This window comes from Salvia splendens, chromosome 12 (assembly GCF_004379255.2).
Source record: "Salvia splendens isolate huo1 chromosome 12, SspV2, whole genome shotgun sequence".
NCBI classification, from domain to species: Eukaryota; Viridiplantae; Streptophyta; class Magnoliopsida; order Lamiales; family Lamiaceae; genus Salvia; species Salvia splendens.
This window is the reverse complement of record NC_056043.1, coordinates 14,818,444-14,890,532: the sequence shown is the minus strand read 5'-3', so window position 1 is coordinate 14,890,532 and position 72,089 is coordinate 14,818,444. Positions and strand designations below refer to the sequence as shown.

The 72,089-nt window shown below is 37.1% G+C and overlaps 3 protein-coding genes across 4 annotated transcripts; 2 read left to right on the top strand and 1 right to left on the bottom strand.

Annotated features, from left to right (window-relative positions):
* Window positions 1–22,765: 22,765 nt before the first annotated feature.
* Window positions 22,766–36,968, top strand: LOC121758739 (transportin-1-like). Of its 2 annotated transcripts, none has more exons than XM_042154129.1 (29): window positions 22,766–23,107; window positions 23,733–24,020; window positions 24,482–24,571; window positions 24,677–24,754; window positions 24,854–24,934; window positions 25,373–25,423; window positions 25,610–25,695; window positions 26,461–26,527; window positions 26,611–26,667; window positions 26,780–26,809; window positions 26,889–26,948; window positions 27,987–28,100; window positions 29,125–29,238; window positions 30,585–30,683; window positions 31,058–31,180; window positions 31,304–31,378; window positions 31,538–31,609; window positions 31,991–32,101; window positions 32,247–32,330; window positions 32,741–32,848; window positions 33,329–33,430; window positions 33,525–33,587; window positions 33,675–33,749; window positions 34,284–34,355; window positions 35,045–35,169; window positions 35,522–35,573; window positions 35,666–35,734; window positions 35,816–35,875; window positions 36,328–36,968. In XM_042154129.1, exons 1-29 carry the CDS (start codon window positions 22,910–22,912, stop codon window positions 36,412–36,414), a joined length of 2,691 nt encoding a protein of 896 aa, XP_042010063.1. In that variant the 5' UTR covers window positions 22,766–22,909; the 3' UTR covers window positions 36,415–36,968. The 2 variants fall into 2 exon arrangements, with proteins under 2 accessions (XP_042010063.1, XP_042010062.1); XM_042154128.1 differs by having other exon boundaries at window positions 33,672–33,749.
* A 25,709-nt stretch (window positions 36,969–62,677) lies between these two features.
* On the top strand, window positions 62,678–67,483 carry LOC121756975 (potassium channel AKT1-like). Its single transcript, XM_042152418.1, has 11 exons — window positions 62,678–62,993; window positions 64,003–64,368; window positions 64,446–64,503; window positions 64,605–64,931; window positions 65,023–65,268; window positions 65,349–65,447; window positions 65,556–65,588; window positions 65,683–65,868; window positions 66,043–66,237; window positions 66,313–66,388; window positions 66,451–67,483. Exons 1-11 carry the CDS (start codon window positions 62,815–62,817, stop codon window positions 67,245–67,247), a joined length of 2,562 nt encoding a protein of 853 aa, XP_042008352.1. The 5' UTR covers window positions 62,678–62,814; the 3' UTR covers window positions 67,248–67,483.
* Window positions 67,484–67,772: 289 nt separating this feature from the next.
* On the bottom strand, window positions 67,773–70,409 carry LOC121757305. The gene is made up of 2 exons (XM_042152843.1): window positions 70,176–70,409; window positions 67,773–68,254 (listed from the first exon to the last, which is right to left on the bottom strand). Exons 1-2 carry the CDS (start codon window positions 70,276–70,278, stop codon window positions 67,944–67,946), a joined length of 414 nt encoding a protein of 137 aa, XP_042008777.1. The 5' UTR covers window positions 70,279–70,409; the 3' UTR covers window positions 67,773–67,943.
* Between the last annotated feature and the right edge of the window lie 1,680 nt (window positions 70,410–72,089).

Below are 72,089 nucleotides of genomic sequence, written 5' to 3'. Positions count from 1 at the left end.
GATTTCGAAATCTCCTAGCTTGTGGGAGAAGAAATTATTCATTCTTTATTTTGATCCCTCAATTATTCTTTTCCATGTTTTAATTGGAATATCCTAGCAAATCTTGCCTTATCTTATTTTATTAAAAATTTGGAAATTATTCCTTGTGGGGGAATATATTTCACACGCCTACTACCTTATTTTGTGTGGGAGGATTTTATTTATTTTCCTGCTCCGTAATTATTTTATTCTGCTCCGTGAAAATACTAAATTAAATCAATGGCTAATTAAATGGCCATGATTTTTGAAATATCCTCCTTATTTCTCCCTCAAATTAACGCAAATCACCTCCATCAAATCTCCCATCTTTAATTTGATTTATTCTCCAAATATTCTCTAATTAATTGGGAGATATTCTATTCCTAAATTCTATAAATAAAAGACTCCTAAACCTAACACCTCAAATCACACGCCTCTCTCTCTCAATCTCACGCCATTCTCTCTTCTCCACTCTCCCACACTTGTTCTTCCACTCTACTCAAGATCCTTTCGATTCGCCAAGAGTTGTTGAAGAACCAAGAGTTTTAAACGTTTCTACCGATTGTTTTGTTCAAGAAAGGTACATTCCAGCCTCTATTCTCCATTCCTCTCCATCCCAACTCTTCTTTTGTTCCCTCATGCATCTAGTGGGTGTAGGATTTCAAATCTAAGGGTTTTAATCGGTGGGAATTTGTGATTGTGTATATGATTGCGTTTGAATGAATTGTTTGATGATTTAATGAATCTATGGTGAATGATATATGATGTTATGAAAGCATGAGTATAAGGACTCTTTTGAGCATGTTTGTATGTTAAAACCATGAAAAAGGTTGATTTTGAATAAGTGGGGGAAAACCCTAATTCGAATTCCTAAAAGCATGAGAAACTGTGATTCCGAACAGTAAGTTCCGACTCATTTTTGACCGACCAAATGAACTCCGATTTGACCGATTCTTTTTCCTGAGTAAACTTCATGATGTGTTCTATGTTTTGTGTGAATTTCAACTCATTTTGACGAAAGATGAATATTTGGTGAATTTCTAAAGTTTACTGCGCATTTCTGGCAGAAAGTGTTTTCTCGACCAGTAGGTTACGTTTTCGATTTGACCGACCTAAAATGGTTATTTTGATATGAATTTTTAACTGGAAATTATTTGATGAGTATACTGCCTTGTGGTAAAATTTTAGCCCCAACGGAAGTCGGGTGAAATTTTAGTAAATTTTATAAAATGGTTGCGCAGTGCTACCAGACTTCTATCTTTACAAAAACACTATGTTACTATAAGTGAATTACATGATTGATATATGTGATGACGTGATGTGATGTTCAATGATGGGAAAAGGGAAAACGATAGGGACATGCATAATATTAAGTCAATGGTTGTGACTGATAAGGTATATATATTATCTAAAGGTGATAACTCGTGCGCAAAGCGTGATAACAAAGGAAAGGCAGTAGTTGAAACCAAAACGGTCGAGGTGGGCTACTTTTCTACCCTACACTATGTGTGGGTTTCTCTTTTACTAAAAACTCTTTTACGTATGACTGTGGAGCTATAAGGGTGGTTTTAAGCGATTATCATGCCGTGATTTGTTTTAACGTGCCTATCTGATGTGGCTGTTGCCACTGTTATATAAATCGAATTCGGGTCCTCGTAGGGCCGCAAACCCTACTTGGATTAGTGTACACCTATGGTAGACTGTGTGCTAGTGTACGGGCTGGCCGGTCTAGTGACCTGGTTTGCGGCCGCATTCCTTGTCATGTATTGGCAGATATGGACGACGATGGGGAAAAATGACTGCGCAGTCGCTATTTTAAACAATGGAAAATATTTTGGTGCCTCGGGCCTTTCCAAAGTTAAACCCCGATGGTTACTTACGTATGACATGATAATATATACTTTCATTTAAAATGTTTTCGGGCATGAGCCACTGAGTATTTTCAAAAGTCTCAGCCCTGCATATGTTTTCTCTATGTGCAGGTTGAGCAGCGACGAGCGGTTGGTGGTGTTGAGCAGAAATAATAATATGGTTGTTTTGAAACTTCGAGTGTCGTTGTGTCTTCACACATGACTTCACTTTTCTCTTGGATGCTTCCGCTGTGATATTTTCTTTACGTACATTTTTACTTAACTATGAATCTTTTTGATTAAATGTTGAGAACTCATTACACTTTTTATTAATGTCAAACCTTTGGTCTTTTCATTTATTTTAATATAGATATCTTCGGTCGTTTAATTATTAGACTTAAATTTTGGTCAGACTTTTATCGAAACCCTAGCCTTCTAAGCCCGTTCTTTTAAACCCCTTTAAGTCGCGATCGCCCGCATTTATTATACCCTAGGGAGGGCGGTCGTGACAGGCTGTGTGTAGATTCTGTACAAATACTTCCTGCAAAGGAGGTTGCAGCATTTTTAATTGCAATCGATCTCTTTGTGGGGAAAGCAAACAATCTTTGTAGAAAAATGAAGTGTAAAGGACTTCATAATTCAGAGATTAGGATTTTGTAGGCTTTATGCTTCGAGGAATCTAGTTTGGGATCTCTCTTTGATGGTAAAATATTCCCTTCATCCCATGGAAGGCTCCTTCCTTCGCAGTGAGATTTTATGCAATTTAATTTTGTGTTTTGAGTATAAAGTAAAAGATATAGAAATAAAGTTGAGATAAATAGTGTTTCTATTTTTAGTAATGACTCATCTTGGTTGTGACAAATTGAAAAAGAAAATGGATTATTTTTTATGAGAGGAAGAGAGTAATATGCAATATTATTGTAGTGACAATCTCATCAAGATATCATTCATGTCGATACTCAAATAACTTAAAATATAGGAACTTGTGGAAACACACGAGACTAAATATTCTTTCACAATATACTTTCAAACAAAGTCATTAGATACAGTCATTAATAAAAAGACCATAAAACATCTCAATTCCATTGAAATGCTTGATTGATATCCAATAAAAGCAAATAACATGCCAACACACACATGCATCAAACACTTTGTTTCCATTTGGTTGAATCATCCCAAGACTATCTATGTCCAAATTCTTTATCATCTTCATCAAATATTTGACACTCTCATTAAGGCTAGGCATATACAACAAAACGATCATCATCGTGTGTATAGTCAAAAGTAACCAAGAAAGGGTTAATCACAAGATCCCTATTATCAAGATTAGACAACGAGAGATGATCATCAATCACTAACACATCATTCTTGCTCTAAAAGGGACCAATCTTCCACTAAGTTTCCGAGGTCATGTTTAACAACTAGAGTAGGCTCGTCGTCACAATTCGCATCAAGTTTGCAAGAAGATATGTCACTCATCAAGCCAAGTTTATCAAAAGAGATTTCACTCAATTGCCCCAAAAATTTCAAGAAATGATAAAAAAAAAATATACGAGCAATATATCCACAAACCTTCATGCACAATTTGTTGAACAAGCACAACACAATGCATACGAAACTTGTAAAAAGCAACAAGTATCATAAGATTCTTATAAAAATAAGCCTCACACAATTGCTCCAATAATTTTATAAATGTTTTTGTAGTCATAATTATTTGAATTTAAAGAATCTTTAGTAATAAATAAAATATAAGTAGAGTGTCTACTAGTTCATGTGCTTATATATTAGTACCTTATGATCCTCTTATATTACTTATAACATCATAATCCAAAATTAAGATCAAATCTACACCCTTAGATTTTAAAATGAATGGATAAAATTAAATCTCATGAATTTCAATAAATAGTAGATAAAATATCAACAAAGGGGTAAGATCGTCATTTAGTTAACATATTATAATTTTCATGATTTTTTTTTATCAACATAGTGCATTACAAATATCAACACAGTTTTATTAATATTGTACATGCATTATATTGAGATTGTTTGATGCATTGATAAAAATTTGCTTATCAACATATACGAAAACTGATAGAGCTTGTTTCAAGCATGGTTTATTGGTGGTTATTACACTAATCGGGGTACTAAGGTAGAAAAAAAGCAGTCGTTCAGGAACTGAAAAGTGTTGGAGCGGCTGAGTGTAGAAGCAACTTGATCAATTCGGAAAGGAAGTGGAAAACTGGCCAGAACTGAAGGCAAACTGATCAGTTGGAGACAAGCGGAGCAACGGAGCGTGGCTAGATAAGCGAGTTGATCAAGAGGAGCTCACCACATGAAGACATAAGATGATGAGTCAGATGAGAGAGAAAGAAGAGATGCTCTTTTTGGCAAGGGGCATTAACGCCAAATCAGGAGGACTTTGCCCTAGGGATCGGTGCCCAAGCCGTCCTATAAATAGGGGAGGAAATGAAGCAGTGATCATCACTCAACACTCTACATTCTCTTATACACTTAGTTCATAGATAGTATGGAGCAAGGAAGTTAGCAGCCACTGGAGTTGACGTTCTACCACCACATCCCTCTCTTCTTCCTCATCTAGGAAGGAGGGAGCTGAATCTTCAATGAATCCTTCATCGTTTGTGTTTTTTTAAAACCCCGAGGGGTCGAAACTTTGTTACTCTGTACTCAGTTTCTCTCTTCCGGATAATTTCTGAATCTTAGTTGTTTTGATGTTTTTCTCTTAGTTAACTCTTGTTGCGTTCTGTTTGTTGCTCAATCTTTGAATCTGAGTTTGGAATTTTGGGTTTAAGTTGAGATTAATGAAGATCATTTATGAAATGGAGTTTTTAATGCACGTTGTTTGGATCTGACGTTTTCTGATTTCTAGCTTCCCTGCTTAGATTTAGTTATGTTTTCGCCAATCGATAGTGTTCTGTTCTGTGTTAGATGTTAGATCTGCATGATTTAGCGGGTATATGTTTAGATCCGAGTTTGTGATGTCCGTTTGTATGATGCAACAACAGTTTACTTTTGATCTATTTTGTTTTCATTTGAATTGCATGGATCTAGTCTCGATTAGTCGTATTTCTTGTTTTATGCTAGGTACCCTGTTAGATCTGTAGTCGTTGTTCAGCTAATTTACTTTTGGTCGATTGTAGAAGAAGAATGTCGTAGTTCGTTAGCATAATCATCTCTGTCACCTTTTATATCATGTCAGTTTTATTGCAGTGCGCATGTCTTCAGTCAGTGGTCCCATTTTACTTTTGCAGAAATACATTTAGTGAGTCAGTCTAATTGATAAGTTAAGATGTTTTTGCTTTATCTTAGTTTAGTTTAGTCGATCCTTTAGTTTTCGAAACTTGATCAGTTCAGTTCTTTAGTTTTATACTTAACCCACTGTGAAGCGTGGCAGCAACCAAACCTTCCTAATGTCCCAAACACAACTTGACCCGCCTCCGTCTCTGAGGGATTCGACCCTTACTTCCCTTTACTAGTCTATAGTATTGTTGGTTAAGGTCTTGAAAGCCCTAAGTCTCTCAGTTTGCACACCCAACGACTAGTTAGTAGCCTACTTGATCCGTTGATTGTTCCATCTTGATCAAGTGTGTGAACCCTCATCTGTTTAATCTGCACTTGAGCTAGAGATACATACTTAGAGTCTCAAAGAGAGAGCTTTCAAATGGCACCGTTGTCGGGGATAGATGACGTTTTATGTGCACGTGTTTGAGATATATGGTGTACATATTTTCATTTCTTTTATTATCCGTTTCAGTTTATGTACCGGGGCCTGAATTTTGGACGCTGGAACAACGCAGCCAACTGGAGGGATACTGAGTCTAATTGGAGAGTCAGAGAAGTAGCAAACCCTGTTACCACCAGATCTGGGTTAAACACAGGCGGACCATCAAATACAAGTTCTGAAGGGGAAGAGGATCGACCCCCGTTTACTGAACCAAAGGAAGAGGTTGTAGTAGAAGAAAGACCTGTCAGAATGGCTGCAATAGTGGATGACGATCCGGAGATCGGTTCTCTCAATGCTCACTTGCATAGTGAGCCAGCCCAGGCCATCGTGGTGACTCAAGGGCAAGCGAATATAGAGGTGAAAAATAATATGCTAGCCGTTATACCTCATTACTATGGAAGGAAAATCGAGAACCCATATGACTTCTTGCATGAGTTCTGCAAACTCTGCGGAATTCAGAAAAGTCCAGCTGGATCAACTGAGGACGACTACCGACTAAGGGCCATACCTTTCGCATTAAAAGGAGAAGCGGATACTTGGTTCATGAGGCTGCCTCCAAATTCTATCAGGACGTGGGTCGATTTCAGATCTTAGTTTTTGGATTATTTTTCCCTTCCACGAAGACTAATGCTTTGAAGAATGAGATATAAGGAGCCCATCAGGATGGTGACGAAACTTTGAGTCAGTAATGGAGTAGATTTAAGGGGATGCTGGATGCCTGCCCAAACAACCACATGGTGGAGGCAGAAATCTACAACATGATCCGTTGATTGTTCCATCTTGATCAAGTGCATGAACCCTCATTTGTTTAATCTGCACGTGAGCTAGAGATACATACTTAGAGTCTTAAGGAGCGAGCTTTCAAAAACTGAAATAAAAATTATCAAATTTCACCATTCGAACGTCGTCGGAACATATGCAATTGAGATCTCGTTAGAATCCTTATAAAATAATCTTTAATTTGATATATTTTTTGCGAACAAATAATTTAAATTGAGAGTTACGTAAATTCAAAGTTTTGAGATGATTTTGAAGAGAGACAAAGTTGTTAGTTTTAACTACTATATTTATGAATTGACATTAATACCCTTTGAATTTATTTAAATATTGTTTAAATTTATATTATACTTGGCATTATTTCAACCCCTAGATCTCCTCATCTAACGGTTAGACATTGGGCTCAATTTTGGATTGTTATTTAGTTATCAATTGATCCCCACCCCAGTATTTTTTTTAGTATAATTGTATGAAAGGGTCAAACTCATTTATGGTAGTTTTTACTTAAAAGATGAAATTGAGATACAAATTAATTAAATTATAATGAATTATTACTAAACAAAAGAAAATAAATATGATAATTATTAAGACAAGAAAGGATAAGAAGAAAAAAAGAAAACTAGGAAAAATGTGACACTAATATCAATTGAGATAAGAGTGATTGTGGTTTTAAAAAGATGGCATATCAAATTCATAAAACATTAAAAATAATCTAATTTGGTTTAGGGACATAATTATAAAAATTGTTGAAAGATTGATACAATTTTTTTGCAATTTATAAAATATTAGAATATAAATATTAGAAAAAGACTCGAACATAGCAAGATGAAATAGGTTAATATTAGAACATTAGTTTAAATCTAATTCGAAAAGTTTTTATATGTAAAATGTGGCTTAATTTTATTTCTCTGTCAAAAAGATATTGATGGGACACACCACCTCATATGGTATGCTTAAACTAGGAAATTTTTTCTCTTTAAAATGATATCATATGCTAATTAAAAAAATAATAGTATTTTAATATAAAAAAAGAATATTAATGTCATTCCTTATGTATATTACTTTTTGTGATGTCAACATACTACTATATAAAAATACAATTATATTAATATTTTATATGTATGAGAATGACATTTTATGATAGCATGTTGACATTCACTTCATTATCAAATATATTGAAGATTCATATAAAATTATCATATTTTATCAGTAGAATATATGCAATTAGTATCGCGTTTAGTTCTTTATAAAATTAACTTTAATTAGATACTCCCCCTGTCCCAACAAAATTGAGGCAAAATTTTTTGGACAAGAAGATTAAGAAATTGTATTGAATGAATTAAATGAAAATAAAATAAAATATAAGAAATGAAAAAAATAGTAGAGACAAGAGAGAGTAAATTAGGTGATTGAACAAAGTAATAGTGATTGGATGTTTTTGTTTTTATCAGAAAAGGAATACGAAACTTAGTTGGGACGGAGGGGGTATATGTTATGTGAAAAAATCATTTAAATTGATATAGTTATATGAGTTCAAAGTTTTGAGATATTTTTAAGATAAAGAAAATGGTTAGTTATACCAAACAAAATTTGTAAGGATAGCAGATCGAGCTTCGCAGCTTCAAGAACAAGATGCAACGTAGACTTGGAAATGTAAATAGAGAAAATAGAAAATCCTCTTCTTGGAAGAAAAACTTGTAAAGGCTTTTATTGAATCTTGTTGTGAATGATTGAGTTACACACCTAACTATCTACACAAGTATTTAAACTAGCTAACAACTAAAGAATGAACGAGACCTTCATTCTTGATCCAGCTCAATAACCGCTGCCAACCGAGTGATTCCAACGGCTAGTAGCCGTTAGGCTTAACTGCTTTTTGAACCTGGTTCTTGATCTTGTGTTACATGCTCCACCTTGCTTTATTGTGTATCCTCATTGCTCTTGCAAGTCTCAATCTCTAACAATCTCCACCTAGACTTCAATGCAATGATCAAATCTTCATGGAACATAAACCGATCAGCCTGCAACAATACTCAAATTTGTCCTTATTCAATGCCTTAGTAAGCATATCCGCTGGATTGTGAGCCGTGTCAATCTTCAGCACCCTCACCCTTCCATACTCCACCTCATCTCTGATAAAATAAAGTCTCACGTCTATATGCTTACTCCGCTCATGGAATTGAGGATGTCTCGCCAAGCATAACGCTCCATTATTGTCACAGAAAACTGGAACACTGCTTTGTTGAATTCCAAACTCAGATATAAGCCCCAACAGCCATTTGCTCTCTTTAACAGCAGATGTAAGAGACATGTATTCAGCCTCTGTAGTGCTCAATGCCACCACGCTTTGCAAACAAGATTTCCAGCACACAGCAGTTCCATATAAAGTGAACACATACCCGGTTTGGGACTTACTTGTATCCAAATTTGCTGCATAGTCAGAGTCGCAATAGCCTATCAAAGGCTCCATCTCAGACTCACTTTCACCATTGAATAGCAATCCCAATCTATCTGCACCACAAAGATATCTCAGAGACCACTTCAAACCATTCCAGTGATGTCTGCCAAAATCACCCATGTATCTGCTTGTCACACTAATCGCATGAGCAATATCTGGTCTGGTGCAAATCATGAGATACATGAGACTCCCAACAATATTTGAATAGGGAATGAGCTCCATTTCACTCCTCTCATCCTCTGTTTTGGATCTCTGATCAGTACACAGCTTCAAATGCACAGGCATAGGTGTTGTTGTGCTTTTCATATTTTCAAGCCTGAATTTCCTCAAGGTTTTCTGTATATAATCAGTTTGATATAACCAAAGTCTCTTGCTGGATTTATCTCTCACAATATCCATCCCTAGAATCCTTCTTGCCTTGCCAAGATCTTTCATTTCAAAATCTGCCTTAAGCTGGTTTTTGACTTTGTTGATTTCCCTCATATCTTCTCCAGCCAAAAGCATATCATCCACGTACAAAAGTAAGTAAATGGGATCCTTATTCTTCTGTTTCTTCACAAATACACAGCTGTCATATTGTGATCTGATGAATCCTAGCCTTGAAAGACTTTCTCCAAACTTGATATACCATTGCCTACTTGACTGCTTCAGCCCGTATATGCTCTTTTTCAGCATACAAACTTGGTGTCCTGAGCCAGGAACTTCAAATCCTTGAGGCTGATCCATATATATCGTTTCCTCAAGATCCCCATTCAAGAAAGCTGTCTTGACGTCCATTTGTTCCAGCTCCCATCCTCTCTTAGCAGCCACAGCCAACAAAACTCTTATTGAATTGTGCTTGACCACTGGAGAGTAAATCTCATTGAAATCAATTCCTTCAACTTGGTTGAACCCCTTAGCCACCAATCGAGCTTTGAATCTGATCTTTGTAGCATCAGCTGATTCAATCTTTTTCTTAAAAACCCATTTACACCCAATGACTTTTCTGGATCTTGCTTTCTCAACTAATATCCATGTTTTATTGCTGATCAAGGAATCGATTTCCTCCTTCATAGCCTGGATCCATTGATCCTTCTCAGGTCCATTTACTGCTTCTGTGTAGGACTTAGGTTCAGAAGCCTCTAATTCTTCAGCCACATGCAAAGCATAATACAACATCTCATAGTCATTGAACCTGGAAGGTAGCCTGATATTTCTTTTTGGCCTTTCCCTTGCTGGCTCCCTTGCTGGCTCATGTTGAGTTGGCTCTGGATCAGAATCATCACTGTGACTCCCTTGAGGTCCTCCACCTACTTCCTCATTTACTGCATCTGCTCCCTGAGTCAGAACTCCTTGCATCTGAGTTGAATAATATTCAAAAGCATTTGAGTTAGCAGACTCTTCACTAGCCTTTTCTGAGTCAAGAAATGGCATCTTGTCCTCCAAGAACTTAACATCTCGGCTAACAATGACTTTCTGCTTCCCAGATTCAGTGCACCACAAGCGATACCCTTTGACTCCTTTCTCATATCCCAGCATAATGCATTGCAAGGCTCTTGCATTCAGCTTTCCCTGCTTTGTGTGTGCAAAAGCTCTACAACCAAAAGGTTTTAACATTGAGTAATCAGGTGGATCTTTCATCTGGGATAGAGCCTCCTATAGCTGAGGAAGGACATTTGTTGATCAAGAAAGCAGCAGTGGTTACTGCCTCTGCCCAGAACTTCTTGTCAACACCTGAGGAAGACAGCAAACATCTGACTCTCTCCAGTAATGTGCGATTCAATCTCTCTGCAACACCGTTTTGTTGAAGATTTGTTGGAACGATTTTGTGCCTTCTCACTCCATTTTCATTGCAGAAAGTGTCAAACTCCCTGGATAGATACTCTAATCCATTATCAGTCCTCAGCACCTTAGGATAGGATCCCTTCTCATTTTTCATCAGTGAACACCAATTCTTGAAAGTGATGAAGGCTTGAGATTTTTCTTTCAAGATAAACACCCAAACTTTTCTTGAAAAATCATCTATGATGGACATGTAGTACTTACCTCCACCTAAACTCTTAGTAGGAGATGGGCCCCAGAGGTCTGAGTGTATATAGTCCAGTGGGGCAGTGGAGGAATGGCTGCCTGCTGGAAAAGGTTTCTTCTTGGATTTTCCCAGAATGCAGTCTTGACACTGCTCCATCTTCTCCGTGCTAGAGATTCCAATAATCCCTCTGTGGATCATTGCTTTTATAGTTCCTTCAGCCGGATGTCCCAGCTTGAGGTGCTAAGACTTAACATCTGAGCTCACAGTTGCATTAATCTTACCAACCATAACAGTGGCTTGAAGATAGTACAAACTCCCACCTCTCTGAGCCACCATCTTTACTTCTTGGCCTCTTAGCACCTTCATAACTCCATTTTCAGAAATGAATGAATATCCATTTCTTTCAAGGGTTCCCAGAGAGATCAGATTTCGTTTCACCTCTGGTATATATCTTACTTGTGACAGAATCTTGACTGATCCATCACTCAACTTGAGTTTGATGCTGCCAATACCCTTGATGGTGCAGGCATTATCATTGCCCAGCAACACTGATCCACTGCATTCCACCATGTCTTGGAACCATTCGAGATGGGGACAGATGTGGAAAGAGCATCCGGAGTCCATGATCCATGACCCCTTCTCAATCCTGTCAACTACATTCAGAACTTCTGCAGGCTCCTCACCATCACTGACTACATTGTTGTGGGCCTTATTTTCTGAAGCCATTTTCTTCTTCCACCCATAACAGTCCCTCTTGAGATGCCCTGGCTTCTTACACCAGTGGCAGGATCTCTTCTCAATTACTCCAGAACTCCCGGGTTTGGTTTCATCAGCCTTTTTCTTGAATGGTTTCTTGTTCCATTTCTTGATGTTCAATGACTCAGCTAGCTGCACTGGGATTTTCAGAGATCCTTTCTGCAGATCTTTGGCCAAAAGAGCCGCATGAACCTCATTATAGGTTATCACCTTGTCTCTCCCATATAGTATTGCATCTCTTAGCTGATCATACGAACTTGGTAAAGCATTCAAGACAAGAATGGCTTTGTCTTCATCTGAGATCTTTACATCCACAGCTTCCAAATCATCCACAGATTTGGCAAAATCTTCCAATTGTTCCACTATTGGCTTGTCCTCCGTGAAGCTATAAGAATAGAGCCTCCTCTTCATGTATAAACGGTTAGCTAATGATTTAGCCAAGTAAACATCATCAAGCTTAGCCAAGATACCTGCAGCAGACTTCTCACTCTGCACTTCCCGCAAAACCTTGTCACCTAAACATAGGATAACCGTGCTATGCGCCTTGAGTTGCATTTCATCTTGCTTTGCCTGAGCTCTCTCATCCAGTGCAGCGGCCTTCCCCTCCTTATCCGAATCATCCGCGGCAAGAACAGCAGATAAGCCTTGCTGCACCAGAATGGCCCTCATCTTTAACTTCCATAAGCCGTAGTCTTTTTTACCTGTGAACTTCTCAACATCAAGTCTAGTCGCCATCTCTTCTACTGCTCGTTCCACTCCCTTGGTCTTCCCACAGACGGCGCCAATTGTAAGGATAGCAGATCGAGCTTCGCAGCTTCAAGAACAAGATGCAACGTAGACTTGGAAATGTAAAATAGAGAAAATAGAAAATCCTCTTCTTGGAAGAAAAACGTGTAAAGGCTTTTATTGAATCTTGCTGTGAATGATTGAGTTACACACCTAACTATCTACACAAGTATTTAAACTAGCTAACAACTAAAGAATGAACGAGACCTTCATTCTTGATCCAGCTCAATAACCGCTGCCAACCGAGTGATTCCAACGGCTAGTAGCCGTTAGGCTTAACTGCTTTTTGAACCTGGTTCTTGATCTTGTGTTACATGCTCCACCTTGCTTTATTGTGTATCGTCATTGCTCTTGCAAGTCTCAATCTCTAACAAAATTCAATTTTTATTAATACTCCCTATTGATAATTTTTACGATTGAGTTGACATCAATACAATCCGATTGGAAATTTTTGCATTGAAGTTGACATCGGGCAAAAATAGAATCATGTCCACCAATTTTTGTTCTATCAAACTAGAATTAATTGTAGTTAGTACACTAAGAGATGGTTATCATTATAATAGAACTCTATATTGTAAAATGATTCTCTCTTCATGTTATTTGTAGTACTATTATTGCTGGTAATGTTCCTGTTGTGTATGAGGAAACCTAGTAACATTATAGTCCCAAGCGAATTTTCTGAATTTTTTTCCTACATTTCATTTTATGAATTTTGAAGGATATAGATATTTTGGAGCATTTGTGTCAAACTTTTTTAGTTATTTTAATTGCTTCATTTTTCAGAAGAGAAAGAAAGAGTTGCAGTTACTGTAATAGTTTTGTTTGCATTTTCATGTGAGCATGTAGTCAAAAATATTTATAATATATTTATTTTTATTACTACTTATTATGCAATATTCTGGTACTTTTCTTGATTATATATAAATGTCTAACATAAGATCCCAGAGGTATAAATATCTATATCAATTTTTTATACATGAAAAAATATTTTTAGATATATAATCCATCAAATAAGGTCCAATTTTAGAGCATGTGCAAGGGTGCATGAAAACAACACGCGCAACCGGGCACTTCAGGGCCTTTTACCATTTACAGTAGTAATAATAAATCGTGACTCCTATTCGTAGACAAACTAAAATAGAAAAATGAGACTCTTATTCGTTATTCGTGAATGAAGGGAGTAATAGACTATAATTCACATGTTATACAATCAAAATCGACCAGTTTAAGCCATAAAAGCATGCAACTTCTGAAAATAGAAACTTCGTGACTCTCATACTTTATTTTGTTTCTTACTACCCCCGTTTCTTAAAAATAAAAACTCTTTTCTTTTTGATTCGTTTCCTGAAAATAGAAACTTCTCATTTTAGGAAATTGACTCTACAATCCACTAACACTATTTCACTACTTTTTCTCTTTCTATCTCTTACTTTACCTATTTTTTCTCTTCTTCTCTCTTACTTGAACAATTTTGCTTTAAAATCTATGTCATTTCCAAAGTCTTATTTTTAGGAGACGAAGGAAGTATTTTATTTTGATTTATATTGTACTATTCTCTTCCTACTTAATTTTTAAATATCAACTTCTTAAATCTCATATTAAAAAGACTTAATTATTTTAGGACAAATGAAATACTCCCTCTATTCCATAGTAATTGAGGCATTTTTTTCCGGCACGGAAATTAAGAAAAATTGTGTTAAGTGAGTAAAGAACATCCACAATAGTGGACTAGCCGAGCGCCAACCGGCTAGCGGCAAGGATGAGAGCGAGGTGGACGAGAGGTCAGGCTGGACAAAAGGCGTTAGCCATTTTTTTTTTAATTTTTTTATTTTTTTCTAAAATACTCTATTCCTATTTCATTTTTTCTATGTTTTTTCCGCCAATTTATTTTGTTTTTGTTGTTTTTAATGTTTTTTTTTCTCGGAGGGCTAGAGCAATGGCTGAGCTGTTGCTGGACTAGGTTGTGGAAAGGGCATGATGATGTGGCATGTGAAGTTTTTGGCTGAGTTAATGCTAGGACAGTCCTACTTTGGATGCTCACGTTAAAGAAAGAATAAAGTAGGAAACGAAAAAGGTAGAGAGATGAGAGAATTAAGTAAGATAGAGTAAAGTAAGTAAGAATAAATGTTTTGACTTTTATTAAAAAAGAAATGACTCAACTACTACGGAACTTATCAAAATGAAAAAATGTCACAACCGCACTTCCTAAGTATAGAAAGCACGGAGGGTCGTGACTAATGGGGGAATTAAGAAGCGGGGAGGAAAGGGGAATCAATCAAGGGGTACGACATGTAGATCAAAAGACGGAACTTTATTATCAAATTATAGTCTGAGATCACGAAGCAACATAGTTTGAATGAAAATAGTTCAACAGATTAAGGAAACATAAGAGTTTTAAAACTTTACGTAGCGGAAGCAATCGAGAGTTAGCTACTACTATGTATGAAGACACAATAGCAACTGGAACATTTATTGAATACTGTCTTTGTCCAAATGCTCAACATCCTCCGTCCTCGTCAACGCTCAACCTGCACATAGGGAAAACATATGTAGGGGCTGAGTACTTGATGCACTCAGTGAACTCATGCCCAAAATACATTTTATCAATAAAGTTATGTCAAGCCCTCATTGAGTGAAACTCGGTTTTACTTTAAAATGCCGAGAAACACTAAATCATTTCCATCGTAAAACATGGCTGTACAGCCCATCATCATCACCATCCCCCATCATGTACCATATCTGAACCATCATGTGAAACGAGAATGTGGCCACAAACTCGATCACTGGACCGGCCGACCCAAAGGACGGCTCACGATCCCCATCAGTGCACTAGTCTGAGTAGGGACTCACTCCCTAGTCAGACCCGAATTCGTTAACCATCAAAGTCTAGTAGGACATTATCCTAATAGACAATCAGATAGGCAATTCAAAACATAAAATACGGCATGACATAACATTCAATCCACCCTTATCTCTCCATAAACATATCATTGCAAATAAAAGAGTTTAAGTAATAGAGCCCACCTCAAAGCTTAGAGGTTTCCTTAGTAGCTTCTCGTTCCGACCTTAGCGGCTGTGCGAACCACCTTTTCGAAAAATACATAAAGTACCCATCAATCTCGGTAACGAAGATATTTAGGATGCATGCACTCTAATTAACGTCTTTATTTCGTTTTCTCAGTTTTCGTGCATTTTCAATTATTCGGCGGCCGCCCAAGGCGTCGCGTGCGACGCCGGTCGGCCGCTTACGCTCGTTCTTTCCTCCGTTGGCTCCTCGTATATTCCATGACGTGGAAATAAATTTCTAAAAAAAAAATATTTATTTAAGCGCATACTTAATTGATCGCAACTATTTCTCTTCGAAATTATTTTATTTCAGACTTGGGATAAAATTATTCATCCTTCAAAATATTTCGGAATTAATTAAATAATTCGTCCCAATTAATTATCGGCCTAAAACATAATTATTTCCCCATGTTATATCTCTAATTTAAATCAGGAAGCCCCAAATAAAATAAAGAGGGCCCAACTTTTGATAAACCTTCCAATTAAATTATAGGCCCAAATTAAAAGCCCAACAAAAACAAAGCTCCATTCTTATCTTCCTCTCATCCCTATCTCCTTCTCTTCCACTCTCTCACTCTACTGTTCTCTCTCTCTACGTCTCTCTCCCTCATTTTCTTTCTCCCGTCGTCTTCTCCTCAACTCCGCCAGAGTCTGCCACCGTCGCCGCCGGGTTGCTGCTGGCCGCGCTGCTCGCTGGAGTCGCTGGTCGCCGCTGCTGCCCGCCCCGTTGCTGCTGGAGTCGCCGGGGTTGCTGCCGGAGTCCAGTCGATGGTCGGCCGTCGCAGGGTCGGCGGCGGTTCTGCCATCCACCGCTGCCGCCACTGCCGGCGTCTCCCTCCACCCCCGTCGATTTCTCCCTCCCCGAAAACACTCCGAACCAGCCCGGAACCACTCCGAAACATCCCGCACAATACATTTTTATCACAAAGTTAAGTTCTTTCGCGTTTTCGATTAAGTACGGCGGTGTTCGATTGGTTCTTAGTTGTTAAATTGTTTGAATTACTTGTGGGAGTGAATGTATGAAAATAATGTATGAAATTGCTACAAAAATTCATGCTTTGGGATTGGATAAGGATTATACCTCAAAAAAATTGAACTTGGTGGTAGATGGGCAGGAATGGTAGCAAATCCTCTTCCTTCTCTTCTCGGCTCTCTCTACCTCTCGGCTCCCTTTCTCTTTTTTTTTTGTTGTGAAGTATAATGTGAGAAAAAGATTGAAGGGGCTAGTGTATTAACTTGTGTGACTCTTGGGTGGTAGAATTGAAGGTGGAAGAGGGAAGGTGAAGAAGTTGGAAATTGGAGGGTCTCCATGTGAGAGGAGTAACCGGCCGAGAAGGAGGAAAGAAGAAGAAAAGAAAGAAAGAAGAAAGACTTGGGCTTGCTCCCACATTTTTGGAATGAAATTTGGGATTCCATACTTTAATTTGTTTTGGGCTTGTTTAATTGCAAGCCCAAGTTTGTAAAATTCTTTATTTGTTAGACATTGTTAAATTATTATGGCCCAAAGCCATTTTTTTATATAGTCCTTTGAACTCTAATTTAATTGAGAAGCCCAAAATATATATACTTTATATTCTCGCATTTCTTTCTATTAATTAAGATTCACGGAAACTTTAATTAATTCGTTATCTTGACTTCACAATGATTAAAATTGTCCAACGAAACCACTTATATTTGGTGTTGTTCCAAATATAATTTCCTCGACCGTTCCTCGATTTTATGCGCCCCAAGCACCATAAAATCCATCTCAAACATCTCATCCATTATGCTAAGGCAAAATCGTCATCACTATTTCAACGAGACTTTCAACATGTCTCCCAAAGTTCCATAATTTAATAAAAAGTACATCCCTTTTCACATCAAACACATAAACACGACACTCAATTCCAAAGCACATTAACGAGAAGCATAATATCCGAAAAATAATTTTATTATTATTATTATTATTATTATTATTTATTTATTATTATTTTTTTTTTCATGACATATATTAATTTAGTACTTAAAAAGTACGGGTGTTACATTCTATCCACCTTAATAAAAATTTCGTCCCGAAATTTGCTCATTTCTAACATACAAATCAGGGTACTTCTCTTTCCTTTTATCCTCGAGTTCTCAGGTAGCCTCCTCATAACCAACATGGTTGTTGCTCGGGCACTCTTTGGCAAAATGTCCATCTCCACCACATTTGTAGCATACATTAGTCCCAATTCTGCATTCACCCCAATGATTCTTCTGGCACCTGGCGCAGGGAGGCGCTCTCTGACGATACTCTCCACCTTGGTAGGGAGTAGCTTGTTTTCCTTTGCCCCGTGCAGAGTTTGGGGTACCTTGGAACCTTTTGTTGTCGAGGGATTCTCAGTTCCCATCCCACTTTCTCTTCTCGCGGAAATTTTGTTGTGGTGTAGGTGGTGTTGGGGTAGTAAGCGTTGTTGTCCTTTCTCGTGGCATTGGTTCCTCCACATCCAAAGCACGAGACAGTGATTCGGCATACGAAAGCCTTCCATGGCATGCCAGGGCCATTCTTATTTCGTGCCTCAGACCAGCACAAAATTTCTCCGCCATCTTCTCATCAGTATTCACTTGCTCTGGTGCATATCGAGACATATCGCATAAGGAACGGTCATATTCAGTTACTGTCATCCGCCCTTGCTTCAGATTGTAGAATTCGGCTTCCTTAGCCTTACGGTAACTCCTCGGAATGTACTTATCATATAATTGCTCCTTGAAGTCTTCCCAAGTTAGGGCGTCCAGTTGTTCCCGCGACATCGTTCGCTGCTTGGTCTCCCACCAATATTCTGCGGACCCAGTGAGCTGGTAGATCTCGCAAGATAGACGTTCCTGATCGGTGCACCTTAGGAATTTAAATATGCGTTCTATGGCACGTATCCTTGTTTCAGCCTTGACCGGATCTCCAATTCCATCAAACACCGGAGGGCATTCTTTTCGAAATTCCTTTTCGATGTTTCGTTCTGGTTGCGGTGGTGGTGGTGGTGGTGGTGGTGGTGGTGGTGGTGGTTGTCCCTCAGGTCCCACACTATTCTGGGTTTCATTGCTGGCCTCGTTTTGGTTATGAACTGGTGCGCGTCTTGGAGGCATTCTGATTAACATACACGTTAGTACAATTATCCCAAATTTTCACCACTTGGAATTCGCTCTTTTCTAAGCCTCATTCGTTCCATCGATAAATACATTGCCTTAATAAAAAGTATAGTCCGGGCGTATATGACTTAGCCTACATCTAAGGCCTTTGAAGTCTACATCTCATAATATTATAAATCATACTCCATTCATTATCACGTCCAACATCAATTGCATAAACATTTCTCATTTCAAAACATTTTACCTTCTCTTTCATTGAGCGCGGCGAGACGGAATGTTGAGCCTTCAATGAATACTCTTTTAGTCTAGCGAAACGAGTCTAGACTAGATTGAATAAAACACTCTCAGTCCAGAGCGGAAGGAAAGTTGCTCTGATACCATTCTGTCACAACCGCACTTCCTAAGTATAGAAAGCACGGTGGGTCGTGACTAATGGGGGAATTAAGAAGCGGGGAAGAAAGGGGAATCAATCAAGGGGTACGACATGTAGATCAAAAGACGGAACTTTATTATCAAATTATAGTCTGAGATCACGAAGCAACATAGTTTGAATGAAAATAGTTCAACAGATTAAGGAAACATAAGAGTTTTAAAACTTTACGTAGCGGAAGCAATCGAGAGTTAGCTACTACTATGTATGAAGACACAATAGCAGCCGGAATATTTATTGAATACTGTCTTTGTCCAAATGCTCAACATCCTCCGTCCTCGTCAACGCTCAACCTGCACATAGGGAAAACATATGCAGGGGCTGAGTACTTGATGCACTCAGTGAACTCATGTCCAAAATACATTTTATCAATAAAGTTATGTCAAGCCCTCGTTGAGTGAAACTCGGTTTTACTTTAAAATGCCGAGAAACACTAAAATCATTTCCATCGTAAAACATGGCTGTACAGCCCATCATCACCATCCCCCATCATGTACCATATCTGAACCATCATGTGAAACGAGAATGTGGCCACAAACTCGATCACTGGACCGGCCGACCCAAAGGACGGCTCACGATCCCCATCAGTGCACTAGTTTGTGTAGGGACTCACTCCCTAGTCAGACCCGAATTTGTTAACCATCAAAGTCTAGTAGGACATTATCCTAATAGACAATCAGATAGACAATCCACCCTTATCTCTCCATAAACATATCATTGCAAATAAAAGAGTTTAAGTAATAGAGCCCACCTCAAAGCTTAGAGTTTTCCTTAGTAGCTTCTCGTTCCGACCTTAGCGGCTGTGCGAACTACCTTTTCGGAAAATACATAAAGTACCTATCAATCTCGGTAACGAAGATATTTAGGATGCATGCACTCTAATTAACGTCTTTTATTTCGTTTTCTCAGTTTTCGTGCATTTTCAATTATTCGGCGGCCGCCCAAGGCGTCGCGTGCGACGCCGGTCGGTCGCTTACGCTCGTTCTTTCCTCCGTTGGCTCCTCGTATATTCCATGACGTCGAAATAAATTTCTAAAAAAAAAAAATTTATTTAAGCGCATACTTAATTGATCGCAACTATTTCTCTTCGAAATTATTTTATTTCAGACTTGGGATAAAATTATTCATCCTTCAAAATATTTCGGAATTAATTAAATAATTCGTCCCAATTAATTATCGGCCTAAAACATAATTATTTCCCCATGTTATATCTCTAATTTAAATTAGGAAGCCCCAAATAAAATAAAGAGGGCCCAACTTTTGATAAACCTTCCAATTAAATTAAAAGGCCCAAATTAAAAGCCCAACAAAAACAAAGCTCCATTCTTATCTTCCTCTCATCCCTATCTCCTTCTCTTCCACTCTCTCACTCTACTGTTCTCTCTCTCTACGTCTCTCTCCCTCATTTTCTTTCTCCCGTCGTCTTCTCCTCAACTCCGCCAGAGTCTGCCACCGTCGCCGCTGGAGTCGCTGGTCGCCGCTGCTGCCCGCCCCGTTGCTGCTGGAGTCGCCGGGGTTGCTGCCGGAGTCCAGTCGATGGTCGGCCGTCGCAGGGTCGGCGGCGATTCTGCCATCCACCGCTGCCGCCACTGCCGGCGCCTCCCTCCACCCCCGTCGATTTCTCCCTCCCCGAAAACACTCCGAACCAGCCCGGAACCACTCCGAAACGTCCCGCACAATACATTTTTATCACAAAGTTAAGTTCTTTCGCGTTTTCGATTAAGTACGGCGGTGTTCGATTGGTTCTTAGTTGTTAAATTGTTTGAATTACTTGTGGGAGTGGATGTATGAAAATAATGTATGAAATTGCTACAAAAATTCATGCTTTGGGATTGGATAAGGATTATACCTCAAAAAAATTGAACTTGGTGGTAGATGGGCAAGAATGGTAGCAAATCCTCTTCCTTCTCTTCTCGGCTCTCTCTACCTCTCGGCTCCCTTTCTCTTTTTTTTTGTTGTGAAGTATAATGTGAGAAAAAGATTGAAGGGGCTAGTGTATTAACTTGTGTGACTCTTGGGTGGTAGAATTGAAGGTGGAAGAGGGAAGGTGAAGAAGTTGGAAATTGGAGGGTCTCCATGTGAGAGGAGTAACCGGCCGAGAAGGAGGAAAGAAGAAAAGAAAGAAAGAAGAAAGACTGGGGCTTGCTCCCACATTTTTGGAATGAAATTTTGGATTCCATACTTTAATTTGTTTTGGGCTTGTTTAATTGCAAGCCCAAGTTTGTAAAATTCTTTATTTGTTAGACATTGTTAAATTATTATGGCCCAAAGTCATTTTTTTATATAATCCTTTGAACTCTAATTTAATTGAGAAGCCCAAAATATATATACTTTATATTCTCGCATTTCTTTCTATTAATTAAGATTCACGGAAACTTTAATTAATTCGTTATCTTGTCTTCACAATGATTAAAATTGTCCAACGAAACCACTTATATTTGGTGTTGTTCCAAATATAATTTCCTCGACCGTTCCTCGATTTTATGCGCCCCAAGCACCATAAAATCCATCTCAAACATCTCATCCATTATGCTAAGGCAAAATCGTCATCACTATTTCAACGAGACTTTCAACATGTCTCCCAAAGTTCCACAATTTAATAAAAAGTACATCCCTTTTCACATCAAACACATAAACACGACACTCAATTCCAAAGCACATTAACGAGAAGCATAATATCCGAAAAAGAATTTTATTATTATTATTATTATTTATTTATTATTATTATTTTTTTTTCATGACATATATTAATTTAGTACTTAAAAAGTACGGGTGTTACAAAAAATGACTCCACTCCTATGGAACCATATACCTCATGTATGCAAGTCCAACTCCATTACCACTCCACCACTTCAATTATTGTGGCATAACAACAACTTTAATTATTCTTATAATCAATAAATAAATTTTCATTCATTCTATGATTAATTATTATTTTTATAAATTGATTAATTAAATATAATTAATTGTAAATAAAATATGTTAATTAAATTTGTTATTTAATAAACTTTAATAGTAATTTATTACACTAAATTTCAATATTGTCATGTATATATTTAATTAAATATGAGTTTTAATATAATAGATATATATTTATATAATTTATATTTATATTTTTTAAAAATTTAATTATACTTATCCTTCGTTAAGTTTAATAGTAATATTTTATTTTTCACTAAATTATATAAAAATATATATGAATTGGATCAAAACTACATTTTATTATATAATAAATTTGATATATTTATATAATATATACTCCCTTTGTCCCATTAGAAATGAAACGTTTTCATTTTTAGTTTGTCCCATTAAAAATGAAACGTTTCATAAAATGGAAACATCTCTATCTCTACTTTTTCATCTCTCTTACTTTACTCTCTCTTCATTAACTCACAAAACAACACTACATAAAAACCCATGCCGATTCCCAAATGTTGCATATTTAATGGGACGGAGGGAGTATTTAATTATATATGCTACCGTAAAACGGTTCGACCAGTAGTTGGACCGATCCAACCAGTTGAACCGTGAACCAGTGGTTTCGCCGTTTCACTTGCTGGTCCGGTTTTTTAAAACATTGCAAAAAGTAAGCCAATTGGGAATGGTTTCTTTGTTCCCTGCAATTTACCGCCCACTTGCTCCCGGGCCCACTTTCAAATTTACGAATTCCCTAATTGGTTCTCCGCACAGTATACGCAACACCCGTCCGCATCCGATCCCGCCTCTTCAAAGCCCAAAAAAACCCAAATTCTTTCTCTGAAAAATATCTGTCTTCTTCTTCTTCTTCCTCGGAACAGAGCCTTCAAATTCATCGTTGGTTCTGCTTCTCTTCTCTCTCAACTTCTTGTCCGAAAATCGTCTCAATCTCTTTTTTCTTTGGTAAACGGGATTCAATTTTGCGTTGAAGTAGTAAGGGATGGCATCCGGTGGTGGCGGTGGCGAAGCGGTGGCGTGGGTGCCGCAGGAGGATGGACTGAGGGAGATCTGTGGGCTTCTAGAGCAGCAGGTGGCTCCCACCGCCGATGATAAATCGATGATTTGGCAGAAGCTGGAGCACTACTCTCAGTTCCCCGATTTCAATAATTATCTCTCCTTCATTTTCGCGCGAGCGGAGGTTGATATGAGCCTTAACTCTGAACATTGACTTTGCTTATAATTTTGTGGTGATTGGAGGCTGAATTGTCTTAATAACTGCTGTTACTTGTTAGGTCCAGTTAAAAATGGAACAGATTAAGTTCGGGGGGAATTGTTGTATCAGATTGTGTAAAAATGGCCGTGTTTTGAAATTCTATCAGATTATTGTAGGATAATGCTAAGATTTCACCTGTTGTAATGCTCTATGTTACTTAGATAAATTCTGGTGGGGATTTAGAATGAGCATAATAACTTTTCAGCAAGTTGGGCTACTAAGTCAAACAAAATAGCAGAAAGTTTCACTGGAAGATGTAGTAGTACAAGTCATTTTATTTCAACTGACATGATAATACTGTGAAAATGGAAGGTGTTCAAGGTGATACCGAGTGCTTAATCAAACAAATTTCTATGAAGTGAGCTCCACATTTGGATTGGCCAGGATAGGTGTGGTCGCTTGAACTATGTACTAGTGGGTTGTGAGAACTTTTGGCTCGATGATATTGGTTGGCCAGTTGCTAATACTAATAAATGGTGTCCAATGAGCCTTTTGTGTTGAACATGTGCTGTCTTAGTCAATTTAATTATATGTAAATGTAATATAACAGGGAATCTCAGTTGAGGTCAGGCAAGCAGCTGGCCTTCTACTGAAAAACAACCTTAGAAGTGCATTGAAAACCATGCCGCATGCAAACCAACAATATATAAAGACGGAGTTGTTACCTTGTATGGCAGCAGCTGATAAACAAATTCGGTCTACAGCTGGGACCATTATTAGTACTTTTGTTCAGATTGGGGGAGTTGCTGAGTGGCCTGAATTGCTACATGCGCTTGTAAAGTGTTTAGATAGTAATGATTTCAATCACATGGAAGGTGCTATGGATGCTTTGTCTAAGGTATAATTCCTTGATTTTTCTGGCTATTTATGAATTTCAGTATCCTAGATTGTTTCCTTTGTTTCACTTTTATTTTTTAAATCATTTTTCTATATCATAAGTTCATTCTGCATTGTTGGATTATCTGAATAAGCACACTGTACCATTCTGTATCTCTTAGCCCAATAAGATGCAATGCATAGGAGTAACACAAGATATTTTGTTGGGATTTTCTTTGCTGATAGCTTTTCAGTTGTAGTTATACTGTTCATACTGGTTTCCTTTGTCTGTTCTCAAATTATACTTCTTGCGGAGAAAGAAAAAAGAGCTGCTCATATTTTTTTTACTCCCTCCGTCCCATTCAAGATGTCCACCTTTCCTTTTAGTTTGACTCTATAACTTGTTTTCAGAAAAGAATTCTGAGGCATAATATGTAGTTCTGCAATTACGAATGCTCTAATATGTCTTTCAATTCAATGCAGATTTGTGAAGATATTCCCCAAGTACTTGATTCTGATATTTCTGCATTATCTGAACGGCCCATTAATGCTTTTATTCCTAGATTCCTTCAGGTTTGCACGATATGCTTTTCTTGCTGCCCCTCCTTTCCTATGTCTACCAAAGCTTAACCTATGATTATCGAGTTTCATATTTTTTTGTCACTTGTGCATAAACAGCTATTCCAGTCACCGCATGCTACACTGCGAAAACTTGCCTTGGGTTCGGTGAATCAGTATGTTATGCTAATGCCTACTGTAAGTGCATCACAATTGGACTTGGAAACATTAGTTTCTTATCTGTCTGTTTAGCTACTTTTTCAAATGTTTTTAAATTTTGTTCTGATCAATCTGCAGGTTCTACATGTGTCTATGGATAAATATTTGCAAGGTTTGTTTCTTCTTGCTAATGACCCAACTCCGGAGGTGCGGAAGCTGGTAAGAAATTCTTTAATTATTTATATTTCTGAATTGGTGTGATTTGATGCCAATGAGTCAATGACCAATGACCTGTGGATGTGTGCCAAAGGATGTATAAAAGTTGAACGGACATAGGTTGTTCAAGGCGTTATGTCACTTTTATGTTTTGTATAATGTTTATAATTGTTTATGCATTTGTTTTAATTTAGCTGATGTGATCTGTCAGTGCCTGCCTGTTGCATGTTTAAACTTTTGCAATTCATGTTCAAATGTATAGTCTTTCTTTTCTTGTGTGCCTATTCAAATTAACTGAACATAGGATTTGTTGTGGTAAAAAACCTTTTGTCTATTATATGCCAATATGGTTTGTTGGTAGGTCATACATTATTTCGAGGCTATCCAATATTTAGGTAATATATATTGAATAATTAGAGTTTTCCACTCATTGCTTGACAGGTGTGTGCTGCATTTGTTCAGCTAATTGAAGTTCGTTCTGCTGCATTGGAGGTGTGTAATTCATTTGTAGATATTTCAATGCATATAAGTATTTAAAGTTTCGAATGTCCTCAATCATCCAATTCTTATTTTCTATTACCTTGTTAATTTGACCTAATAATCTACTGATCAGACTCTGTTACTCACCCTAAATATTTTTGCTGATGTTCCTGATACCATTTCAAACATATATTGCAGCCACATTTAAGGAACGTCATCGAGTATATGTTGGTAGTCAACAAAGACCAAGATGATGAAGTGGCTCTAGAGGCCTGTGAATTTTGGTAAATGGTTGCTCTCAAGATATATTATACAGTACTGACCACTAAGAAACTGTATATGCCTTAAAGTGATGAACTTTGTTGTGATTTTGATATATTACCAAGTTTCACTTTATTTTCGTGAAATATTGGGCTATTCAGTTAACAGTCCTGTATCACAAGTAAAAAGTTCTGCAACTTCGATTAATGATTGCTGTATAAGACTTCTTTCAATCATAAATCCAATATTTTGAAGCTCTTGTTTTCATTAAATATGGATGGTTAATGTTTTGTTGGATTACTTTTACTTAATTGTAAATCAGTATTTATGTAGGGTTAGAAAGGGAAAAAGCAAGATGAAGTGAATTGTATATTTAAATTTTGGACTACCTTTACAATCTATGTGGTTGTTTTTCTCTCTTTCTTTCTTGTGGGGATTCTCTCTGGTGGATAAAGTTTTAGTTAATAATTGGTTTTGAAGATTTTGAAGTTCATTGAGTGATTGACTAAATATTTTACTTAAGTTAGCGGCATTATATCTGCTGCATGACAACATTATCTGTAGTGTTTAACACATAGTAAATCACGTTAATGGTTTTAGCTATAACATTAACAGTATATATTCCCATGCATATAAATACAGGAACTCGAGTTCTTCCATTTGTTTCCCATGCATCTGCTATTTTTGATATTCCTTATTTCCCCCCTGTCTTTCATCTCCTCTTAGGTTTGAACTCTTGGATGTTGAGATCTATCTTTGTTGTTAAGTAGCTAGCTTTTGCTTGACAGGTCTGCCTATTGTGAAGCTGAATTGCCTCCTGAAAACTTGCAAGAGTTTTTACCACGTCTTCTTCCAGTATGATTCTTGCTTGATTGCACTCCTCTCTATCTAATAACTTTACCAATTTTTTTCATTAATATGTTACCCTACTTTTACAGATTTTGCTTTCAAACATGGCATATTCGGATGATGATGAATCTATTGTTGAGGCCGAGGTTCATTTTTATTTTTATTGTTTTTTTTGTAATTATTGTCTCAACCCTCAATTTCACTGATTTATTGAAATTACTGCCCTTTGTTTTCTCTTCACTACTTGTCCTTTTGCAGGAGGACGGAGCTCTTCCAGATAGAGAGCAGGTTATATTGCAATCCTACCAGTTCATTTGGTCACAGTATTTTGATATGATACATGTCCCTCAAAAATTAGTTAATGCAGGATCTGAAGCCTCGTTTTCACGCATCTCGCTTTCATGGATCGGAGGATGTGGAAGATGAGGTAATTATGGTATTTCTTATTGGTTCTTTGGTGGTAGAGATCATGGACCATGGGGTAACTACCCATATTAACCTAGTAAGTCCGGGATGGGCACATCTCTAGCAATACCTGGCCTGACAGAAAAGCACCCATTGACCCCTGGTGTATGGAAATGCCATCCATCGCAATCAAGGCTAGCGGCTAGCCGCAGTATTAGTAATGAGAAGAGTTGGGAGCATCAGGAGTCTGATGGACGAAGAAATACTTTTTGGCCAGACTGGGTATAGATATTAGATCATCACCATTAAAAAGTGGAAACTCTTACTGAAGAGGCTGGTCTCCCACAACCGCAACAAGGTGAATGCATGAATTGTCTTGGAGAATCAGCTCTGGGGCCTTGTCCAGGCCTGTCATGTAGAACAGAGAGGATAAGGTGCGCGAGACGATCGTTCCTGGTCAACTGATCGATTTTGCAGAACTACCTTGTGGGGTGCAATCACTGCCCACGAATCCTTGATACTGCGCGTTTGGATAATGAATGTGGTGAAAGGGAAAATCAGTCCAAATTGGTAACGTCAAAGGACAAAGTAGATAAAAGAAGAAATGAATCAAAATGATGTGCTGAGCTTGAATGAACTTGAAGCAAAAGAAAGCATCTTCACAGTGTAGCCTCCCAACAAATCTGCAGTCTCAAAGTTCTATAAGATGATCAGAAACGACTCCAACCCTATACTTAAATAAGAAGGAAACCAAAAATGCAAATGTTGGGCTTTGGCCTTCAAACACAGCCTGACACACCCGTGCTAATCCAACTACTAACTAGTAGTAAGACAACTATGGAAAATAAATGTGGAAATAACCCTAGGAGTGCTCATGTAATTGGCTCAAATCTGGGATTGCTCTCATGTAGTACCAATAGGACTGGAGTTGGTTTGCTCACCCTTCTGCTCTAAACAATACTAATACAGACTGCATCATATCTTCATATTTTTAACTGTTCCACTTTCAAGTCTTTTGTTTAATATATTTAAGTGAGTGCTTTCTTTGTTGTAATTTCAGGATGATGATATCGTAAATGTATGGAACTTACGTAAATGCAGTGCAGCTGCTCTGGACTTCCTGTCCAATGTGTTTGGAGATAGGATCTTGCCCACCTTGATGCCCATTGTGCAGGTGATGATTTTTGTTGATTGAACCATTCTTGTTTTGCTTTTTCTTCTTAGTTACTTTCCCTTTCATGATTCATCATTGTTGGAATCTCCCAGGGTGTATATCATTGAGATTTTTTATTTTTAATTTCTTTTTTAAATATTTATTTCAAATCCCGATGGAGTTTACTAAACGCAATCCTTTGCTAAATAATGGTTATATATTGGAGGTTTTCAAGAATGTTGCTTTGCCCTGATTGCTGGTCGTCCAAATGCATGTAAAGCTTCACACTTGTTTGACACTAATATTGGATACATATTACATATCATGGAAAATAATTGACTAATCAAAGAGTAGGGTCATTGTAGTGTCAGCTTGTCAGGTGTACATGATACGTTTTATGCTTGACTTGATATGTTAATTATGGAAAATGTCACTGTTCAAGTTTGAAGTCGTTTTTATTGATATACTCCCTCTGTCCCTTTAAATATGAAACATTGGGTTCCGGTACAAGATTTTATTTAGTTTTGTTTTGTGAGTTATTGAAGAGAGAGTAAAGTAAGAGGGATGAAAAAGTAGAGATGATATTGTTTCCATTTTAGGAAACGTTTCATTTTTAATGGGACGCAGAGAGTACGATATTACTCCCTCCGTCCCTCTGTAGTAGAGACATTTCTTTTCGGCACGGGATTTAAGAAAAATAGTTTTAAATGAGTTAAGTAAAAGGAGAATAAAGTAAAAAGGAAAAAGGTAGAGAGATGAAGAGAGAGTAAAGTAAGAGAGAGTAAAGTACTTTTTGCCAAAAAAGGAAATGACTCAGCTACAATGGGACGACCCAAAAAGGAATACGACTCAGCTACAGAGGGACGGAGGGAGTACTATATAACATATTAATTGAATAAAACTAAATAAGTTCATGAGATCCAAAATATCTCAGTTACGTATTCGAGTTTCTGGACATGAAAGGTTCAAAAGACGGTAATTAACACTTAACAGGACACACAGGGAAGCTAATGGTGATAAAGATCGTGGTTGGCTTTCTTTGCAGGAAAAGTTGTCTGCTACTGGTGATGAAGCCTGGAAAGATAGGGAAGCTGCTGTTTTAGCCCTTGGTGCAATAGGCGAGGGATGTATTAACGGCCTGTATCCACATTTGTCTCAGGTAATTTTTAGTGACACACTTCTATATGTGCATTATGACTTGTTGGGTTATCAATATGCTCTGTAATTTCTGTTCTCCTTATCCTGGGTTTAACATGCTCTTTGTTACTGTTGCTGTATTCGTCATGCTTCAATGCTTTGTCTACCAAGAGTTATTTGTTGTTTGTTGGCTTACTTAAAGCTGTATTTGTTGGAGCCCCTTTTAGTATCTGAAAGCATATATATTCCCCCTTTCATGTTAATACTACCCTGCCAGCATATGCTGGATAGCACTTAAAGCCTGGGCAAGTTGCTTTCCTTTATATTTTGTTTTATTTGCATTATGTTTCTTAAAATTCTATATAATTGCATGCGTGACTTTCCAATTCATCCATTGGTGAAAAGAGATCTAAACGTATTTAATCTTTTAATTTTTTTTAAATAATATTAATTGACCCCGTATGTAAAAGCATAGATATAAACAAAATTCAGGTGTTAGTGCACCCCCATTCGTGGGGCCATACCCCATCGCCCCAGGCCCGGATATTTACCTCATCGCCCAGTGTCCCCCATGCTCCTAACACCACTGGTGGTAATAGGTTGCTAGAACTGTGAGGGAAGAAATAAGAGTACGATTTATGTTTAGTAGAAATAATTTGCAATCTGCATCACGATCTTAGAAGAAAACTGGATTGGTTCAGCATTCCGGTTCACAGGTCTCATATGTACGTTATTACCATTCCCACACGGAGTTTAAATATCCAACACCCCTTTGAATGGAAGTCACGCCCCTTTGATTCTTAAGAGTACTGTTTTGAATGGAAGTGTTTAGTTTCATTTTGGGATGTGAGGCATAACAAAAGTACTGTTTTGAATGGAAGTCACGCCCCTTTGATTCTTAAGAGTATAGTTTCATTTTATCAGGAATCCAGGATTGTTTGGTTAGTATGATCTTACATTTAGTTAGTAATAGAATCAAATTAATCTCAAATGGTGTTCTAGTTCCAATCTTACACTGAAAGGGTTCTAAATTGCTATGTGGCCAGTGTTTTACTTCTTCTATATTTGAAAGTTTACTTTTTTAATCTGCCTTGTAATTTCAATTATACCCTCCTCGTCCCCGTCATGCCAATTTCAATGCAAGCTGGCTATCTGTCTATTTCCTCATGTGATAAAAGCTCTTGTCTAATCGGTCTTTAATGTGTATTATCATCCTGGTTGGTTGTATTGGTACTTGGAGCGGATTCCTTTAATGTGTTTTTGGTTCATCAGTTTGTTCTATTCAGAAGTTCAATCTAGATTATTATACTTTTGTAGCTTTTCGTCATCTGATTTTCTTGGATTCATGTGTGTCATATTCTTTTGCAGATTATTGCATTTCTTGTTCCTCTCTTAGATGACAAGTATCCTCTGATAAGGAGCATCTCTTGTTGGACACTATCACGATTCAGCAAATATATTGTTGAGGTAATTTAATGTAATTCCTTGCCTTCCACCTGCAGTTAAGAAGAATCTTTGAGTTGGTGTGCTTTCATATTGGGGAAATCTCTCTCATTTCCCGGAATGGACAGTCTTTTGGGTATTTCTGTTTTAATTGGGGAAAGATATTGCCACTTGAGGCTTTCCACTTTGCTCATCTAATCACACACCCATGCAATTATCATATCTTCAGCCTTCTGTTACAGAATTACAGTCGATTGGCTCCAGATTATCAGTGGTCTATTGTTTTTAAACCTGTTTTCTTGATTTTTGTTTCATCTTTATTGGTCCTATGCTCACTTGGTGTCCATGATGAGATTATTGAGTTTACATTCACCCCCTCCTTCCTTTCATTGTTGTAGGGAGCTCATCGAGAAGGTCATGATCAGTTTGACAAAGTTTTGACGGGTTTACTACGAAGATTAGTGGATGATAATAAGAGGGTTCAAGAAGCTGCTTGTTCGGCATTTGCAACACTTGAAGAGGTCTCTTCTTCCTACCTTTGTCTTTCAAGAAGCTTTTAGTAAATGGATTCATATTATTGGTCTTATTGATTCATATACTGTTATTTCTTTCTTCATTTAATGTTTTTTCTTTTGTATTTGCAGGAAGCTGCAGAAGAGTTGGTACCACGATTGGACATCATTCTGCAACACTTAATGTGGGCCTTTGGGAAATATCAGGTACGTTTGTGTTCCTCTTCTGAATGCTCTTTATCACTGTTATGCGGTTAGAAGCTTCAAAAATTCTTATTAATCAAAACATGTGTAACTTTCCCACTGCGCATTTTGCTCCCTTTTCTATTTCTTCTTGTCTTTTTTCACAAGCCTCTTTGTCTACAGAGAAGGAATCTCAGAATTGTATATGATGCTCTGGGGACATTAGCAGATGCTGTTGGTGGCGAACTGAATCAGGTCTACACTGTTCATAATTGCGCACTTCAATTGTGTTATTATTTCTGTCTGAATGTCTTTGGTCATCACCATTTTGGGAGACTAATTTGTTCTAAACATATTTTTGGTAATTTACTATAGTATGTTTTGTTCAACGGTATTGGTTTTCTATATACTCCCTCTGTCTCAAAGTAGAACACTTTCCTTTTTAGTTTGTCCCATGAAAGATGTCACATTTCCTTTTTTGGAAAAAGTCCTCTCTCACACAAAACATCTCCTAAAATCTCGTGCCATCACCCAAGTGTGACATCTATTATGGGACGGAGGGAGTATTCAACATGTCTAGTCTAGTCTTCCCCCATGTTCAGCAATATAAGGACAAAAATTGTTTATTTATTGCAGCCTAAATACCTTGAAATCTTGATGCCCCCACTGGTTACAAAGTGGCAGCAGCTTTCAGACTCTGACAAAGATCTTTTCCCACTCCTTGAATGCTTTACATCAATAGCACAGGTAAATTGTAATCTCTTTGCAATAATATGTTTGAATATTTTCACTTGTTGCTGTGCAAATAGGGCTAAACTATATGAGTTGAATGTTGTGAATATATCTGAGACAAGATAGTGGAAGAGAAACTGAGTAGCATGGTCTCTTTCAGGCACTGGGTACTGAATTTTCACAGTTTGCTCAACCAGTGTATCAGAGGTGCATAAGCATCATCCAGGCTCAACAACTGGCCAAGGTTTGAATTAGTATTCTAGTTGTTTACTGAGTTATTATCTCAAGTATCTTGTTACTTAGTAAGTTAGCATTTACTTGAATTTTAGCCTGATTCTGTTGTTGTGGTTTGGTTGGATTTGTTACTTCTTTCTGCTTTATTTTTTTTATGCACGAGATCCGAACTTAAATAAATCATCTGTAGAGCCTAAGGGATTAAACTATTTGGTTCTTTCACTTTAAAAATGTTCAAATATAATAGTTAGAATGTGCCTGATGCATTTCAGTTTGATAGAATGGATACCCTGGATCAACTTGACTTTTTTACATTTAATTAATATTCCCATAATCTCTTGATACTTTGAGGTTATTGGATTTTTTTCTCATTTTTCTTCTTGCTATGAAATACACTAAGAATTGCATGTCTCCATTCAGGCCAATCCTGTTTCAGCTGGCACACCATATGATAAAGAGTTCGTAGTTTGCTGTTTGGATCTTCTCTCGGGACTTACTGAGGGTCTTGGTCCTGGCATTGAGAGTTTGGTAATTCTTTTTCCTCGATAATGTCTAATGTTGTGATGCAGCACCATGTACTCATCTTGTTTTGCAAATTTATTCTTGGAGAAATCTTCTTTGGGGGGGGGGGGGCTTGCACTGGACTACTATATATGGTCATGTTGGTTCCTTATATAGTTGGAGGTACTTTGAATGTTAAAATGGGAGAGAACCTATGGTATTAATGATACTATGTGATGTTAGTGATTCAGTGTTATATTCTTCCCATTGAGTTCTTATTGCATAAGCATTTTACTGAACAGTAACTACATTGAGTAGTTCTTTGTTGAACTCTGTGATACTGCTGGCAAACTTGACTCTTACTTGCTAAGTAACAAGTTATGGATGAAACTTGGAAATAGCCTAAAATTATGTTTATGAGTTCATTCCATCTGTGTTCTTGTATATTTTATTTTTTTGGGTCTCAAAATTTCCTATTATCATTTTTACTCTGTTTTTGTGACTAAGGTTTCACAAAGTAATTTACGAGATTTGCTGCTGCAATGCTGTGTGGATGATGCCTATGATGTCAGACAAAGTGCTTTTGCGCTGCTGGGGGACCTTGCTAGAGTAAGTTTAGAAAGATTCATTTTTTGCTTTGGTCCAACTAGTTACCCTAGCTGGGGCATCCTTTCAACAGGGTTTTCTTTGATGATGTGATTAGGTCTGTCCTGTTCATTTACATCCAAGATTAGCTGAGTTCCTTGATGTTTCTGCTAAGCAATTGGTAAGTAGAATCATTTATCTGATCCATTGGCTTGTGTTGTATTAGATCTTCCTTTCTAATGGTTCTGTTACCTTTCAATCTCAGCAGAACCTCCCAAAGCTGAAGGAAACGGTATCTGTAGCCAACAATGCATGCTGGGCAATTGGTGAACTAGCAATAAAGGTATTATCCTTCTTGCCTGGTGTCAAGCCTTACAATCTGTGAATTGTAAGAATTGACAAATGTGAATAATCTGTATGTATAATGCAGAATCTCTTAATTTGTTCATGAACATTCCTGGATGTCATATGCTTATGCTGTCAGATAAAAGAAGTAATTGTGAAATGCCATCACAATAATGCTAATGATTGCTGATAACTATTGACAGCAAGTTGATCCATGAAGCCTTCCAGTGCAACACTTTGCTGTTCAATAGGAAGTACTTCCGCTAGCATGCATCTGCATGTATAAATTATTTGAACTTACTCTGCGTTCAAATAGGTCATTAACCTTCTGATTTAACTTTCCCTGCTATGCATTTGTTGTTCTTCAGTGTTCCTCTAGTTTTTATTACTCATTGTCTTTGCGTGCAAACCTGTTCTTAACAATTCACCCTGAATATCAAACGGGGAGTCTATTATCTTAATAGCAGAAATAATTCTCTCCTCGTATGTTAAATGAGGTTTGACATTTGTTGGTTGAAACTTTAAACATCAGGTTCGCAAAGAGATATCTCCCGTAGTTCTGACTTTGGTATCAGCTTTGGTCCTAGTACTTCAACATCCTGAGGTAACCACCTGGATTCTTTCTTTTGTTGGACTTCTAATATGTGTGTTTTAAATTTTACTCTGCCTTTAGTGTGTGGGTGGCTTTACATTCTATTGCTTGAAAGGAATTGAGATTGTGATTTATATTAAAATTCATCCTCTCAGGTAGTTCTTGCTTCCTCTTCAATTATGAGCAATTTTCCATCATACCTACTAAATCAACTTCTCACCTAATCTGCCATGTGTTCTTTCATTGTTGCTCTAACTTGGGAACAAGATCTAATTTCTGTGTCTGCATTACGAATGATTTAGAAGACCGATACTTAGTCTGGGCTTGCTTTATATGTGGCATGTGGCTTGGAATCCATTGAATGATTTAGAAGACTAATACTAGATGCTTAATATTGTTCAATATTGTTTACAAAGTAGTTTATCAAGGAAGAATGTGGCGCACAACTGCCACAGTAGTAGGAAATACACACCTTTCATGATTATGATATCAAAACTATGTTTGTCTCTGTACTTCCAATTTGTCATATAATAATATTTCCTTTTGACTTTTGTGATCCACACATAAGAGACTCTGAAGTATCCTCAAGTTGGTTGGCCAGCGTATACAGTTTTTAGTGCCCTGCAAATTGGAATCAGTGATAATGTTATGGTTAAACTTGTCTAATTTCTTTTCTCATGCTGCTTATGCTGATATTTCAGGGCCTCAATAAATCACTCATTGAGAATGCAGCCATTACACTTGGAAGGCTTGCATGGGTTTGCCCAGAACTTGTCTCACCACACATGGAGCATTTCATGCAGTCATGGTGTATTGCTTTGTCCATGTAAGTTCTCTTTAGCATTTCAATTTTCATAAAAAAGTGAGACTTGTTAGGCGATTCTATGTATTAAGAGTAGCTAAGGCTTCAGTTTATTGCATCTATTGCATTACAAGAGAAGGTTGCATAAAGGCCAATTGCGTATTTCAAAATGAGTTAGAACATCAATCACTGGAAAAGTGCAGAGAATACATCTCCTTTCATGCTTGGCACACCTTTTTATGGCACACAGTTTTAAATTGAAATTCTCGTCTGTCTCCTGAACTAAGCAGGAAAAAAATTGTTGAATATTTAGATCTGTCGCCAGTTTTCTCCATTTCGATGTTAGTTAAAAATCTTTTCCCTGGAATAATATTAGGATACGAGATGACATAGAGAAGGAAGATGCTTTCAGAGGTTTATGTGCAATGGTAAGAGGTTTATGCTCTCATGTTGCCCTTGGTATTCAGATAGTGACTTCCTTTATAGCATGATTTGACAACATGATATCAATGGGTTTCAGGTTAGAGCAAATCCATCCGGGGCCTTAAATTCTCTTCTCTCTATGTGCAAGGCAATTGCAAGTTGGCATGTAAGTGAAGCATCACTAATTTCTTTGTGTGGAATATGCAACAGGTCTTTTTTCTTATTTTATGATATGCTATGTTCCCAGGAAATAAGGAGTGAGGACCTACACAATGAAGTCTGCCAGGTGTTGCATGGGTATAAACAAGTAAGTAACATTGTATTAATATTTTCAATTCCTATCCTAAGGTATTTTTCTTTCTTTTTGTTGACTAATTGCCATGATGTATTGATCAGAAGATATTGATATGTAAATATGTTTTAAAATTAAAAACATTACAAGTGTTGTATCACTGACAAAATTATAAGGGTTAGATCCAAACTGAAGACTGAGGACTTGTCTTGTCATAATATGGAGATATTATTGCATGACCCTCAACGCAACTGGTTGGAAAAAATGATGTGAATATCATGCATCAATTTCGTAAAACAATCTAGAAATTGAATTTGTGCTCTTTAGTCAATTATACTGCTAGTCAGGAGAATTTGGACAGTATCCATGGCTGGATAGAAGATGTGCTTGATAATTCTTCGGTGCTAAATCCTAACTTAGAAAGTGTGAATGATCAATGAATCACTGATTACTTGAAATGTTGCCAGATGCTCAAGGATGGAGCATGGGAACAATGCATGTCCGTTTTGGAGCCACCTGTTAAGGATAAGCTGTGCAAATATCAACTGCAATGATCCTCGTGGCGGAGGGTATTCCTTGTATGCCTTCTCGCCAAGTCATTGTCTTCTGGTCTTCTCTTCTTGTCATTGACTCAAATATGTTCCAATTATTGGATGCATTTTCTGCTGGGGATCTATTAAGGCGATGATTTCTTGTTGGACCTTGACGTTTATCACACTGCTCTTAAGGACTGCTTTCGTACAGTATCACCATTTTCATTGGGAAATTGGTTTGTGCTTCTTTGGATTTCTGTACACGTTTGCAGGGCGGGATATAGAAGAAGTGGTAGGTCTGAATTTTGATTCAGATTCTTTTGTAGACATATTGGGTCGTGGAGTAGTGAAATTCAGAAATCCAGTACACAAATTTTGTTAGGATATGTTGATTCTGTAATTTGTATATAGGCAGGTTTCCCGTATAGATGATGAGAACTCACAGAAAAAATAAAATGTACAATAGTCTTTTGAGTGATGATTTGATAGGGAATTATGTGTATGCTTTAAATTTTTAATGTTGTACTATCATTTTGGGCGTTACCCATTTTTTGAATGTCTATTTGGTTTTGTAACGCCAAGGATCTTTTATTGAATCAGTGGTTTTTGATGCCCAAACCGCAGTTAACTGTGAAATTGGAATCATCGGTTACGGTTCAAAACTGGAACCTCGAGAAAAAAAGGTGAACCGGAACCGTGAATTTTAAGGACGTGGGCCAGTTATAGCTTGAAAAAGATGGAACCGGAACAGAGTAGGAACCGCCCGTTCCGAGGCGGCAAAACCACAAAAATAGTCATATTTAAATATACATATATGACTGACGTACATTTATCTTCATTCACTAATTATATTGTTTAAATTATACTTAATAAATACTCCTATTCCTGAAAATTATATACTTCCTCCGTTTCAAAAATATAGACTAGTTTGACCATTTTGGCCTCCCCCAAATTTAAACAAGGTCTAAATACGAAAAGTTTTCAACAAATAATAATCCTACACATTATAATATGAACCTCACAATCCATTAACATTCATATCACTATCTTTTTCCTCTCTTTCTTACTTTTTCTCATATTTCTCTTCCTTTATTAATTGCACATTAAAATCCGTGTCATTAATAAATTTTCAATTTTTTAGGGACAGATGGAGTATTTCATTATTTGTTTATATTTGAATACAGTCAAGTTTCTTCAATTCATATTTTTAATTAAATAAAAGTGCAATAGCATCACATCTATCACTCAATAATAGCTGAATTAAACGAAATAAAAGTTAAAGAATACTTCTTGACGTCTCCTAAAAATTGAAACTTTTTTATTTTTGGTTCATTCTCTATAAATAGAAACTTTCTATTTTAAGAAAAAAATTTCTCTAATGAGGTGGAATCCAGTTTTCAAGAAAATATTCAGTTGTCTAGACACACCACGTGGCATGATGACATGGTGTGTCCCATGAATATGAGTAGTAGAATATAGAAATTAAACTATATAATGTGTCTAGCTCTTATAAATAGAATAAAATTTTAAATTTTAAAAACTTTTCAAATTACAATATAAACTATTAATACACATATATATAATAATATATTTCATCTTTTTATCATTATCTATTCATCATTGTAAGACTAATTTATATAAGTATTTTTTATTTTGAGTAATGGTAAAATAAAATTAAATAAATAATTTTAATTTCATGCCTATAGTACTAATATGATTAATTATAATTTAGTTTATAGTATTATATTTTTATTTGTAATTTTCTTCAAACATAAATACAAATTAAAAAAAATACTCCCTCCGTCCCTATGTAGTAGAGGCATTTCATTTTGAGCAATTATTTTGAAAAAATGATAATAAATAGTAAAAGTGTAGAGAGAGTAAAATAAGAGAGAGAATAATATATATAAGAGTCTTCTCTATATTATTCTATCTCTCACGTTACTTTTTCTACACTTTAACTATTTATTATTATTTTTTAAAATGGGTGCCGAAAATGAAACGCATCTACTGCAGAGGGACGGAGGGAGTTGTAAACTTAAGTTATATACTGTGATTATTTGAGATACATACAAATTAAGTAATTTTTTTTATTTTGTGTAATGATAAAATAAAATTATATAAATATATTTTATTTCGTGCCTGTAGTACTAACATTATTAAGGTCATCTGCAATGCTGTCTCTTATCCGTCCCTTAAATTACTATTCATGAGCCCCACTGTACTTTTTTACTCCATCTCTTAACTAAGGGACGGAACCTGCAACCCTCCATCTCTTATCCGTCCCTTAACCGTCTCTTAAATTACTATTCATTCAATTTCATTTTTTATTTTTATTTCCAACCAAATTCAATTAATAAAAACACACTTCATAAAATAAAATAAAATTACAACATAAAATAAAAATACAACTTAAAATTCAAAAAACTAAAAAAACACAATAATTAAAATCCTAAAAAAATAAAATTACATAATTTAAAATACAATTTTATAGATAATAAAAAAAACTACTTCGCCGGCGAATCATCCCCCGAAGGCGGTGAAGGTCCACTGAAGCCACCTGGAGGCGGAATACCAACTTGTCTTGCCATAAACTCAATTCCGGCAAGATAGGCTTGGTATTGGGGAGGCGTCATGCGGGAAGTGTCTGCCATTGTGGCGGTCATGTACATGGACATTAGGGAGTTCGAGGGTGCCCCCGAGCCTGCCTGGCTTGATTCGGCTCGGCCCCTCCTCCCTCTAGCCTCCTTTGCCGCATTTCTCCTTTGCGGCCGACGGCGCCTACGGGAGGACCCCCTGGCATCGGCTACCGTGCCCTCAACCTCCTGCGAGGCAAACTCTTGTGCGGCGCTGCCCGAACCGCCCTCACTAGACGAGTATTGGCCACCCGCCGTGTGCTTCGTGCTCTTTGAGGTCGAGTCCGAGCTGGACCGGATACCCCCGGCCCTCCTTTCCTCGTCTTTGACGACCTCCCTAGCATCGACATGTTTGAATTGTTTGGCGGTGTCATCGAAGTAGACTCGCAAAGCCAACCTTAGAATGTCGGCTCCCGTGGCTCCGCTTTGGTAATGAGCCGCTTCACTCTTGTAGATGGCGTAGAATTTTTTGACCTCTCTGTCGACTCGGTCAAAGTGAGCGCGGAGCATCTTATATGTGCGGCGGAGGGACCCCTTCGGCTTAATCTCGTGGTAGGCCTCGGTGACCTTTTCCCAGAAGCACTTCCGGGATTGTTGATTCCCGACGATGGGATTGTACGAGACACTTATCCAGGCGTTGTACACCGCCAGCGTTTCTTTGGGGCTGTACGGATCCTCCCCCTCCTCCGCCTCCGTCTCTGCCCTGGAGCTTCCACCGCCTCGGCCTCCTCCACTGCTTCGACCTTCTTCCGGAGTGGGTTCAATGGAATAATCCTCCCGAATCTAGGATAATCCCTGCGAATACCTCGGGGTGGAGGGACGGGCGTATGCATCCACATCAAAATGGGGTGGTTGGTACCCCCCCCAGCGTCGACGAACTGGAACCACCACCCAGGATATTGTACATGCCCCCCAGTCACCGAACGCGTTGATGTCGAACCCGCCGGAGCCGCCACCGCTAGAGTTTCCATCGCCGGACATTTTGTCATGAGAGGTTAGATGAAAATTGGAGAGGAAATGGAGATGATTTAGGAAAAATAGATGTGTATTTGTGTGTGAAATGAGGATGAATTAGGAGTAATTATAGAGTAAAAAATAAAAAAAAATAAAAATAAAAAATAATAAAAAATAAAAGAAAAAACGGTAATATTAACGGTAATATTACCATTTTTTGTTTTTTTAAAATTTTTTTAATACGATTTTTTTTAAAAAAAATGATTTATTGCGTCAGCGTGACGATGCGTCCGCATGGCGCCGGAGCGCACCACGTCGCGCTGGCGCGTGGGCGTCATGCATGGCGCCGGAGCGCACCACGTTGCGCTGGCGCGTGGCGAGACGTCTCTCCGGGACGGAATGCTCGGCAGGCTGGGGACGAGACGGGGCGCTGCAACGCGTCACGCCGCCGTCTCGTCCCGGCGTGACGGATTACGGGCCACCCGCGTGACGCGTTGCGGGTGGCCTATTTGTGATTTAGTTTATCATGAGTTTTTTTCTCATGTATAAATACAAAATGAAAAAAATAGTAAATTTAAGTTAACGTATTGTGATTTTTTAGATACATATAATGCATATATATGATACGTTCCATAGAGTCCTCCTTATTGCCGAATCACAAAATTATACAAAATTAGGGTTTTTAGATCTATTTTTTTATGGATAAAATGCACAAATTTATAAATTATTTTCACCTTCATCATGACCCTATTTTACTTCAGCCCAGGGCAAATAAGTCATACGTACTAACATATTAGGAGGATTTAACTTCATTCCAGAATATATTACTTCATTCCAACAGGTTTTTACTTCATTCCAATAGGATTATTACTTCATTCCAGTACGTAAAGACGGTTTCACCGTCGCATATCGTTCTTTCTCTCTACAATGTCTATCACCGCCGCCACGACCCTGACAACAAAATGGAATGATACCTAATTGAATGGTGTAATAAGCACATGAAATGATATAATAAACTATTTAAATGAAGTATGTGTAGAAGCATTTGAAGTCCTACTGGAATGAAGTAAAAACATTGTTCAATGAAATAATAACGTTAATGAATGAAGTAATAAACCTACTGGAATAAATTACATTTTTTAAAGTGAATAAAATAAAAACCTAGGTTAATGAATTCGAATGAAGTATGTATTGAATTATTTCAGAACCTACTGAAAGTAAGTACAAACATATTGTACTTTCAAGGTATTATGTACCAGATTGAAGTAATAAACCTAATACAATGAAGTAAAATGGGCTTGTAATGAACACCGAAATAAATTTACTCAGCAGCACATCTCATCAAAAAACTAGATCTAATGGCTCTAATTTGGTCTCTAGTTCGATCTTTAAAATTGGTTCGGCATTGATCACAACTCTCTCTCTATATATACTTGTATATACTCCACAAATTTAAAAAGGAGAGAAAGTAGTCTCATCAAATTTTAAATAAATCACCTAGAATAGATGTGAATAGATAATGAAAAAAGATGAAGTATATTATTATATACTCCGACTCACATTCCTTTTTGGGACGTCCCAAGATAAGTGAGCCATTTCCTTTTTTGGTATTCTCTCTTTTACTTTTTTCTCTACTTTATTAACTCTCTTACTTTATCCATTTTCCACTTTACTAACAAAACCTCATTTCCTTAAATCCCGTGCCGAAAAGTTTGTGCTTACTTATCTTGGGACGGAGTAGTTTATATTGTAATTTGAAAAGTTTTTAAATTTCAAAATTTTATTCTATTTATAAGAACTAGATATCTTATATAGTTTATTTTCTATTTTTTATTACTCATATTCATCAACTTTTAATCAGTGGGATACACCACGTCATCATGCCACGTGATGTGTCTAGACCACTGAATATTTTCTCCACGGCATTAAAATTTTACATTAATGGCAACTCAACATTGCATTTACTTCAAAAGTAATTGGTCATTGGACAATAAACCCTCATTAGTTTGGCTAAAGAAAATCCTTATTAACTTTAGCTAAATTCTGTATAAAATATACCAAATCTGAATTCTGATTAACGATTGTAATTATATACTCCCTCTTTCCCTTAAAAGTAAGGACTTTCTTTTTTCTTTACTTCCATAAAAGATCACATTTCTATTTATGGAAAATTCACTCAAACTCATTATATCCATATACATCAATGTATTTACAATTTATAACATTAGGGCTCTCCATTAAACACTAATAATAATGTGAGTCCCACTATCTACTAACACTATTTTCCTAATCTATCTTACTTTACCAATTACCTCGTATAAATTCCCGTGTTGTCCCATAAAATCTTATTTTTTAGAACTGAAAGGGTATTAAATTTTGAATTGTGGGTCAATATAACTGTGAATAACATATAGACTGGGCCTATTTTGTTATCCAATTGGGCATCATGTCATGTTAATAAACTATAGCTATTTATAAGCCAATGCGGGCCTGAAAATTGATGGCCCGTTTTGCTGGGGTTTGGTGCCCCTTGCACAACGGAAGATTTGTACAAAACAAATAAATCAGATACGGATTTATTTGACCGATTATGCGATTAATCAATTCACATGATAAACAGATAATTGCATGTTAGAACGCAATAATTCATGCTTAAAGAAAGTAAATCCTAAACATGAATACTACGGTTTAGAGTTACCAATTTGATTCTCCAAAGAATCATCGATTGTTCACGCCTTCTCCACGATGATCTTCAATACTGGACCACAGATCTTCTAACTGGTTCCCGAACTGTATTATGAAATCAGTGTGGCTGATCTTATCAAAATAGTAGAGGTCGAATAAAGAAGACAGAACTTTCTCACGGAGGAGAGCTGAAGAAAAATCGTCCTCTTCTAATTAGAGAGGGGGACGAAATTTCACAATGAATAATAATAATTTATGTCTCATTTATTCTCCTATTTATATTAAGTTCATATTGGGCCCAGTCAGGGATCTATGAAAGGTTTTGGATGTGGCCTCACCCAATTAGCTTTTACTAATTAAATTGAGCTCACAATTTAATATAAACTTGTATTGGAATATTACGAGCAGCCACTACAGAAGTAATATTGCACTACCCATCCAAATCCGAAATTACAAGTAATTCGGGTTTCTGTTATGTTTATTTATTTCCCGCACTTAAGATATAATTGTCCATTAATTAATTAATGTCTGCTATGGACTTAATTAATCAACATCTTATTTATTTCGAGAGTGGACTTAGCAAGAAACACTTATTTATTATTCATAGAATAATTAAATTCCAACTGTCCAATTTTTTAATAATAAAACCTTATTTGAGCTCCTCTTAAGGACATTATCAAACGAGACTCGACTCACGCACGATTTAACATAATAGCAATCCCAGCACCGCTAGATATTAATCACCACTACCCAATGTTTCAGGATTATTGGGTTGCAAAAAATCCGAACCATTTGATAAGTCAAAGTAGTGCATAATCAATATAGTATGCTCAATGCTAATGTATGTAGATTAATAATATTTTATCAAGGCCTAGTCTTTCAGTAGATAGCATAAAGACACGTCTTGCTGTTAGATACATTCAGTGCTATACCACACCAACGTCATCTTATTTCAGAAAGGCTTAGACATAATCGGATTGACATTGCACCCTTTCACGATAGGTAGTCTAGGCCTATCTAGGTTGTGAAATTCTTCTTTTTCTTTTGCAAAGCATTGCATAGAACCGACTGTGTTACCTTAAAGTGGACGACGCCCACAACCAATCTACTAAGCAAAAGACTTGGACTTTGTTTGCTTCTTATGTACTTAAATGTTTATAAAACATCTTATAAATACACAAGCAAACACAATGTAATAATATACTGATTTTATTCGTGCAAAACTGCTCGAATAATATTGAATCGGGTTAAAAGTGGATTGCAGAGTTTTTCGTATACAAGCAAGATTCTATTCGCGCGAACTTGCTCGAAACATGCTTTTCAGTATACCAAACCTAATAATCTCCCACTTATACTCAAAACATGCTTTCGAGCATACCCACTACCAAAAACTCTCCCACTTATACTCAAAGCAGTTCTTGATGCCAGATATATCGAACTACCATTCCTTTCACATCATGTTTGAAACATGTTGCCACAAAAGCATTTTTTGTGAAAAAATCTGCTTGGTTGTTCTCTGATCATATCTTTGCCACCATAGTGACATTACATGAATGACTGGTAAATTAGAATATAGCGATTAGTCTTTCTCAAACACTATGGTACATTCTTTACCTCAATCAAAGTCCTTTGCCATGGTTAATATGATATATACTTGTTATGCAAGAGCACAACTAATTAAACTTAGTACACATCATAGCACACATGAGACATCTATCTTCAAAACTAGTCTCATAATTCTTGATCTCACTAAGCGTCAAAAGACACTTGACTAGAGACAAGACAATTCCATCTTGAAAGGTGAAAATCTTTTCATGGAATTTCTAATGCTAAAATGTTCCAAGCAATGCATAGATATATAATTCCAAAGAGAATCTCAACATTCTTTCTAGAAATCTAAAAAAAACGTAGATGCTCAGAATGTAATTAGTGTTAGAGTTTGTATGCTAGAAATCACCTTTCGAGTGATTGAATACTGTAAAACTCTATATGTTATTTTCCAAAGGAATGAAACAGATTATTTTTGTCATAATGTTGCTATGTTTTACATTTAATGGATGTTTATTGCATATTTAAATGATCAAGCAACGTACAACAAAGAAAAATAAGAATTTCACAACCTAGATAGGCCTAGACTACCTATCGTAAAAGGTTGCAATGCCAGTCCGCATATTTCTAAGCCTTACTGAAATAAGATGACATTAGTGTGGTATAGCACTGAATTGGATCTAATAGCAAGATGCGTCTTTATGTTATCTACTAAAAGACGAGGTCTTGATAATTAATTTCTTAATCAATGTACGTTAGCATTGAGCATACGGTATTGATTATGCACTACTTTGACTTACCAAAAGGTGCGGGTTTTTCGCAACCCAAGAATCCTAGTATATTGGGTAGTGGTGATTAATATCTAGCGGTGCAAGGATTGCTATTATATTGAATCGTGCGCGAGGTGAGTCTCATTTGATAACGTCCACAAGAGGAGTTCGAAACAAGGTTTTATTATTCGGAACCTAGCTAGTTGGAGTTTGATTACTCTATGAATAATAAATAATCGTTTCTTGCTAAGTCCACTCTTGGAGATAATTATATGTTAATTAATTAAGTCCATAGGAGACATTGATTAATTAATTGACGTTTCTATCTTAAGCATGTGAAATAAATGAGAAACAAATAGAAACCCGGAATATTTGTAATTTCGGATTTTGATGGGCAGTGCAATATTACTTCTGTAGTGGCTGCTCGTAATATTCCAATATAAGCTTATATTAAATTGTAGGTTCAATTTAATTAGTAAGAAGCTAATTGGGGGAGGCCATATCCAAATTCTTCCATAGATCCCTGACTGGGCCCAATATGTGACTTAATATAATAGGAGAATAAAGGAGACAGAAAATAGACATTATTTTCATCAAAATTTCGTCCCCCTCTCCTTTAAGCCGAGGGATGATTTTTGCTATCCTCCGTGAGCAGTTTCCGTCTTCTTTATTCAAGTCCTAGTATTCTGGTGAGATCAGCCCACACTGATATCAGATTACAGTCTGAGAACCAGTCAGAAGATCCGTGGTTTAGTACTCAAGATCTTCACGTGGAGAAGACGCGAGCTATCTTCGATTCTTTAGTGAATCAACGAGGTAAATTGGCTTATTCCGTAGCAAACATGTTTTAGGTGTTAATTGCGCTAAATCATGTTTAAATTCAAGTTATGAGCATGATACATGTGAGAATTACACGAACAGAATTTGTCTAAATAATCTGCTAAATAGATCAGAATTATTATGTGATCCATTAGAGCAACGCACGCTTCCGCTGCCAACCCCTTTAATTTCGTCCTCTTCAGAGAATGAGAGGGGGATGAAATTTTATGAAGAAAATTAAATGTGTTTTCTATCTCCTTTATTCTCTTATTTATTTTAAGTCATATATTGGGCCCAGACAGGGATCTATGGAAGGTTTGGATATGAGCTCCCCCAATTTGCTTTTTCCTAATTAAATTGAACCTCAATTTAATATAATCTTTTAATTGGAATATTACGAGCAGCCACTACAGAAGTAATATTGAACTCCCCATCCAAATCCGAAATTATAAGTAATCCGGGTTTCCATTGTTTGTCATTTATTTCCCGCGCTTAAGATAGAAACATCCATTAATTAATTAGTGTCTGCTATAGACTTAATTAATTAACATCTTATTAATTCTAAGAGTGGACTCAGCAAAAAACGCTTATTTATTATTCATAGAGTAATCAAACTCCGACTAGCTAGGTTCCGAATAATAAAGCCTTATTTCGAGCTCCTCTTGAGGACATTATCAAACGAGACTCACCTCGTGCACGATTCAACATAATAGCAATCCTAGCACCGCTATATATAAATCATCACTACCCAATATACCAGGATTATTGGGTTGCCAAAAAACCGCACCATTTGGTAAGTCAAAGTAGTGCATAATCAATACCGTATGCTCAATGCTAACGTACATTGATTAATAAATAAATAATTATCAAGACCTCGTCTTTCAGTAGATAGCACAAAGACTTATCTCGCTGTTAGATCCAATTCAGTGCTCTACCACACCAATGTCATCTTATTTTAGTAAGGCTTAGAAATATGCGGACTGACATTGCAACCTTTCACGATAGGTAGTCTAAGCCTATCTGGGTCGTGAAATTCTTATTTTTCTTTGTTCAGAACTGACCGTCTTACCTTAAAGTGGACGACGCCCACAACCGGTCTACTTAAACAAAGACTTAGACTTTGTTAAGTTACTTATACATTTAAACATGCAATAAACATCTATTAAATGTAAAACATAACAACATTATGATAAAAATAATTTGTTTTATTCCTTTGAAAATAAAATAAGAGTTTTTATAGTATTTAATCACTCGAAAGATGATTCCTAGTATACAAACTCTAACATGAACAACCATGAAATATGAAATATTTCGTGGAGCAAGAGGTGAATACTAATTAAAGACTATTAAGTTTTCATATTTCATGGAGCAAGAGGTGAATACTAATTAAAGACTATTAAGTTACTAAATTTTAATTGTGGGTTAATGTATTAAATAGTGAATTATACGAAGAAAAGTTACAGTCGGGTTTTGCTCTAGTGAATCAGTACACGGTGAGGCTGAGGGATGTACATTTATAAAGATTGAGCTTACAAATTAGAGGAATCAATCAGAGAGAGAACAACACTATCTTTTGAGGTAAATTTGTGAAAGAGAGAAAATTGCTTGAGTGTTTATCTTGATTGAGTGACATCGTATCTTGGATTACTTTTATAAGATTTGGTTGATCGAATCACAAATAGTGATCAGCAGCATGTTATTGTTAAACCACTGAGATGGCTTGACACTGAATGACCTAACTCTCTCCTCGTTATTCATTAGTCTTATCACTTACTAACTCAATGAATAGTCTAATCAAAATAACTCTCAATATATTACTCCCTCCATTCTATAGTAGTGCAAACATTTATTTTCATCACAAAAATTAAGAAAAAGATGTGTAATGTAATAAATACAAAGATAATAAAATAGAAGACATGAAAAACTAAAGAGAATAAAGTAAGAGAGAGGAAAAAAAATGAAGAAATGTGTTACTTTTTACTAAAAAAGAAAATTACTTTATTACTATTGAATGCCCAAAATGAAAAAATAACTCTATTATCATAGAACAGAGAGAGCACTACACTATGTAGTTTAGTCTCTTCCTATTACAAAGTGAGTGTTTAGAGCATCCGCAATGGATGCCCGATCGACCAAGATCGGGCTCGTCCACCATCATCCGCCCATTGCAGGCGAACGACCAATCGAGCAGACGAGTGAGACGACCAAAAGTTCGGTCGTCTGGGTCGGGCGCCAGACGCGTCGCCCGATCGATCGTCCAACCATTGCAAACGCGTCGACGATCGCGGACGAGCCCGATCTCCACGCGTTTTGCAATTTTTTTTATTCTTTAAAACATTATAAATACTTCATCCTCATTCGCTTTTCACACACTTTCACACAATACTTCCTACTCTACTCTCTTTCTCTCTCTTTTCTCACTTTTACACTTTCACATGAATGGATCTGAGGCAATTCCCAAACCCGCGGAGGCGGTGACGGCGGCGGAGGTGGCGCCCGTTGGCCCGGCCACGAAGACTACCGGGTCAAGACTCCTGGATCTGTAGGGTCCACTTTCGTTTCTGACTCTGAGTTCGATCTGTTCTTCAACACCGAAGCGTATCGGGTTGAGGACATGGAGCCCAATTGTGGGCAACCTCCTGCCCCTGAGCCGCCGAGGAGGAAGAAGAAGATGGCACGAAAGGAAAAGACTCCATCCGTCCCAGTCCCACTCCCATCCAACGAGAGCCCAAGGAAGAGTACGCCGTGGGGTGTATTGATTACAAGATGGAGGAGTACATGAAGGTGGCTTAGTGTTGGGTCCATATATCAAAGGATCCGATAAACTCCAACAACCACACTTCGGGCAGGATGTGGGATCGCATTGAGGCCAGATACAACTCCGTGAAACCGAGTTGGGCGTACAAGCAGTCCAAGGATCAGCTGCACAAGTGTTGGGATCGGCTCAAGATCCACGTCAACAACTTCAACTATATCTACACGAAGAATAGGGAAGGAAGGGGCAGCGGTGTAAGCATGGAGGATGTCATCCAGAAGTCGATGGCCGAGTACCAGTCGCAGTATGGGCAGTTCAAGTTCTACAATCTTTGGTTGATCTTGAAGGACAAGGCGAAGTTCGACGGGGAGAAACCGGTTGCATCATCAGCTGCGAAGCGGACGAAGAACACCGCCACTGGCGGTTACACGAGCAGCGGCCCATCTCCTGTGGATCTGAACGCTGAGCTGGAAGGGAGTTTCGGCACGCCTACGTCTACTTTTTGACGTCCCATTGGAACCAAGGCTGCCAAAGCCCAGGCCAAAGGGAAGGCGAAGGCGGCCGAGGCTGGATTGGCTCCCCCGCAAGCTGCGCCTCTTCCATACTTAGCTCGTGGCCTCAACGCTCGAGGAGTTCGGTGGTTTTCGCGAGGTGAGCGAGTATAGGTTTATACTTGAAGCATAAAACAGCCTTCATCAGGAAACTGATCCGGAAAAACGACGGAGGACTGAGAAGATGATCAAGAATTTGAGCCATAAGTTAAATTTAGATGACAAGTTAGGTTTTTATTAATTTAGTAATTTAGTTTAGTAATGTAGTTTTTTTAGCTAATTATGATGTAGTTTTTTTTAATTAAGTAATGAAGTTGTTTTTAAAAATTTGTAGTGTTTAATATAATATATTTTGGTATTTTAGTGATTAAAAAAATATATATATAATAATATTAAAAATTAAATGCAAATTGAGTTTAATTGATAGGGAGAACACCATGGCGAAACCATTGCAGAAAGAAGGGGCAGACTAAAAATTGCTGATGTGACAAGTGGGCGCGCTAGGGCATCCATTGTGGATGCTCATACCAAGTGTTATGGGGTTAGAGCATCCACAGTGGTTGTGGACTAGCAAACGCTTAGCAATTGCCTAGCTAAAACTCCTCCTGCCACATCATCATGGACTAGCAACAGCCTAGTCAATCCCTAGACAAGAAATAGCCTAGCAATAGTCTAGCCAATGCCTAGACCATCAAATTAAAATGACAAATACAAAATTAGATTGAAAAAAAATGGAGAAAGTTCAAACATAATTCAATAAAATAAAATTAAAAACGTACTACAATTTTTTTTTAAAAATGAGTACTACAATTTTAAAAAAAACAAGTACTAATAATGCCCTAGCCCAACAAATACAAAATTAAATTGGAGAAAAAAAACATAGTTTATAGTACTAATTCGAATACCTTCGTTGTATTACAAATTTTGAAAAAAAAATACACCGATTAAAACAACCATTCAAAGAACATACAAACGATATCAATGTGCAATCCTACGTACTCATAACTCTTCGATTATATCGCGCTGTAGTCGAATATGGGCTTCTTGGTGGCACGTAGTAGCAAATGCTTGTACCCTTTCGGCGTCGCCGTGGGGTATAGCCATGAGTACAGGGGCGGTGGCCATACCGAGGCTTGGTCTGGCACCATCTTCATTGGCCCAATCAGTGAGTTCTGGAACTTCATTTTCGACTATCATGTTATGTATGATGAACATGCATACATGACATCATCGATGCAGTCTTCGTACCACAGTCGTGACGGACCCTTCACCGCAGTCCATCGCGACTGGAGCGCACCAAATGCCCGTTCCACATTCTTCCGCTCAGCCTCTTGCCGTTGCGCAAAGTAAAATTTTTTTTGATCTGTTGGGCATCTGATTGTCTTCCCAAATGCAGGCTACCTGGGGTATATCCCACCAGCCAAATAGTAGCCCATATCATGTTGGTTGTCGTTGGCTACGAAACTGATGGTCGGACCCACGCTTAGGAAATGGCGGACGCAAGATTTTGATACTGGGGGTCCAAATTACTAGTACTTCTTTCGTTTACCAAAAAAATAGTTTCGCCCGTCTACCAAAATCAGTCTCATACTAAAAATGGAAAGTCATTCCTAATTTATATACTTTATCTGTTACGAATTAAAACTCATGTCATCCATTAATGAGAATAATTTTCACCGATGGAGGAGATTAACAATTATTGTAAACTTTTAGTGTCAGCGACGTCATAAACAGTCCGACAAGAATATTATAGAACCACGAGATAGAGATGGATGATGAAAGATAAATAATTTAAGAATGAGCAATATAAACTAAAGATACATTCTTTATAATCTTATAATAACAATATTTACATAAAATTAGAAAATAAAAAAATATATAAATAAACTAATTAGTAGCTAATGAATTAACTATGAGAATCATAAAAATAAATTGTTTAATAGATAAATGAATTTGTATAAGAAAATGTATAAAAAAGCGCCTAAAAACTAAAATGTTGCTGGTGGTGATCAATCCTATGATGCTGCTGGTTAAAAGGCAGCTGCACAAACCAACTAAGCTAGAACTCATTTTGCACTCTATGCATATGTAATATATTGTAAACGCACAAAATGTTGGGGGTTCCAAGGATCCCCCATCAATAAACGTAGGTCCGCCTCTGCGCCTAGGCACTGGTAATTGAAGAGGGACGCGCGACTATAGGACGTTGGTGTCGTTGTTCGATCCGGCAACCCCAAAGTACCCATGTCAAATCTACAGCCGATAGTCAGCAACGGCTTCGAGGATCATTATGGGATTCTTGCCTTTGAAATACCATCATCTCTATTTTTTCCCTCTTACTTTATATTCGCATAAAAATGTCTCATTTTTCTTTTTTATTTTATCTTATTAAAGATGTCATATTTCAATTTTTTTTAAAAATTCTCTCACAAATATAAAAATTATATTTTCTTCCTTTACCTAACAACCAAAATAAAATCTCTTAAAATCAACAACATGATATATTTTATGGGACATAGTGAGTACAAAAGAGTATAAATATATTAATGACTATTGGTGCCAGAGAAAAATCAATTTTGGTCACTGATTTCTCTGCTCCTATTTATGGGGGTGAAAAGTATTGGACAAATAAATAGTGAAGGTGTTGTTGGAAATCTTCTACATAATCCAAATTTCTGTATACAGTTAAAGCGGTTTCATGTTACACTTGCACGTGGCATTTCAGCGATGGGGTTGTATACTAAATTACTAAAAAGAGTTGGAGGTTTATATATATATTATATATAAATCCCCTCTGTTTCAGAGATTTGCTTTGACTTGAATGAACACTAAACAAATATTCATGTATGTGTTAGGTGCGAATATTTCCTAACCTACACATTTTGACCTCTCCCTTTTCACATTTCTCTTTTCTTTAGCACCACACGAAGGTACTAGGTAGGGAGCATAAATACAGAAAACAAAAGGATTTTGTTCTTTATAGCATTTGAATTAAGATGTTGTGACTTGATTATTGAAATTTTATAATCTTCAAAAATGCCGCATGTTATATTGAATAATCCATAGCTTCTAGGTTTGTTGTTTATTGAATTAGTATTAAAGTTTGTGTAAACGTGGCACAAAAATGGTAACACATGATTTAGCTCATTAGAATATACTACTACTTGCAAGTTGCAACCCGATATTTTGTTTTTTAACTAAATTTGTGCGTGAATATCATTATATTGTTATTATCTCTTCTCTGCTTATTTTAGAAATTAATTATATAATCTCAACAGATTATAAGACAAAATTACGCTTTTAAGTTTAATTAAATGATTTCTTATAAATTAAAAACTAGGTAAGTAGGTTCAACAAGACTTCAAATGCTGCTAAAATCGATGAAACAACAACTAAAAAATCAACAAAATTATTATTTACCAAAATGATGAGAAATCGTATTTTTTCTTGGTTGAATAATTAGTGATAGTATAAAATAAGATATGCAAAGAATGATAGTCCTAGTATTTTAAATATTTAATTAGGAGCTTCTTTCCGCATAGGAAATAGTAAGAAGCTTCCAAAATATGACGCATTTTGACTACATGTTTTCTCCGTGATCACATGTTTGAAATATATTACTAATAAAACTTATCGTCAACGCAGGCTGTTTTTCCTTGAAGCATTATTTAATTCAAAGCTTTGAGTTTTACACATGACTTTAATTAAAGAGAGCCACTCTCTTTACAATTTACTGTAATTCTAAAAAAACTTTAAAATAAGCTAAATAACTTTTCGTGTTATAACTCTTTCAATAATTATTTTTTTATTTTCCGAAAGAAATTATTCATTTTTAATGCTAGTATATTAGTTCAGAGTCAATAGTAACAGTATTTACAGAACTCATATCCATAAATTGCAAAGTACTCCATAAGATTTAATTTTATGTACCATTCTGTTCTTAATTATATTAGCAAAGTATTAAAATGAATGGATACATCCATAAAATGTAGTCATCCAATTTGAACCGAAAAGACCAAATGATTCAAAATGTGCTTTAATCCGAGTCATGCACTTTATCTTTTTTATGCAGAACTAGTTTCCTTCCCCAACAAATTTTAACTACCAGTAAAACACATTGTTGTAAAACAAAGAGTAAATTATAAATATAGTTCTTGGACAATTGGTTCTAACGTTTTCGATTCCTAGATAATTTTATTAGTATCATTAGTTCCTGGACATATGGTATAATCACACTAAGTGACTTTTGCATTATTCTTAGGCATTCTTATCCTTTTAGTTATTTTTTTGAACTAGGGGCTAAATTGTACATTGATTATATATCCATTAATATGTTAGGGTACTTGAAACGATATCAAATATCTCATTGGGTATCTTCTATGTAATTTTAGTTTTACTCTTTTTCCATTTATTTCTTTTTTTTTTCTTTCTCTCTCCCTCTCTTTTTTACTTTTAATCTCATAATATAAAATTTGAAATAAATTAATTAATAGTAAAATTTGTAATCACAAATCAATAAGCATATTCGATCAATAATTAGCCTAATTAAAAAATATGTCCAATAAATAGGGGAATTGACAACTAATTAATCATGTCCTTTTAATTTTTATGTATCGATTTTAATTACGATTATAAATACTTTTGTATATTTACTTTTATGATAATATTACTGTTAATAGGATTTAATGGTTTTTAAAATTATTTTATTGATATAATGAATGTTTAAGCCAATTTTTTGTACAAATCAAATAGTTTAGGACTTAATCCAATAATCACTCGTTCATTTAGGTTTTTAGATTCATAGGTATATAAAAACAATAATAACACAATCATATAGGAGTATTTCAATTTTGCCACTACTGATATTTATGATATTTCAGATTCATATTTTTGGAAGGAGTACAAAATAAGAAGAAAAAAGAATTAACAAAGTGAAAAAAGAAGAAAAAAGAAAAAAAGTAAAGTAAAAATTGACCAAAACCAAAATCACAAAGAATGTACTCGATGAAGTATTTAATGTAATTTCAGGTAACATTTGAATTATAGTACTCTATTTTAGTGGATACATATATATAGCAATGGATAATCTTGTCCTCATTTCAAAAAATAGCTAAAAGGATAAAAATATCTAGAAATAATGCAAAAGTCTCTTCAGTTTAATTATACCATATGTCCAAGAACTAATAGTTCTAATAAAATTATTCAGTGACCGAAAACATTAGGACCAAATTATCCAAGAACCTACAATATAATTCACTCTAAAACAAAATATAAATTCATTTTCCCTTTGTGTTTCACGGATTCCAACTTACAAAGAACGATTTAACAAGAAAATGTCATTTGTTATTTACATGTAGCATTTCGAAACCTCGATGATTTCAACTGTCCTAATAATACATTTTTGGAGTAATTGCTATGGAGAAAACGTACAAGACAAGTCATGACAACTTGTACAAATAAATATAAGAGCAAAAGGATATAACAACATCTGCAACAGTGAGCACAAACTCTCCATCCGTCCTTGCCAGCTTGTCCGTCACTGCACTCTTACCGCTGGTACGGACGTGCTCTTAACTAAAGGATATAACAGCATCTGCAACGGTGAGCACAAACTCTCCGTCCGTCCTTGCCAGCTTGTCCGCCACTGCGCTCTTACCCCTAGCACGGACGTGCTCTTAGCTTAAAGGATATAACAACATCTGCAACAGTGAGCACAAACTCTCCATCCGTCCTTGCCAGCTTGTCCGTCACTGCACTCTTACCGCTGGTACGGCCGTGCTCTTAACTAAAGGATATAACAGCATCTGCAACGGTGAGCACAAACTCTCCGTCCGTCCTTGCCAGCTTGTCCGCCACTGCGCTCTTACAGCTGGCACGGACGTGCACTCTTAGCTAAGAGCACGTCCGTGCCAGCGGTAAGAGCGCAGTGGCGGACAAGCTGGAAAGGACGGACGGAGAGTTTGTGCTCACCGTTGCAGAGCACGTCCGTGCCAGCGAGCAGGGTGACGTGACGTGTTTCTATTGGCCGTTGGTATTTTCTTTTTTCTTTTTTTTTAAAAAAAAATCGAAAATAATACAAAAAATTAAAAAATATATTTTCGGATCCCCAAAAATATAGCCGTTTTATTACCGTTTTTTAAAATTTTTTTGAAATTTTTAAAAAATAATTAATCCCAAAACCATCTATAAATACATACATTCATAATCCATTTGGACGAAATTCGGTCACTTATGAATTTAATTATGTAATTTTTAATTTTTAGGATTTTAATTACGTACTTTTTAAATTTTAGGATTTTAATTATGTAATTTTTATTTTTTAGGATTTTAATTATGTAATTTTTATTTTATTTGTAATTTGTAATATTATTCCGGATATTTTTAATCCATTTTAATTTTGTGGAAATGTTTTTATTCAAATTGAATAATAGAATGGTGTGCCCTTGTGCTCGTCCTTGCGGAAGAGCACGACTGTGGGTGTTGTGCTCTTGCCTAAGAGTAGGCAGAAAAACTGGGGCCAGGCCCACAACCGTGCTCGTTGGCAAGAGCACGGTTGTGGATGCTCTAAGAGCATCCCATCGCTGCTCGATGGGGCGGACGGCGTCCGTGCCAACGGCGAGACACACTCGTGTTCGACGCTGTGCTAACGCCAAAGGCACGGCGCTGCTCGATATCTCGAGCACGTCCGTGCTGCTGAGAAGGGCGACGTGACAACATTCTATTGGTCAACGGCAATGCCATTGGCCTTTTCTACTTTTTTTAAAATTCGAATTTAATTTAAAAATCATTTTTAAATTAAAAAAATATTAATTTAAAAATTATTTTTAAATTAAAAAAAAATATTTTCCCACTTCCCAATAAATTATATCCGTTTTCTCTCAACTTTTACTTTATTTTTCATTTTTTTCCTCAAAATTCACATTTTTCATCTATAAATACCTCCATTTCCATACAAAAAATTTCACACCACACTATAGAATTCTCATCTAAATTCTCTCATCAATTCTCAATCTTTTCACTCTTGCAAAAATAATATCCGACTCCGGCAATCACCCCTCCGACTCCCGCAGATGGAACCACGAATGGTTCAACCCAACACGATTCCCTCATCCGGATACGGAATTCTCAGTCCCTCCTCAAACCCAAGGTTCTCAAATTCCGGGTGGCTACCGGCCTTATTCGGTGGACGAGCAAGATGCCACCGATGGAGATACGGGTGGACACCCGAACAAGGATCGGGAGGGATCGGTGGCTCCCAAACTCTGGAGGACAACCCCAACTCTCCTCCTCCTTGTCCTCGTAGTGTTCCTACTCATAGTCGTGGCGGTGACGTTCACGTCCGCACCGCGTACACTCCGCCGGAGATGAAGAAGATGTTCAAAGCCTATTTTGAAATATCCGAAGATCCGAAAATCGGCACGAACCAAACCGGGAAGAGGTTTTGGTGGCGCGTCTCTCGCCGGTACAATGCCAACCGACCGGAGGGAACCATCGAGCGCAACGAGAGTATGGTGCGCAATGCCATCTTCAGAGCCAACGAAGAAATCCAAAAGTTCCAGGGGTATTACCTCCAAGAACAGCGGACGGCGGGGAGCGGCATGAGCGAGGCCGACATCATCACGGCCACCATGTCGACCTACCATTCCATGCATTACAAACCATTCAAGCACCTCGGCGCTTGGCAGCAGGTGCGTAGAAATCCGAAGTATAGGGGAGGCTTATCATCCTCCTCCAGCTCCTCCAGCAAACGGTCGAGGTCGTTATCCCTATCTGACGGTGGCTCCGATGAGGTGGCTAGCCAGCTTGCCGGAGCTAACTTAGGTAGCCCCGACGCCAGCACGAGCAGTTCCCAACACCGGCCGCAAGGAAGGAAGAAGGCGACGGCCAACCACCGCCGCGCCGAGACTCCAATCGTCCCCGCTCCAACTCCCGCTCCCTTTGTGCCACCTCAACTCCTCACCAACTCGTTGTGGACCCTTTTGGCTCAACTCAATTTGGCCGATAGGTCTCGGATGACTCCCGAGCAACTTGATTCACATTTGGCAATGATACGGGGTCTCCGAAAAACATTGGGGATAGGGTCAGAGGACTAGTCTTCTACGAGGTATTTTTAATTATGTAATTTTTAATTTGTAGGATTTTAATTATGTAACTTTTATTTTTTAGGACATTAATTATGTAATTTTTAATTTTTAGGACTTTAATTATGTAATTTTTAATTTTTAGGATTTTAACTATGTACTTTTTTAATTTTTTTGTAATTTGTAATAGTATTTCACGTATTTTTAATGCATTTTAATATTGTGGAAATGTTTTTATTTAAATTGAATAATAGAATGGTGGACTCTTGAGCATGTCTTTGCGGAAGAGCATGGATGTGGGTGTTGTGCTCTTGGGGAAGAGCAGAGAATAAAAAATGAATAAAAGTGAGATCGGGCCCACTTTCATGCTCTTGCCTAAGAGCATGGATGGGGATGCTCTAACATTCGGGAAGTTAGACATATATAAACAAAAATACTGATATTGAAAGGCGGTCCTAATTTATAAATTAATTTATATGAAACAACGAATAAGAAAAAAGCATAGAGAATGGCATATATTGGTAACGAAACTAAGAAAATGGCAAAATGGAGAGCTAAAGTTGTTGGTACTATTTCCTTATTACTATTATAACTTTGCAAATGGCACGATAACATGCATATGAAGTGACATCTACATTTTGATCAAAGATATTCTCTCCGTTCGAGAATAAACATCTATTAATCTATTAATACGAAATTTAAGAAATATATTTATCATTATAAAAGAGAAAATTTTAAAAACTTATTTATCTTTATAAAAGAAAATGAGTGAGAAAAGTAATAAAATGTGAATCTTAATTATTATAAGTAAAAAATTTCAATAGAATGTGAATCTTAATTATTTTAAGTGTATATAATCCAATAATAAAATATAAGTGAAATGTGTAAAATATGAGATTGCTTCAAGAAAATCATAAATAAATTAGGATCCACAATATATACCTCTATAAATAGATTAGTTTCAAACAATTTGGAATTTTGAACCATGAGTTATAGATTTTTCTTTGATTTCACTAAACATTTATAGTTTGGTGTTCTAATATTTAATATTCTCCCGTTCTATTCAAGATGTTCATATTCTTGAATGACACGGAATTTTAGGAGTTGTTACTTGTTAGGTGTAGTAAGAAGAGAAAAAAAGGTAGTTGAATCTTTTAATGATGAGAGAGAAGAAATGTATTTATTTCCAAATATAAAAAGTGGACATCTTGAGTTGGACAAACTAAAATAGAAAGGTGGACATCTTGAGTGAGAGAGAGAGTATTTTTTTCATGCACACAAAAAATAATCTTATTTGTGGATAATACATGTTTTAGGGCATCCATAATAAGACAAAAAATTCAGCCTCAAAATCTGTCACACTCTAATTTTTTATCTGTCACGTCAACATTTTTAATTATAACCACAACACGTGCAATCCCAAAATCTACCAAAACTTATTTCATCATTATTTGATTTTTTGTACTTTTAATTTTTAATTTAGAAAAATAAAATAAAATTTAAAATGTCAATATGATTTAAAAAACACTACAAATGGTGCCGGGTCAAATGATGCCAAATTATTAGAGACGGAGGGAGTACTAAAAATTGGAATTGATATTATCCGGTTCCGGGTTAAAATTAGTCAGTTCCAGGTAGAATCGAAACTGAAATTTTAAAAAAAAATTGAAACCGGTACCCAAAGCCAGTTTTTCTAGTCACGGTGACTCAATTTCAAGGCCGGTTCCAGTTCCAGTTCCCGTTATCTGAGAACCGATTAAGTAGGCCTAGCTGAAACGGCTGCAAGCCTACAATAATGCCGAAAAAACAGCTGCAGCCACGACGGACTGTCGCGGCGGCAACTGTTTTCCCAGCAGCCAACTGATTTTCGAGGTTGCAGTAAGGCCCCAAGATCAATCGCATGCGGCCGGCTGATTTTGGAGTCTTTTGAGCGGCCTTAATGCATAGTTAGTAAAATAAAGAAAAGCAAAAAAAATGAATTAAGTAGTACGAAAGAAAAAAGTGGTGAGAAAATTTCCATAAATAGATATATAACTAATTTTAGTGGACAATCAAAATGAAAAACTTAAACTATTTTTTTGGATGAATCTTAGTATATATCATTGTACTTGATTACAAGGGGCTTCAAAAAGTGAATTAATTAAAGAAACTTACAAAACCACATGATAAAACAACAATAAAAGTACTCCCCCGTCCTTGAAAAATGTTATACTTTGTTATTTTAAGATGTCCGCGATTTAAAGTATTATTTGTCTTTTTTCTTAAATATTAGATAAATGAACATCACCATTCAATTAAATCATTACAATCACATATTATTATAAAACTAATATATAAAAAAAAGGTTCAAGTTCCACTAAATGAGACTATAAATGGTGGAAGATGGAAGTAATAAACATTGTTGTTGATTATGATAATTAGCAACACGAGGTACTCGCTCAAAATGCCTACACATTATACTACAAACCAAAATCTATCCATTTCACCCTAAACTATACAACAAGAGCATCTGTAACGCCATGGGCCGGGCCGCAAATCGTGAGTCCCGGCCCGTCCCATGCATTACACGGAAGGGCGGCACGGCTCAGGCCCGTCCCGGGGCCGCGTTCCCGGCCTGGGGAGCGTCCTGCGTCCCGGCCCGGGACGGGGTTGCACGGTGACGGGCCGCATGTCCCGCGTCCCGGCCCAGCGTTACACGCTCTTCGGGCCGGGCCGCCAATCCAAATTTTTTTTTAATTCGATGTCTATAAATACGAGCTTGTGTTCCATCCATTTCAATCCCGCGTTCCATTTAAATACTCTATTATACCCTTTGTTTCGGCGCCAATGGATTGGTTCAACGGCGATCAACGTGAGATGGAGGAGTTCGTTAACTCGAACAATTGGTACATACCGTCGTCGCAACCATCGCAGACACAACCTAGTCCGGGAGTCGGTAGCAACGTCGACATTACATCGCCGGTCAACACTGAAGAGTTCGAGCTCAGTGAGATGGAGCCCGCTCAAGAGCGGGGAAAGGAGAAGGTCGGGGAGGAGGATGGGCCGAAGAAGTACACTCCGCACGAGACATTGTGGCTTGCGAGGAACTACATCGATGTCGCCGAGGATCCTATCATCGGCAACCAGCAGACCGGCAAGGCTTTTTGGGAGCGGATTGCGCAGAAATATAACGCTGACCGTCCGGAAGGGTCGATCGAGCGTAGCTACGTGAAGCTGCGCAAGCATTGGGGCCGGGTCCAGGCGGATATGAGCAAGTGGAATGGAAAGTGGGCCAACGTAGTCCGTATGTGGCCGAGCGGGCACAGCGAGGCGGACCTCGTCGAGAAGGCGAAGGATGCGTTCTTCACTGACGGGAAGAAGACCTTCAAGTACTTTGAAGTTTGGAAGCTCGTCGAGAAGAGCCCGAAGTACACCAGCGGTGCCGAGCCGGCGGCAACAGGTGCGGCGAAGAGAACTAAAGTTTCCGCCTCCGGAAACTACTCTTCGAGCGAAGGAGGTCCGACGATCGACCTCAACATGACGGACGACGATGTCTTCTGCTCCTCTCCTAGCCTTCAGAGCCGCCCGATAGGAACAAAGGCGGCCAAGAGGAAAGCAAAGGGGAAGGCAGCTGCGAGAAACTCCGCTATGGTGCCACCGCCGACCAATCCGTCTCTGGATAAGATGGCCGACACTTTGTCGGAGATGAATATTACATGGCGGATGAGCCAGCTGACGGAGTTGACATCGAGGGATACATCGAAGATGTCGGACGAGGAGATCGAGTTGCACCATGAGATGATCGCCTACCTTCGCGCCCAAATGAAGAAGTAGTAGTCGTGGCCCGGGTTTCTTGTATTTCAAATTTGCTTCGTCTAGTAATGTAATGTTAATTTCTAATGAACAATGCATTTTCCCGGTTTCAATTGTTCAACGAATTGCGTTTACGAGTAAAATAGGTTGGAGTTGTGAATAGTGTCATTTATTAGTTGCGGCCGGGGCCGCAACCTGCAGGGTTACAGCAGTTGGGGCCTGGGCCGCAACTGTAGAGGAATGATGACGTGGAGGGGACTTGGGGCCGGAAATGGGGACGGGGTTAATGATGCCCTTAGTGCCCAATTAAATCACGACGATGAGTGGCAGCATGTTTTAGATACTTACTGACTACGTTGACTAATAAGATATAGTACTCCCCCCGTCCCGTGTTACTTGCACTTATTTCCTTTTTGGGTGTCCCAAGTTATTTGCTTTCTTTCTATTTTTAGTAAAAATTATCACCTACAGCCGTAATATTTGACTTTTTCTATCACTCATTCCTTAATCTCCGTGCCGAAAAGGAAACGTTCAAGTAATGCGGGACGGAGGGAGTACATAATTTTACTAATGACGTGATGATGATCGGCAACATGTTGTGTGAGAGATGAAGACGTCACAGTTTTTGTATTAAGTGGGCATAATGATTAGTTTATTTTTTTTATAATAAACACTTTCAAAATTTATCCTCCCTCGTTTCAAAATAGTGGAGTGGTATTATTTTTTTGTCCTAAGTTACTTGAATTATTTTTCCCTTTCTTACTTTATTCCCTCTCTTATTTTCATCTCTCCACTTTAACCTTTAACAAATCAATTTCTTAAATTTGTGCCAAAAAGAAATGTTCGAACTACCTTTGGATTGAGAGAGCATTTTTTATAAAATTATAAAAAAAATTATATTTTTTCAAAAATTGTTAGATAGCTATGGCCCTCCCTCGACACCCTCCGTAATGACACATCTTATAAGTTTTATAATATATATGAATCGAATAAATTATTAGATTTTGAGATCCGTTTACTAAAATAGTAAAAATAAAATTTTATATTTTATTTTGTGGATATTCTAAATTAGTATAATTGCAGCAGTTAATAGAGGATGGAGAGAGTACATAATAAAATTTGCAAATAACATAAAAATACCTTTCTTTTAAATTGCACAACCCAAAATAGTAGTACACCTTAAATTTAAGAAATGAAAATGAAAAAAAATAATGAAAAATGGAAACTTAAAGATGAAAACTAACAAAAAGAGAATGATAGAAAGAATGGAAAAAAAAGAACAACATGAATGTGTATCTATTAACTAGAGGACAAATATCTTACCAGCAATTGAGTTAAATTCTATTATTTGTGTTATGAACTTAAATACGTACAATGATTTATTATTCAATAAGGAGTACGTAAGTAAGTTATCTCAAAAAGTTGAAATTATCAAGAGCCTTAGCTAATGTTTCAATCTACCTTACTAAAATAATGTAAACTCTCCCTTATCATTTGTACAATGTTTTAACATTTAATTTTAATTAATAGTAATTGGTCATTAGGAATGATCGATCTGTAATTAAAACATACTAAATTTAATAGGTTGTGGGCCAAGGGTTCCGAAAAGTAAACAAAAAAAATGAAAAAAGAAAAGATTAAAAAAAAAAGAAAAGCCCAAGCAACAGATTTGTGGGAGTGGGAAGATTATAAAAGAAATAGATTTGTTTAGTCATATAATAGTATATTGGACCCTTCCTAGAATCTGCTCATAACTATATAAATACAAAATATTTGGATGAGCAATAACAACCAACTCCTACTCCCAACTCCAATTCTTGCTAACTAACAATGGACGATTCCTTTAGCCGAAGAGCTTCGTGCGGACACCCTGATTTGGATCAGCAGTCGTACGACGGCAGCAGCCATTACAGCCTCGCCACCGCTGTTCTTCCCGCTCTCGGCGCCAGAAGCAACCGCACACTCAAACTCCGCTCTTTCGTTATCTCTCCTCATCATCACCGCTATAGGTTGGTTCCTCCCTCCTCTACTTTGTTTTTGTGCATCTTCTATTTTTGTTTCTGATATTTCTATTTTACTACTACTACTACTACTACTTTTTATTGATCAATATTTTCTAGTTGCCCAATTTCGGATTATTGTTGTAGCGATATATCCCAAGATTGCCTTTTGTTTGTATTAATTCAAGTAGTACGTCTATTCTGGTCAAAATTTATCTCTGCGTTATTCCTTTTCAAAGAATTGTCAACTTTTTACTTTTTTTGCTACATTTATAGTATAATATTATACTATGCTTCAAAAACATGCCTGTCGAATCTCTTATTTACCGGCGGAGCTACATGGTCGGGTGGGCCAATGATTCCAAATAATTTTTTAATTTTCATAGGTAATATTTTGTATTAAAATATTAATTTTTATTTTATTTGTTAAAATTTTAGAATTATGGATTGATATTAAAAAATAATATTATAATAAAAATATTCTTTTTGAAAATTTGTTATATTTCTGTAAATTAATTTCATTTTATTTTTTATTTCAATTTTTTTCTTTTTGAAAAATCTCTTAAATATCTTCAACATTCCGATATATCTTATGATTAATGGTGGAATATGTCTTCTTTATATTGCAATATATAGTCATAAAACTCTTGCTACTCACTCCGAAAAGTTTGAACTCTTTTCTTTAGTATGGCTCTAAAAAAAATGAACTTTCCAATTTTGGAAACCTCATTCTCCACTAATAATACTTTAAAAACTTTTTCATTCTATCTCTGTTTTATTTTGTCTGTTATGCATTAAAACTCAACTAAACCAAATGTTAATACTTTTCAGGGATTATTTATTGTTTTGGTTTCAGTTTTCTTGGAATATGGCATTTTACAGACCATTCTCTTGCATAAACAACTTTATTTGTAGTTTTGCTTATGTAGTTGAAACTTGAAATTTATACCTAGCTTGTAAAATGCAAAGAATACTTTTCTTTTACTGAAAACACATTAGGCTTGGATTGATATGACAGGGTTTGGGAGGCGTTTCTGGTTATTTTGGTTATCTACACGGCATGGGCGTCTCCATTTGAGCTCGGGTTTCTTGATAGACCAAGGAGGCCTATATCTATCTTGGACAATGTCGTCAATGGATTCTTCGCAATTGATATCATCCTCACGTTCTTCGTAGCTTATTTGGACAGAAGCACATATCTTTTTGTTGACAATCATAGGAAAATTGCAAAGAAATATGCAACTTCTTGGTTGGCCTTTGATGTGATTTCCACAATTCCTTCGGAACTTGTTTGGTATGTTTCACCTCGGCCTTTAAAGGAATATGGCTTATTCAACATGCTTCGTCTCTGGCGTCTTAGACGAGTTAGTGCTCTGTTTGCTAGGTAAAATCATATTTTCTCATCTCATATTAAGATTCTCATGTATTATTATTAACCTCTTTCTTTTCTTAAATAAACAGAGTGGAGAAAAATAAGAATTTTAACTATTTTTGGGTGAGGTGTGCGAAGCTGATATGCGTAAGTATATTATACTACTAATGTATAGACTTGTCATTAGCCTATTGATTAAAATAAATGATTTAGCTTTTGAACTATACATCATTTGTTGTTGTGTATAGGTTACTATTTTTTCCGTTCATTGTGCTGGATGCTTCAATTATTTGCTTGCTACTCATAATGATGATCCATCAAACACTTGGATTGGTAAATCAATGCCTCCGGGAGTCGATTTTCGCCAACTAAGTTTATGGTTTCGGTATGTTACTTCCATGTATTGGTCCATCACAACCCTCTCCACCGTTGGCTATGGAGACTTGCATGCTGTGAATTCAAAGGAGATGTTGTTTGCCATTTTCTACATGCTCTTCAACCTCGGACTCACAGCATATTTGATTGGAAATATGACGAATTTGGTGGTTCATGGCACTAGTAAGACCAGACATTATGTAAGTCACTTCAATCGAAACATATCAAGTTGTTTTCTATGAGTATTGAGATTTACTGATTTATGTAATCAATTTTTTGATCTAAAAATAGAGGGATACAATTCAAGCTGCTACGAGTTTTGCACAAAGGAACCAACTGCCTTCTCGCCTTCAAGAGCAGATGATCTCGCATTTGTCGTTGAAGTTTAGAACTGACTCAGAGGGGCTTCAACGACAAGACACGCTCGATTCACTTCCAAAGGCCATTAGGTCGAGTATCTCGCACCACCTTTTCCACCATTTGGTTAATAGGGTCTACTTGTTCCGTGAAGTCTCCAATGACTTGGTCTTTCAGCTGGTAAATTCATTATAACATTTCAAAATTAATCATTTTTTTCTTCACCACTTGCATCACTCTCATATGCCACTCTTTTATAGGTTTCTGAGATGAGGGCAGAATATTTCGCTCCCAATGAAGATGTGATCTTGCAGAATGAAGCGCCAACAGACTTTTATATTCTGGTCAATGGGGCAGTGGTAAAAAAATGGATTCATAAAGTTGATCTCCTCTAAATTTCTCATTCATTATGCACTATGTTTTGTTTAACATGTGGAATATTTTTTTTTCTCATTATCCTTTATCAGGAGCTAATAGTCATGAAAAATGGAGCTCCACATGTAAGTTTGTTTAATAGGTTCAATATATATTTGTGAATATAAATGTCTATACCCACAAGAAGACTGATTAGGATTGGTTGTGACAACAATGCAGGTTGTTGGCGAGGCACGGACTGGTGAGCTTTGTGGCGAGATTGGTGTACTTTGCTATAGGCCTCAATTGTTCACCGTGAGAACAAAAAAGTTAACTCAGCTATTACGGCTGAACCGCACTACATTTCTGAACATTCTTCAAGCCAATGTTGGAGATGGGACAATAATCATGAATAACCTCCTGCAGGTATATATATATATATATATATATTCATCATACAAATGTGTTTCAGCACATACTACAGAAACAACAAAGAATTACTAGAACTGAGTGTTTCTTCAATTGTTGAGATGACATTTAGCTAACTGATACTTTTACAACTTACATACATTTAAGCAATAAAATCTATGATGTTTGTAGCATTTGAAGGAAGCGAAGGACCCGATAATGGAGGGGATTTTGTTGGATATCGAGAATATGATTGCACACGGAAGAAAGGATCTGCCCCTCACCCTATGTTTTGCAGCACTTAGAGGAGACGAATCGTTGATGCGTCATTTGTTGAAGAGAGGTATTGATCCAAATGAATCAGACAATAATGGAAGAACAGCTCTGGTGAGTACATTTTCGATTTAATTAGCCAAAATTCATTTAGCTCGCCTCTAAAATACTTTTCTTCATCATGCTCAGCACATTGCAGCATCTCAAGGAAATGAAAATTGTGTGCTTCTTTTGCTTAACTCTGGGGCTGATCCCAACTGCAGAGGTAATTAATCAATATAAAGTTCTTAATACTCAATTCCACTTCTCATCTAATCTTTTCAACAGATTCAGAAGGAAGTGTACCACTGTGGGAGGCCTTGCTCGGGGACCATAAACCGGTCATCAAGCTACTCTCCGACAACGGTGCCAAATTGTCCTCAGGAGACATAGCCATGTTTTCTTGCACAGCGGCAGAGAACAACGACCTGGATCTTCTTAAAGAAATCTCCTGTCGCGATGGGGACGTGACCTGGCCGAACCATGACGGCCCCCAAGCGCTTCACTTCGCTGTTTGTCAAGGCAACCTTGAAATGGTCAAATTTCTCCTCGACCAAGGCGCTGACTTGGACGTCGCGGATGAAAATGGCCTCACGTCGCGGGAACTAGCCGACCAGAAGGGCCACGACGACATCAAGGAGCTCTTCGCCAAGAGCGATGCTGACGAAAAATCACGGCCTAATGGCGCCCGTTTCTTGGGGAGATTCAAGAGCGATCCGATCATGTTACCTGTGAATCACACGGGCGGATCATGGATCAGGTCTCGGACGACGACGAGGCGGAGAAGAACCAGCAACTACAACAACTCTCTGTTTGGGATCATGAGGGCAGCTGCGCAGACCGGGGACGATGCCTTGTTGTCCCCGGTGGCGCCTGCTGCCCGGATCACGATCACCTGCCCGGAGAAGGGAGACGTTGCTGGAAAGCTCGTGTTGCGCCCTCGTAGTTTCGAGGAGCTGAAGGAGATTGGTGTGAAGAGATATGGTGCTCCCTTTGTGAGAGTGTTGAACCAAAAAGGAGCAGAGATTGATGATATTGAGGTGGTGAGAGACGGCGATTATGTGGCTTTCGCGAGCCAGTTATAACATAATCATCGGGAATTTGGCGTCCATGGGGAGAGTGACTGCGAAGTAGTCACCGTGTTTCCGTAGGTAAATGGACTCCACATTCCACTAACTCATAGTAGGTGAACAGTATTTGACAATGTATATCTACTCCTAATCGATGGAGGTTGGAAAAGATATAGTACTTGTAGATCAATTAAAACTTTTTAGCAATTTGTGCATAAGAAAATGAAATGCAAAGTTTTGTTTTACTCTAATGTGGCAATTCTCATATTATAATGTTGACGCCTAATTTCCTTTTTTGTTTTATCATATTGCAACTTGAATTTTGTGACAAATTATCATGGTTTAGCAAATATGCATGTAATTCAGTTGTCTCTAATGTAATAGTGGTATCTTAAATAACTAGATCCAACTATTACTCCTAATATTGGAAATAACCTAAATAATAATTTAATGGTAAACCAAAGTATGGATTGAAAAGCAAGCAAGAAGTTAAATTGCATATTGTTATAAAAAACAATTCAGATGATAAATACACAGTCATTTCTCGAGTGATGGATACACATTTAATTAACAAAAGAATTAAACAATTTTTCAGGTCAATAAAATTGTGATTTTCTTACAAGTCAAATGATGAAGATGTTTTGAATGCTTACAAAATTAGAGAGTCTATCTAATGACAAGCAGCAAGCACAATAAGTTAGTCACTGGACATCAAATCTTTGGGACTGTCTCTGAACGGATGAACTCTTTAAGAATCGATTTCTCTTCATCAATACGCTTCTTCTCTTGTCGATTTTGAGGTTTAACCTTTCTTTTCTCGTCCAATATCCACTTGAAGATCTCACGTTGCTGATCCGCGGGAACCGGTGGCCGCACAGGCACGGGCCTTTCGACAGGAGGAGTGATGATTATGGGCTCTTCTTGGGCAGGGGCAGTCACTGTGGTCGGAGGGGCAGGAGGAGGCTCTTCTATGGCTTTTTTCTCCGCTCTTTCTTTCTTACCACCCTGTGCAAACATGTACCCTGCAAATACAAAAATAAATAAATATCAGATCCCTCTGAGCATCAAGGGCTTCGTATAAGTGTAAAATCAAGAGCACAAAGACACGGCAACAAGTTGGTCTAGCAAAGTGATCACAACATGGAACTTGCACGAAAACAATCTGACTGACAAGAGGAGTCAGTTGCAGTAGTCAAGCAAAACAAGCCAGTTAGTCTGAGTAATGGTCAAGTGTCATTTTATTTAATGACATTCGATCTGTATATCATCCAGAAAAATAAGTGTTCATGTTATAAATCACAATAATTACACTCATGCTGCAGTCTCTTCTATAGTTCTATGATAAATCATCCAACTATTTCCAACCACACTGTTGTCATTTTGTTTTTGTGGGGTCATCTCCGTAATGGCACAGAGTCTTATAAGAATGTAAAACATGAGTCCCCTTCGTAAAAAAAATGTGATATTCCAGGAATTCTTTAATCTTCCGGAAACATCACCCTTTTGTTTTTCCCTAGCTCTGGGAATTGATGCTGCTACCAACAAAACAATGCAACCATAGTCATTAACCTTAATTCTTATCTCATTCCAGATCATTCATAGGCCACAAAGTCTTAGGCAACACGCTATCCAGATATCCTCTCACCCTCCCCGGTCAAAACATAAACTGGTAAACATAATTATTTATGATACAAGCATAAGATAGTACTATCTACTTTCAGTAACAGAAAACATACTCCTTTGCTGACAAGAAGAAAGGTCCAACTTCGCTATCCAACTAAATAACCCTCTTGGATGCAAACTTAGTTGACTCATGACTGACTATAGTTTTTTCATGGCCATCATAATCATATTCATAATGGCGCACGGCCCAATTTCTGGTGATACTAGGTAGGAGCTCTAGCACCAACATGATTGCTTGCCACCAATAGTTACCATAATAACTCGTTAACAACCATATATTAAGCTATCAATACTCCAGGTCTTATAAACTCGTTTTTCTGTAAGGTTGGAAAAAAATCATGACACACCCTCTCACTTTTCTTAACAATACAGCGGAAGCAAAGTATAACAACACACTCATGGAATTAGCAATCTCCCCAAGCATAACAGTTGCTTCTAACTTGCATATCCCAAATATACTATTCCCTCCGTCCCTGAAAAGTATAATTATTTCCTTATCAGTCCGCCGCTGAAAAGTATGAACTTTCTAATTTTGGAATAGTTAAATAACACATTACCTCTACACATCATTTTATTTACAACTTATACCGTTACATTACCTATTAATGATGTGAAGCTCACTCTCCATAACACTACTTACACTGCCACTTGTCTCTCTCTCTTACTTACCAATTATACATTAAAACCCATGCCGAACCAAATGTTCGTACTTTTCAGGGCAGACGGAGTATATTTCAACCATCACAACTCCGCTAGTTCATGAATCAATAATCATGAGGCCATCAAGCCATAGGTCCCATTCAAATTGAATTCTTCATCAAGACAAATGCCCAATGGAAGTTACAAAAGTAAACTCAGATTTCACAAAATGGAAAATTACAAATTACTCGTTCTTGATTTATTTTTGTGGAGCCAGTGTATACTGGCGCAAGTTGATCAGTCACTCCAAAAGAAAAACTAACTATCTAAATCTCTTGTTGACTGATATTTCTACAAACCCACCAAGATAGGCAAAGATATGCATTCATACTTGAAAGATCATTGAGCTTAAACAAAATGTCATAAAAATACTTTGATTTGGCAGTTCACCCAATATTTGAATCGTGATTTTCTTCAAAACGAAGAACCAGCAAATCAGCGAGCAGATCAATCTACCAAGCCAAACTCTCAATTTATACATCTGAAATCATAGTTTCGATATAGAAACATAAATACTTATATGGCAAGAAAAAAGTCCATAGTTTTCCTAATGGAACTCACCGCCAAGACCGAAGTTGAAAAGCAGAAAAACACGCCAGAGAATCCTGAAACGCTTCACGGCAGGTTCACTTGGAACTTGATTTAGATGTGGGCTCCCTTCCATTTTCTTCTTGTCTTTCTCAACCCAATGCAACCCACTTCAATGTTCTTTGAATTTGGGGATTAGGATTTTGCAGTAAATTATGGTGTGATTTGAAAAAAAAAATGAGAGCAGGAGATGTTTGGTTGAAAGTTTTGGAATTCAATTGACATTTATAATTGGGATTAATGCAGTTTCTCCACTATTTATATTAAACTCAAATAATATTTTCCTTTTTTTTTCCTAAAAATAGAAATTCTTTAATATCACTAGTTTTTCTATTTCTGTATCTCTTACTTTATCCATTTTTTCTCCAGTTTCTTAGAGCATTCATTATGGAGAGTCGATCGCACGAAGGGAGATCGGCTCGGAAGAGTAGGGCTGGCAATTTTCGACACGACACGATAATCTGACACGAATCCGCACGAAATTATTGGGTTGGGGTCAAGTCTTATTGGATCCGTGTCCTTATCGGGTTGACCCATTAAGAACCCGATAATTTCGGGTTGGGTTCGGGTCGGATGCGGGTCGGATACGGGTAACCCATTAAGAAATAATATTATTATTTTTATTATTATTTAAAAATATATATATTACTTTATTTTTTTAATTTCTTATAAATTAGGTTTAAATAGTATAAAATGAATTTTAATTATGTAAATTAGGTTAAAAATTAAGGTTTAATCGTGTAATATTAGGTTTTAATCGTGTAATATCAGGTTCGGGTTGTTATCGTGTCGTGTCAACCCATATTATATCGTGTCGATAACGGGTTCGTGTCGGGTGCGGGTCGTGTTCGGATTTGAAGGTAGCAGGTCGGGTTCGTGTTCGGATTTATAGTTTCCTTAACAGGTCGGGTTCAGGTTAGGCCTTATTGGGTTGGGTCATTATCAGGTTGACCCGATAACGACCCAATCCGCACGATTTGCCAGCACTACGGAAGAGAAGCCCTCTCTCACCTCCCCAAACCGCCAATCATTCGACAATCACCCTTGGACAGGGCGTCTAGATCGGTGGTTGGTCGGCGCCAATTGAGAGTCAAGACTGCTGATCATCGGTTATTCCCTTTTTTATTTATTTTTTTAAATTTTTGTTCCCATTTTCATTTTCCTTGTTACTTGATAAGTACTACTGTGTTCCTCCGTCTCACTCAACATGTCCACATTTCTGATTAACACGGAGTTTTAGGCAGAGTAATTATTTGTGATAAAGTAAAGTGGAAAAGGTGATTGAATAAATTAATCAGGGAGAAAAAGAGATTTATTTGCAAATATCAAAAGTGAACATCTTGAATGAGACAAACTAAATAGGAAAATTGGATATCTTGAATGAGACGGAGGTAGTAGATAGTTGATGGTTATGATGATGAAAATAAATATCATGATTTTAATCATCCACTGCATATCTTAATTTTATTTGAGTTTGCTTCTCGTTGTAATCTTTTTTCCAGTATTGTAATACAACGAAGATTGCGTATTATATTATTTTGGTATTTTAATTTAATTTATTTGATAATATATTAAATATGGAAGTGCAGAAAATTGAAGCAAAATGGTGATGATGTGAAAATGAGATGAGTGTGAGATAGGCTCAACCATTGCACGGAGATAGGTTATGGGATAAAAATGCTGACGTGGCAGGAGGAAATGAAGATAGACTATGAGATGAGTTGTGAGATAGGCTCAACCACTGTGAATTCCCTTACTTTACTAATTTTACATTGAAACTCGTGCCTTTTCCAAAGTTCCCATTTTTAGGAAACGTGGGGTGTATATCATATTTAAAAATAATTTTATCTTAATCATTTATACTAAACTCAATCCCAAAAGGATATT

What these genes read in the sequence shown, in the direction of transcription:
- LOC121756975 (XM_042152418.1), top strand. Translation starts at nt 62,815, where the DNA reads ATGGACGATTCCTTTAGCCGAAGAGCTTCGTGCGGACACCCTGATTTG. An exon ending in ATGACTTGGTCTTTCAGCTG is followed by an intron (nt 65,269 to 65,348) that starts GTAAATTCATTA and finishes ACTCTTTTATAG; the next exon opens with GTTTCTGAGATGAGGGCAGA. An exon ending in TTCTGGTCAATGGGGCAGTG is followed by an intron (nt 65,448 to 65,555) that starts GTAAAAAAATGG and finishes ATCCTTTATCAG; the next exon opens with GAGCTAATAGTCATGAAAAA.
- LOC121757305 (XM_042152843.1), bottom strand. Translation starts at nt 70,278, where the DNA reads ATGGAAGGGAGCCCACATCTAAATCAAGTTCCAAGTGAACCTGCCGTG. An exon ending in TTTCAACTTCGGTCTTGGCG is followed by an intron (nt 68,255 to 70,175) that starts GTGAGTTCCATT and finishes TTGTATTTGCAG; the next exon opens with GGTACATGTTTGCACAGGGT.
- LOC121758739 (XM_042154128.1), top strand. Translation starts at nt 22,910, where the DNA reads ATGGCATCCGGTGGTGGCGGTGGCGAAGCGGTGGCGTGGGTGCCGCAG. An exon ending in TTTTACCACGTCTTCTTCCA is followed by an intron (nt 26,528 to 26,610) that starts GTATGATTCTTG and finishes CTACTTTTACAG; the next exon opens with ATTTTGCTTTCAAACATGGC. An exon ending in GTCCTGGCATTGAGAGTTTG is followed by an intron (nt 32,849 to 33,328) that starts GTAATTCTTTTT and finishes TTTGTGACTAAG; the next exon opens with GTTTCACAAAGTAATTTACG.